At 41.7% G+C, this 72,089-nt stretch overlaps 3 protein-coding genes across 3 annotated transcripts; 2 read left to right on the plus strand and 1 right to left on the minus strand.

The window, feature by feature from the left end:
- Positions 1 to 8,025: 8,025 nt before the first annotated feature.
- LOC146557283 (beta-crystallin A2-like) lies at positions 8,026 to 11,054 on the plus strand. The gene is made up of 5 exons (XM_085249657.1): positions 8,026 to 8,141; positions 8,868 to 9,055; positions 9,673 to 9,814; positions 10,219 to 10,361; positions 10,677 to 11,054. The coding sequence occupies exons 2-5, from the start codon at positions 8,898 to 8,900 to the stop codon at positions 10,822 to 10,824; spliced, it is 591 nt and encodes a 196-aa protein (XP_085105783.1). The 5' UTR covers positions 8,026 to 8,141; positions 8,868 to 8,897; the 3' UTR covers positions 10,825 to 11,054.
- A 3,460-nt stretch (positions 11,055 to 14,514) lies between these two features.
- Positions 14,515 to 17,904, plus strand: fev (FEV transcription factor, ETS family member). Its single transcript, XM_085249300.1, has 3 exons — positions 14,515 to 14,604; positions 15,227 to 15,298; positions 16,372 to 17,904. Exons 1-3 carry the CDS (start codon positions 14,556 to 14,558, stop codon positions 16,911 to 16,913), a joined length of 663 nt encoding a protein of 220 aa, XP_085105426.1. The 5' UTR covers positions 14,515 to 14,555; the 3' UTR covers positions 16,914 to 17,904.
- An 8,947-nt stretch (positions 17,905 to 26,851) lies between these two features.
- LOC146557285 (cyclin-dependent kinase 5 activator 1-like) lies at positions 26,852 to 29,845 on the minus strand. The gene has a single exon (XM_085249812.1). It carries the CDS (start codon positions 29,549 to 29,551, stop codon positions 28,664 to 28,666), a length of 888 nt encoding a protein of 295 aa, XP_085105938.1. The 5' UTR covers positions 29,552 to 29,845; the 3' UTR covers positions 26,852 to 28,663.
- Positions 29,846 to 72,089: the final 42,244 nt, after the last annotated feature.

Raw genomic sequence — 72,089 nt, forward strand, 5'->3', positions numbered from 1 at the left:
TCTGATAGAAGCCATCTGTTATTTAGAAACTGTGATGCATTATTAAGCCACCCCAATCCTAATATTCATGTTTTCGTTATTTTGTCTTACACTGAACATTATTTACACCTTTGTAGCATAAAGTGCTGTTTTGATCCACTAGCCTGAAGGCAGAGCTATAAGCTGTGCCCTGGGTGACGAATAAAGAGCTAAAAACACAAATTTTTATTACATATTTTTAAAAAAAAGTTTACACATCTAGTTCAACTATAGTACCCCCCCCCCCCCCCCAAAAAAACCCCTAAATCTACCAAACACTTAATTAAAACATACAAACTTTGTTTAACATCAGAGAAAAATGCATTGAACCTTAATTATACAGATACAGTTGTATATTCTTTCTAGGATTTCTAGGACTTCCTTGTGGCTCAAATGTTAAAGACTGTATAATTTTGTAATTAAGCTCTTTTGTGCTCCTTTTGCTATATTGTCCCTGCTAAATAGCACACACTCCTAATAAACTCCAAAAATACCTCATTTTTGCAGGATGGCTTGTGAGCAACATCATGAGAAAGCCTGTCCTGCATGTCATTCTTTACCTGAGAGCCTATTTGCCTCAGCTCGAATCGCCAGTCAATATTTGTTTAAAACCAGAGGAAGGGTAAGCTCACACTCCTCAGTATCCTGGTTACCTTGTCCCGACTGGTCCTGCTGCTGCACCCTTCCAAGCAGCTCCAGCAGCTGCATTAGTTGCAGGTAATTTGTTTAGGAGTCACCGTGGAGGCCGGGCCACCTGGCTGGAACGAGTTGAAATAAACATAATGCCACAGTCATGAGTTTGGACCTGTTGGTTTTATCACCAGCGGCTCCCTCACTAACATATTTCCTCCACAGAAGATGAAGGAGAATTTTATTTGTATCACAAATGCATATTGTGTAAGACGACGTTACTCAGTAGCTCAGTCCTGTTATTGCTCCTCACGATGAATTTAGTTTTTTACTGAAGATTTAAAGCATGTTCGTATATCATGTAGCCCCTCACTCATGTTGCTAGCAGTTAGAAACAGTACTGTGAAAAAGTATTTGCTCTTTTCCCCACTGATAATTTAATTTTGCATATTTGTCACATTTACAAGTTTCAGATCAAATAATTTGTAATATAATTATTAGTTATTAGCTTAATGAGTCCCCATTAAATCAAGAAATCACTTAAACAGAAGCTGTCTAACAAAGTGAAGTAGGCCATAAGAACTCAAAGAGCAGCACATCATGCCACAATCTAAAGAAACAGCTGAGAAACAAAGTCACTGACACCTGTCGGTCTGGGAAGAGTCACAAAGCCAGTCTAATTCAATTCAGTTTTATTTATATAGCGCCAAATCACAATAAAAGTCGCCTCAAGGCGCTTCATAGATACAGAGAAAAACCCAACAATCATATGACCCCCTATGAGCAGCACTTTGGCGACAGTGGGAAGGAAAAACTCCCTTTTAACAGGAAGAAACCTCCAGCAGAACCAGGCTCAGGGAGGGGCGGGGCCATCTGCCGTGATTGGTTGGGGTGAGAGAAGGAAGACAGGATAAAGACATGCTGTGGAAGAGAGACAGAGGTTAATAACAGATATGATTCAGTGCAGAGGTCTGTTAATACATAGTGAGTGAGAAAGGTGACTGGAAAGGAAAAACTCAATGCATCATGGGAATCCCCAGCAGCCTACACCTATTGCAGCATAACTAAGGGAGGATTCAGGGTCACCTGGTCCAGCCCTAACTATATGCTTTAGCAAAAAGGAAAGTTTGAAGCCTAATCTTGAAAGTAGAGATAGTGTCTGTCTCCTGAATCCAAACTGGAAGCTGCTTCCACAGAAGAGGGGCCTGAAAACTGAAGGCTCTGCCTCCCATTCTACTTTAAATACTCTAGGAACAACAAGTAGGCCTGCAGAGCGAGAGCGAAGTGCTCTAATAGGGTGATATGGTACTACAAGGTCATTGAGATAAGATGGGGCCTGATTATTTAAGACCTTGTATGTGAGGAGCAGGATTTTGAATTCTGGATTTAGCAGGAAGCCAAAACAGGAGAAATCTGCTCTCTTTCTAGTCCCTGTCAGGACTCTTGCTGCAGCACTTTGGATTAGCTGAAGGCTTTTCAGTGAGTTTTTTGGACATCCTGATAATAATGAATTGCAGTCGTCCAGCCTGGAAGTAATAAGGCTTTGTGGCTCCAGTGAACAGTGCTGAAGCTTTCCAGGAGCTCAGAGAAGAGCCCAGAACAACATCTAAAGAACTTCAGGCCTCACTTGGCTCAGAAAGGGACCGGGAAAAAATATCCTCCGTGGGAGAGTCCAAGGAGAAAAGCACTGCTGATTTTTCTGCCAAAAAACATCTGGATAATCCCCGAGACTCCTGGGAAAATATTCTGTGGACTGACGAGAAAGGCTGAACTTTCTAGAAGGTTTGAGTTCCGTTACAACTGGATCAAATCAACAGAATTTCATAACAAGAACATCAGAGCAACAGTTGAACATGGTGGTGGTTGTGAGATGGTCTGTGGCTGCTTTGCTGCTTCAGGACCGGGACAACATGGATTCTGCTCTCTGCCAGAGGAGTGGGCCACCAGTTTGTGCCCTGAAGCTCAAGAGCACTTGGGTTATGCAGCAGGACAATGATCCAAAATTCAGCACCAGTCTCTTATGAAACATCTGGCTCAAACAGATACGTACTGACCACGCTGTCCTGCTGAACAGTGAGCAGTTACTGTAGGAGAGAAAGGGAATATGGTAGCAGTTCACTCAGTTTCAAACAGCGACTGTTGCAAATGGAGGCTTTCATTTGACTAAAAAACCTAAATAAATGAAAGATTCACTTGTACCAGAATAACTGGAAAAGGTTGGAGGAGGAGAGAAATACCTGCTGATAGGACAGCACTTCATAGTGCAGCTGGACAATGATCCAACCCAAGAGTTCATCAGTGCTTTACAGAAACTGAAGACAAATCTGAAGACATGGAGACACACGCAAATAAGCAGCAACTGAAGTAGGCATATAGTAACGTTCATGGGTTTAAGAATTCATGCATTCATGCAAAGGATGAAGTTTGTCCAATTACTCTTGAGCCTCTACACATAAACAGGCTTTATTTTGGAAGACTTGATGAAATGATTTTGGCTAAACCTGGAAGGCTGCACTTCAATCACAGCTTGATTATCTGATATAAAACGTGAGTGCTGTGCAGAAGCAAAGTTACAAGAACGATGTCATCGACTAAAACAGCTGTGGAGCTAGGCTACCTGTCAGCATTACTAACTGTGTCTCACATTTTTTCACCTCGAGCCCACTGTGGCATCTTTGTAAGTCCCTCCTTCTTTCATATCATCTTTTCAACGTACAGCTTGCTGGGTCTGAATGTCAGGGTGTCTTGGAGAGTTGGTGCATGTGCCAACCTGGCACACCTTACTACATTACTTCCTTGACTTACTCTGGGGCTCTGCTTGTACCTGCTTGCTGTATCATTGTTGGTTAAGCTGACTGGTTACCGTCCACCTGGGTAAGTTTGTCTGCCCAATCAGAGTAACACAGATAACATGCAAATATGCTAACATTAGTATCTACATTATGCCACTCTGTATCTCACTTAAACTGTTAGAAATAAATAAATGAAATGTATTTTACCTGCTGAGAAAGTTACCATGTTGGTAACGAGCTTACTTCTCAACCTGTAGATCTCTACACCTCACACCTCCACTGTATGACATTCCTATATTTCATACTTAATTCAAGTGGCTTACACTAATGCAAGCAAACAAAGGTCAAAGCAATCTGAAACTCTGACCAAGCTGCTTGTAATCGCAGCTTATGGTGGAAACTTTCAGGCCTTCTTGCTTGAAAAAGCCCTGCCTACCAGACATGGGTCATATTTTCTTATCTGAACATACAATTTCCTTTAAAATACACCGTTTTCAGGCCACCTCATCTGCAGAGTCTGTGTGAGAGGAAGCAAACATTAGCGCACAGCAAACATAGTATTTGAATGGTACTCAGCATGTCTGCTGGAGCTGCTGTTTATACCTTTGCAATTTACTTTGCAGTGTATTTAAACACGTGCGTGAGTTATTCTCTGTAAATGTTACTAACTCATTCACTGTTTTCCAGTATTGATCCGCTCATACAAATGCCCGAGTGAAATGCCCAAGCACATGTATCATTAGCATATTTTTAGGCTGTTCTGGAGTCATCCTGTTGTTACAGTTACATCCTGTTTTGCTCTTCCTCATGTTTTGTCCTGATCCACAGCGCAGTAAGTGCTGCATATAGAAAAAAAGGGGCAGCTACAACATTTTATATTGACTTTATGAATAAAACTTCACTGGGCTTGTCTGTTTCCTAGCTGCCTCTGCTGTGACCCTCTGCAGGGTTATACTGTATTAGTGCTATTAAGACAAGCGTTTGTGTCTGTTCAGCAGGAACATGATTACATTTGTGCCGTCTGCCAAACTGCTCAGTACTATCTGTAAATGGATGAGCGGAGTGAGGGGCTGCGTGTATGTGCTGCCTGTAGGCTATGTGCTGTTTCCTCTGACAGTTACTGATAATGAAAACTCATGCAAATGCCCAAGGCCTGTTCTCTCGCTCCCTCGGCTGGTCCTTGCCTCGGCTCTGTCGTGGCAGGGTGAGTGTTAATATTTTAAGTCCTCAGTCTCTGAAGAATTGGCTGAACAAGCTGCTGGGTTTCTATTTTGAACTCAAATAAAAGAAAATGAGTTTTATCTCGGCACTTTGTCTAACTCCCTCAGGCAAACTTGCTTCTTTTGTGTTTGATCTGTCTGCTCAGACACCTGAATGATAACAGCAGCGTGCGCGCGTGAGCCTGTCGTCACAATTTAATCGTAATTGTCTACAGAAAACAATTACTATATATATATGTATTTTTTTATTTTTTATTTTTTTATTTTACCGTGTAAATCAACTACTTGGATGTCCCTCCTGTCAGAGCAGCGGGGGCAAGAGGAGGCGTTACAGCAGATGTCCTGTTCACATCATCCTCACCTGGATTAGTCTCCAGGGTAACGTTCCACCTGAAGGAGGGCATTTATTCAGGGCAGTGTGTGTGTGTGTGTGTGCGCAGGTGCGTTCACTCACTATTCAAATAGTCCATACTCAAATTGACCCAGAAAACAAGCAGTGTTAATACACTCAGGGACAGACATCTGGAATATAACATTATACTCCAAAATATAGGTACTGATCTATTTAAATGTAGATATGTTTGAGAAGTTGTATTTAAATATTAAACTATGTGTTTAATATCTATTTTTGCCATTAGTTTCACAAACGTCACTTTTATCCCAATGCAGAATGCAGAATTGGAAGGACAGGGCTGGTAAACAACACTGAAACATTTATTTACACTTTCCCAGTAAATACTACTCCTCGCTCCATCACGCCCCTCGGTGCCTCTGTTTAATAGTAAGAAGGACCGTTATACCAAGCAGTTTGCTGGTGCATAAAAATTACCACCAGAATCTACTTCAATTATTTAAATAATTATTGTTATTATTTATTATTTATTATTATTTTGTTATTTATTTAATTATTGTTAAATAAAAAAAACACACGTGGATGTGTGTTAATATTGTGTAATACCAAATTTAAGCCTCAGGAAAGCGTACGTGGGGGTGGTAGCTGGCACAGAGTCCTGTGAAATAATCAAATGTTCCATGACCTTTAGCCAGCAATGCAGAGCGGTCATCAGATAATAGCTCTCAGTGTATTTGCCACCGATATTTTGCATTTGACTGGGTGAATGAATGAAGGGGTGAACTTGTGACCTCTGCCAATCACGGGTCATTGTGGGATCTGGAAGAAGCAAGCGTTTCCTTTGATAAAAGAGGAGGAGAAAATAAAATAAATATATCCTCTGTGTACTACAGTACTGTGCATATCGTGACTCATCGTCTTAACTAATTTCATGACGGTTATTTTATGATAATTGTGTTTGTCTTTCACTCTAAACTAAGCTTCATGTTAAACTTTCTTTCTGTGTTGCCAGTGTGAAAATATCATTTGAGCAAAGATGAGTTAAAGCGGTTAAACGACATCACTGTGTGCTGTGTAGCTGGTGCAGCTCGTAGCCGCTTAGACAAACCATTTATAAGTTAGCAGAGGCAGCGCTGAAGCTACAGAGGAGAGGGAATTTGCTTTTGCGCTACCACTTGATGAACTATTATTAAACTTGACCCACAGCCGGTCAGCAGAGCAGAGCTATCGTATGACCAGCAGGAAGAAATGAATGGATTTGTTATACAGACAGATAAGGATTCAAAGTAGAACTGTACTGTACTGGCTCTGAGCTGGACTACACTGCCCCTCATGTATGCAAATCCCCACCAGCTGCATTTAACAGGGAAATAAGGTGTGTGTCAGTGTCAGGTTTGTGTTCATAGGTAAGGATATATCATTTATTTTACCTCGGTTTTAGCGTGTTCGGGTACACCGGGTCATTATGCTTCAAAACTGAACAATTCATGTGGATTTTGTGCCCAAAAGGGAGGCAGGTCCCCACAACATGTCTGTGTAAACAGTTCATGATGTAGTATGTGCGCCTGCACACAGAGCATCTGTGCCTTTATAAGCCTTTCCTTTCACCTGCCATCACCTGCTCTGAAGGCAGGCTGGGTGACACAGGCTAATGCACACACACATGTGGAGTGAGGGGCAATGAATGGGCTATCAGCAGACAATGAGAGAGCTGTTTGTACAAGTAAGCAGCACAGACACACAGCGTGTACCCAGTCATAGCAAAATGAGCTCTTTACTGTATGTTTAGTGAGAAAAGAGGAATATTTACTCCTCCTCTTCCCACACAAACTGGAAAGTTTTCACTGAATTAACCGGAGAAACGGACTCAACTAACTGTCAACCTTAATTCATGATGTTCACTTTATTATGTTTGCCAGCTTCTGTGTAATAACCATTTTAGCCACTAGATGTCACCAATGATGAAGGAAAACTCAACCGCTTCTTTAATCATTGTTGTTATGATCAGGTGTTCAAACCTGCAAAAATGTAAATGTAAGAGATGCACATGGACAGGTGATGCCTGTAGGTTTAACGTGGTCCGCATGTGATGAACTGTTCAACAGTTTTCAGTCAGCAGTGGAGCTGTTAGACAAATAAAGACAGACAGACAATAAAGCCTGTTCTGTTAATAAGAGGTGAAAAAGGTATACAAAGTACGTTGAGCTTGTTTTATTTATAACATTAAATGTCAAAGGCCATTCATACACATTTTTGGAGCTTCAAAGAATAAAAATAAAAATAGGAAAAATGGGGCAAAACATGCAAATATAATTACTACATCTGTAATACAGCTTTGATCAGTATTGTTAAAAAGCCAGATGACATTTAAAAGTAGAATAAACCTGAATAAGCTTCTTTTTTCAACAAAACGTACAACATAACCATTTAGATCATGTTTGTTCTTCAGTGTACGTCAGAATGCTCATGTAGGTGGACTCATCAGCCTAAAGACAATTTCTTTATGTGTATGATGTGTATGATACACCTCTATGTGTGTTCTCATTTGTATAATTAAAACTGTGATTTGGTCTGATCCTAATCTGAAAAACAAAGCACTGCAGTTTTTACTACAGCACTTCACCCTCCAGTTCCTTCCAGAGCCGGAGGAAAAGAAAGAAAAACATGTCCTAGATGAAAGTGACACATGTCCTGGGCTCAGTGTGTGGCATTCCTTGGACCCTTTGCCACCTCGAGTTTAGGATCCAGTTTACCTACTGCAAAGAGTGAGGGGGAGGGGGAGGGGGAGGGGATCAGCTCCCAGAATGTGTCTATTGTCCCGCTACACCAATCAAACTGTTGTGTCAGTGCGTTGCCATTGTATAGTCCTGGGTCAGGTTGCCACTGACCGTGGCTGCCATATTGATGACTAAGTCAGTTTGGGGCTCTGAGGACAATGGTGCTCTGGAGCCTCCACAAAGCACGAGGCTAATGCTCCCCTTTCAGCCGGCCCGCTCAGCTGCTGAGTGTGCAAGGCTGCTGGGCAAATGGAGTGGCTCGGGTCCAGGGGGCCCAGCCCTATAAAAACACAGGCGAGGGTCTCTCCCCCGACATTGATTATACTGGATCTGTCCCACCTCAGTACCGTCTGTAAGTATCTCAGCACTGCCTCAGACTTAGCTGCAAGAAACAGTGACGGTGACAGCTTTGTGTACTAGGTGGAAGCGACAGGCAGCGAGACGCTCCTCACACTGTGGCTTTGGTAGTTAGTCTATTACAGACGCACTTTGTTAACATTAAAGAACTTTATCATGAGGACAGCTGTGTATTCCTATAATAAGCTGGCAAGATGATGCCTTTCGGGTGTGCTTGTGTGTGCCTTTTAAAGACAATGCAGGCGTTTATCTGAGTGCAGTGTTGTGTGCTTTTCCACCACAACAAAATCAAACGAGCCAGACTAGAAAGAGATGAAACTTCATAAGCTTTCACTCTGATTCTGGCTGGAAGTGGTTCTATCTGCCACGCTGGAGTCTCACGGTGCAGTTTATGAGCTGGAAACGTGGTTGCTGATTGAATCTCCATCTGATTGAATCTGTGCTTTAAGGAAATGGAAAAGCAAAGAATGAATGGAATTTTTCACTTGTGACACCTTTGGAGAGTGAGCTAAAAATAGATGCAACAAATGTTTTATTTTTCGCCAAGCTTCCAGATAAAGATTGCAGTTTTAGGATAATTTAGAGATGTGCCTGGCTCGCTGACGACCTCTACCCCACTGATTGCTCATGCTACCCGGGGCTTTAGTTGTGATTGTGTGATGGTGTTATTCCTAATCTGTTTTATGCTGAGGGTCTTTATTAAACTCTGTACGTTGTTCAGAGAGTAACCCCCGAGGGAGAAGCAGCAGCCATGAACACTCAACAGATGGAGCAGATGGGCCAGTTTAAGATCACAGTCTGGGAGGAAGAGAACTTCCAGGGAAAGCGCTGTGAGTTCATGCTGGAGTGCCAGAACATCATGGAGAGGGGCTTCAACAAGATCCGCTCCATCAAGGTGGAGAATGGACCGTAAGTGAAAGACACATTAAAGCTGTTTATACCTGTAAGCGCATTATGGATCAGCACTTTTTCTTTTTATATTTCAGTAGCAACATCTTGTACATTCATGTTTGTTCTCTTGAAATTTGAATCTCACTGACCTGAAAAGGTCGGACTAAAGCAGACAGGAGTCAAGAAGTGGAGCAGACAGAATAACAAAAACTCTAAATTATAACCTGCGCTGTTATTAGTTTGCTGCTTGGCATGTACTGCTTGCATGTGTGTGTGCGTGTGCATGCATCCAAGTGTGTCCCTGTTGTGATATGAGTTGGCTGCGTGCAGCTGCTGGCTGTGACTCGTGATCAGATAAAAAGGCCGGGGTGGGCACAGCCCGGCAGCGGCGGTGGAGGCAGGAGCAGTATCTAATGTTTGCTTTGTGCTCTGCAGTCACAAAAGGAGCTGCATGCTGCTTTTGTGAGCGCTGGACTCTATTGTTTAAGAAGGACGACAGTGTCAATATCATTGTGTTGTGTATTTAGTCGTCCATTAAAAGTTTTTATTGTTTAGTGTTCTTTTTTTTATTTATTTGGGGTTTATTCTGTCGTTTCCAGCACATTTAACCTCAGTGTTTCTGTCTCTTTTCTCAGCTGGGTGGGTTATGAGTACCCTGAGTTCCAGGGACAGCAGTTCATCCTGGAGAAGGGAGACTATCCTCGCTACGAGGCCTGGAGCGGAAATAGCAGCTACAGAACCGAGCACCTGCTTTCCTTCAGACCCATCAAGTGTGCTGTGAGTCCCTCCTCCTTTTCATTTATCTGTTTTCTCTTTTTATCAATCAGTCTTTGTAAGCGGTCTGTCTTCTCCACGCCTCCTGAGACATTAACCTCCCTCCTTCTTCTTGTGAATCCTGCAGATGTGTTTGCATATATTTATTTTAATGCATCACTTACAGGCTACTCGTCCTGTGACGCTTCCTATCCTGTTAGCTTTAGAAATGTATTTTTTAAAGGTCTCTTTCCTTGTCTGTTGTTCCTTTAAAATAAATATGGAGCCATAGGTTCTATATGTTTTCTAATCAACCCTGAATAAAACCCTCATAGTTCTTAGCATTAACGTCCTCTTTATTTCTCTAATTACGTACCAACTATAATGTAATAAAACAGCTTCTAAATGAGTTGTTTGCTTCTCTGCAGAACCACAGTGACAGCAAGGTGACCATGTACGAGTGTGAAGACTTCCAGGGCCGTAAGTTTGAGCTGTGCGATGACTACCCATCCCTACAGGCCATGGGCTGGTGCAGCAAGGAGGTGCCCTCTATCAAAGTCAACTCAGGAGCGTAAGTTACACGTTTTTCTCTGTGTTCAACGTCTTTCCTTAAAATAAACAACACGTGCACGTGCTTTTACTTACATATTGTGCTCTTATTTTACTCAAGTTAGTTTTTAATTTAACACGCTGCTGCAAAATATAGCTTGACGAGCTGCACAGTCTCCTGACTTTGTGCAGTGTTATAAAATATATGAAGGCTCAACCTTGTAATTGCACTGAATTTACCAAAGTGCATTAAACTTTAAAGACTAGCAGAACCCAAAGATGCTTTACTGAATCCTTTGATGTGACCTCGACTCTAACCCTCCCTCCTTCTTTACAGCTGGGTTGCCTACCAGTTCCCTGGTTACCGTGGCTACCAGTACATCCTGGAGAGAGATAGACACCAAGGCGAGTACAGAAACTACAATGAGTACAGCACCCAGGCTCACACCAACCAGGTGCAGTCCATTCGTAGGATCCAGCACTAAGCCTCCACACTGCCGGCCTGACCCCACCTGAAAAAGAAACCCCTCCCCATAATCGCTCTCTCAACTTGAACCCTGGACAGATCGCTGTCACAGAACAGTAGATGGACAAACTCTTTCTATCACTCTGTGGCTCTGCATGTATGGATATCTAAGTACCTACTTCTACTATCATGCTGAAGCATGTTCTTGAAATTCTTGAAATAGGAAATAAAGGCTTTTCTTCAAAACTAGACACTGTTTGTCGGTATTCTTTTTCTTTTTTCTTTTTCTTTACATGAAAGTTTATCAACCCAAATAGAATAAATGGAAATGAAGAGCTCAGAGAAAGTGGCTGTAATACTCGACTTCTACTAAGCTATTAATCTGTACCTGCAGTTAGACTGCAGGTGTCCAAGCATTGCAAAACCTTTGTAGCTCTATGAAGACGTTGTTCTCAGAGGCAGGTTTTGCTTTGTGTTTATTTGAAGTGCATATTTGGCCTTTCAGTGAACATCCCTGGAAAGATTTGATTCTGTTAGGCTTCAGGATGTATAATGTTGTTCTTGTCATACTGTATTCTTATTTCCAATAAACAAGAGCACAAGATCACTTTGGTTTCTATTATTTGTTTTTCAACTGTTTGAGGCACAGTTTGACCAATAAGGCAACGCTCCGTGAAAGCAACATGTGGCAGTTGGCCACTCAAAGCCGGCACCTTTAGACAGCTGACACTCCTTAACAGACATATGTAAATAAGAAAAAAACATGGGCATGAGTGGCTTTTTATTTCATTTCAACTGACTTCCTCTGCTATGATGGTGTTAAAGTGCTATTAAAGCTAACAAACTTAATAAAAAATCCAGCAGGAGTTCCCCGAGAGACAAAACATCATAAATGTTATGTTTTAGTTTCAGATAAAAGTTTAGATACATTTTAGGTTTCACAACTTAATCGATCAGTTTGATCCAAATGAAAACTGCAGCCTCTGCAGTATAAAATCAAGAGATATCCGAAAGCAGCCCTTAATAGTGTGAACAGCATACACAGCATTACACTCAACCTTGCATACCGTGAGTACTTCATTTGAAAGTCTAGTAGCTTAGCATTTGTTTGCTCACTCTGATGTGTCACTGTGATGTTGATCTTACAGTCGCACTCCGGGTTCCTGGAGTGTGTTTACCTCCACCTACACTCCTCCTGTTGGTCCAGGACATAGGATTCCGTGTTACACCCCCAAAAAAAGCTTTCACAGTCCCACACCCAAAAAACAGGATCTTTATATAAATGTGTAACCACGCGGCACACACCTTTCTCAAATATACATTCCTCTGCAGACTGATTAAAGCCGCTGCAGCGCTGATTACAGAGGAGTGACACTTGAGTAGACAAGAAAGTTACAGCTGCACAGCTCAGAGCACCAAGGTAAGCTCGAGACTTTACAGAGAAAACTTCATTGTTACAGCTTTTCGTAATGTTTGCAGGGTTGATTAGTCTGTGGTTTAGAATTACAGCTTAAAATATGAAGTTACTTCATTCGATTTGAATATTTAAAGTTGTCAAGTAACAAATTGAGTCCGGTGGTTATTGTGGGGTTTGCTAACAGTGACACTTTTGACTCTTTAGGTTTACAAGTGAGAAATGACACCACCTGGCTACCGGCTGATGCTAACTTTGCTTTTTATATTATAGATTATGTGCTCTAGCTCAGATAAATGACTTTTTTTTACTCTTTTTTATTTTTACTTTTAAGTTTGAATGTTCCTCCAGTGGATTTCTGTCCTCAGACTGAGCACAGGTGGACGTTTATGCATCCATTTCTCTTCCTTTCACTTCTCCAGTGGATTCAGTCTGGCTTTCGAGGCTTGTTTTAAGTTGCCTGTGAATTTTATCTGTTACACAGGCAGCTAAAGCAAGCCTTGAACACCAAAGACACACCTACCAGGACATCTCCAAACTGAAGGGGGACAAAATATGCTGTGAAATATATGATTATGAGCTCTGAACCAGCCAGTTACAAAGCTTTTCCTGTGTGTGTGTGTGTGTGTGTGTGTGTGTGTGTGTGTGTGTGTGTGTGTGTGTGTGTGTGTGTGTGTGTGTGTGTGTGTGTGGTGCTGATATTTTATTCCAAGCTGTCTGCTTTGACTGTGATAACTCACCATATAAAAATAAACAGCTGTACACTTGATGCTCTGGTGCTTTTTAAAAAATAAAAAATAAACACGTGTGCATTTGTGCGTGTCTGACCTCAGTCATGTGACTCATTATAAAGATGATTAATGATAAGCAGATATTCACTTTCAGTTCAGTCAGCACAGAGGACTGATTATATGTTATGAACTAAGATGTCAGCTTTACAAAGGCCAGATGTATTTTCAGCAAATTAAAGGAACTAGTTTATGCATCCATGTCCAGTTCAGGGTCATGGTGGGCGGGGCTTTGAACATATCGCAGGTTGCCAGTTTATGGGCGGTATGGCAAACTTAGAATCACCAGTTATTCTAACAGGCATGTGAGAGGAAGTCAAAGAGTGGATTTGTTGCTGTGAGGCAGCAGCGCGAAGCCTTTTTTAAAGCAATGTATCTGTTAAAATCTTTGTTCGAGGTGGCAAAGAGGATGGCTCAAATGTGCCAAGTGACAGAAGTGAAAGTGCTTTTGTGTTTATGACCATGTTATTAACAGACAGCAGGTATATGCTGCACTGTCAGGTTATGATGCATTGATGCTGTTGTTGCGGACGGAAAAAGACGAAGAAAACGTGTCAGAGTCTTTGCATTTGGTGTTTTTAATAAAATGGATTTTGTTGGATGATATAATGTACTGGAACCAAACCAGGGACACTGAACATTTCTAAAGACATTAAGTCACCAGAACCTAAATAAATATTAAAATATTAAATATTTTGGTACATTGTTACTGCGTCTTTGACACACTATTTAAAGAATGTTGAATTTTCAAACTATAAGCTCCCCAGCGGAGGATTTTCTTAATAAAGGTAATGTGTGTTATTAGTTGCATAAAGCTCTATCATCAGCCCGCGTTGCCCGTATGATGCCTTATTTACGCCTGAAGAAATGCGCAGACTCTAGCACATGGCCATAAAGCCCATGGGCTTTTCACTCCACTGCTTCTAAAAACACAGACGTATAAAATTATGAGTGGACACGATAACGTCAACGAGCATCACGAGGCATGGTTTTAAAGTTACGACCTCATTACCCCCAGATTGAGGCCATATAACCTTAAACCCACACAGAGCAGGTTAGGAGGGATGAAATGTTCTTGTTTTCTCGTGGCCACTGAAGCGTATTTTTTCAAGGTAAATATTCTTTTTCCAACATGAAATAGGTCTTTGTTGTTTGCCGAGAGGTAAAGAGGCGGAAAAGTGAGGAGGATCTGAACTGGTTTCCATGTCAAACACTTCAATTCACCATAGAAACTCAGATCTTAACGCGGAAACTTTATTAAACTGTGATGGTGGATTGATAAGGGCCGAATTTCTATTGGCCTCTTTTTATTGTGGGCGCCAGGCGGGCTGACAGAGGTAAATTGCTCTTTTAATTAAAGCAATGCACCAGGGGAAATTGCTGTCTGAATATTGTCTCAGAGATGGGGGCCAGTGACAGTTGCCTGGAAACTTCAATCTGTCTACCCGCATTTATTCCAGATCACAGTTATGAGATAAAGTTTAATAAAAATCTTTTCCTCCGCCACCAACGAAATGAAATCCAACCCTTTCTGAACAAGTGAACACAATGAGACAGGACTGCGGAGGAAACCTCATGTTCAACATGTATCTCTCAGGTTCGTCATTTGGTCCCATTAAGAATGAGAGAAACAGCCCGTTTTATATATCTATCGAGATTTTTTACATTTTTCTCCGGGTGTCGGTGTCCTGCCGGCGATGATGCTCCGTTTCCAGGCCAGAGCATTGTTCAGCCTTTTCAATCTAAAAGCCCGTCTGCTCTTTTGTCGGAAATCGGAAATCCTTTTTCCTGGACGCGTTTCCTGGCTTCTAGCAGAGACTGCAAAGGCGACATGCTCCAGGCATTAGACTGCAAATGGACCAGGATACAATTGGAATTTTGAAGCTCAATGTTTGAATTTTTAAACCTTATTTTGTTTTATTTGTATTTTTTTTTCCTTGCGCTCCAGTTTGCAACATTTTAGAAAAATCGGAGCATTTTTGAGCAGCTCTAATCTCAGTCCTCCGGTTCTTTCAATGCATTTTTCTACTTTCTTGAGATATTGCGCTTCTTGCTAGATTGTGCCTATAAAATCTGACCATGAAGAGATTTTTGTTCTTCTAAATAAATATTAAATCATAATATTTTGAAATACAAGTGATAAAAATCATCTGCATAAGAAATCCTCTTGTCGTAGTTTCTGGATGAAGATGCTGAAAATGTGTCTGTTTTCATTTCAGATCCAACAGAAAGTCTGTTGAAAGAAAGCAAAGGAACCTCCTGGGCTCCGATAAATACAGGAGTTCAAAAAGGTAAGAGGACAAACTCAGAGCCTCGTCCGCAGAGACGCTAAATACCGTCACTGCGGAGTGTCCAGCTCCTAATTAGCAGTTTACTTATTTTTAATGGAGAGCGTCTTCAAACGCAAAGATATATGAAAACATAAAAAATGATATCATAATAATAAAAATGATGTTAGAAAATAGTCCCACAGAAACCTCTCAAATTATATCGCAAACGGGTCGATACATAAAAATAGTTTCTGAAATAAAAAAATATTGATCACAATATCATAATAAATGTTAATAAAACAAAATATATGACAATAATAGCAGGATTTTAATGCGTTTACTCTGCGTTTCATGTATTTCCTATAGTCGCGTCTTTAGGTTTAATAGATCATTCAGCCGGTTCTGAAACGTATTCAGTTCTTTTTCTCATGTTTTTTTTTTTTTTGGCACCATCACATTATTTTTCTTTTCTCCTCTAAAACAGATAATTATCAAAGCATCTCCGGGATCATTTCGAAAGAAAATAAAAATCGTGTTTATTTTATGATTAAAAAAACACAACGGCCAAAATGAATTTGTCACATCTTGTGTTGGACGCTAATATTCACTCTTACTGCTCTCAGGACTTCCTGCAAAGATGTTTTAATTTATTTTAAATTTCTGATGATTATGAGCAGCGTGTTTTTTAAATATATGTTATAGAAAATATGGAGAAGCTAAATATAACCGGACCCATTTAAGCTGCTTTAGAGGAGTAAATAGAGATTTGTAAAATGATGTCATGATGGAGTTATTATCTTTAATTATATGTAATAAAATAACTGCGTATCTTTTGCGTGTCTTACATTATTTAATACCTGAATTTTCAAATATGATGAAATTCACAATATTATCTTTCATGAACTGATAATGCTGAATTATGTAAACCATTATTTTGAGACCAGTTATCTATCTATCTATCTATCTATCTATCTAGATATATCATTTTTTACTTTCTAGACAAAATTTTGTATTTTTTGGTTTGTTGTTGTTTTCGGGATTTATTTCAGATTATTTCCGGACCAGTTGTGATTTTCTTTTCTTCCTACACTCAGGGAGTGGGCAGATTCAGCTCTGGCAGTTCCTGCTGGAGCTCCTCTCTGACAGCACCAACATGTCATGCATCGCGTGGGAGGGCACCAACGGAGAGTTCAAGCTCATCGACCCTGATGAGGTGGCCCGGCGCTGGGGGGAGCGCAAAAGCAAACCCAACATGAACTACGACAAGCTGAGCCGGGCGCTGCGCTACTACTACGACAAAAACATCATGACCAAAGTCCACGGCAAAAGATACGCCTACAAGTTTGATTTCCACGGCTTGGCGCAGGTGTGCCAGCCGTCCACCACCGAGCAGGCCATCTACAAATTTCAGGGCAACTTCTCCCCGATCCCCTTCTCCGGGATTTCCAAACTGAACCTCGTGGCTCCTGGCGTGGGGCCTTCGGGGTTCTCCTACTGGGCTGGCTCCACACCAGCGGCTCTGTACCACAGCCACAACCTCCAGCCTCCGGGGCCGTTTGGCACCGTGTCCCCGTCCCACATCGGCTGCGTCAACAACATCAGCAGTCTGAGCACCATCAACAACCACTACAACTGACTCTCGATGCGTATTTTAGACACACCGGGAAACCGACACACTGCAGTGAGGGAGGACAGACAAACAGCACAAACACGCTGACTTTGGTGTTTGGCGGGGAAAATATGATTTAGGCTCAAAGTGGTTCAAAATTAGATGTTTTTAAAATGTCAAGTCAGGCTTTTTAAGCGGCGCAAAGTTGTGTTTAAACTCAAGATTATGACTAATGACACCGGACGTCTTCTTGCATGCAAGTAAGGCACGAAAACGTAGAAATTAAATATTTAATTTAATTTAATTTAATCCTTGTGGAGAAGCGATTACGATCAGATTACGCACAGTGCTTTGAACCTGAGCGCTTAATTTGATCCATAAATATTCCAAATATGAAATGTCCTTATTTAGGCCACTATCAGTGAGACGTAATCGGAAACCAAATAAAGGTTTACACGATGCTTGTTTTTGAAACAACAAACAAATAGTGTACATATATTTAAAAACGTTGAATAAATAATAAATTATCTTTCAGATCCATTTCCTATCAGACCTCGGCTCCCTCGCTCTCCCAGCCCTTTCCCTGAGTTCAGTGTTTGTTTTCACATCTTCAGGTGGATTTGCCCCGACGTGGGCGCGAGCTGCCAAACTACCATCGGACTAGTGGCGCCATCTTGTGGTTATGGATGAAAACAGGTTTGTTGGACTGGAATGAGACTCGCTTGAATCATGCTGTCACGTCGATCACCGTTTGGTTATAAATCAGATCAGACGTAATGAAACTCTTTGTAGGAAAAACAAACCTCACGCAATAAAAAATGAAAGCAGCGCACAGACACGGGGAACAGGAACTTTGTGTGAAATAGGCTGAGTAGAAACCGAAACTGTGAATTCCCAAACTGCTCTGTAAATACTGTAGAGTAGAGACCGGCTCAGACTATAGAAGCTCTTCAGTGATTTTAAAGTGAATTCATTCACACTGTGACTAAAACAACTGTACCAATAAAAATACATAAATAAACTCTTCTGAATAAAAATGTTGTCAGTATTGTGGGATTCATTTATTTGAAAGCGTGATCTTTATGTTGACCCAAACGTGGGTGAGCCTGTAAATGTCCTCCATGCGCCAAACCGTCAGCGCTGTTTCTCAAAATGCAAACTTTTATTTGGATTTGTGGACTGACCGGCTGCAGCAGTCTCGGTAATCAGAGAAAAGTTTGCAGTATTTGTCTTGATGCATGCTCAATCATCCAGCTAAATCCCAAAGGTTGATTCTGTTCACCTGGACGCAGCGTGACTTCCTCAGTCTCAGCTGACTGCAGGTTTCTTATAAACAGTACATTTGCACAATGACTGAAACCAGCACCACTGAATGAACAACGGGCTGTGAGGTCAGTTTCATGATCATTAATATGCAGATTGTCATGACCATTGATCATCAACCACTGGTCTAAGACCATTGATCAATGCCACTCTAGCACAACAAAGAGAGCTACCTCGTCAGCCAGGACTCTGCAGTCTATTTACACCAGGGGTAGGCACCTCCAGGCCTCGAGTGCCGGTGTCCTGCAGGTTTTAGATGTGTCCATGATCCATCACAGCTGATTTAAAGGGCTAAATGACTCCTCAGCATTTCTTGAAGTTCCCAGGGTGGGATCTAAAACCTGCAGGACACCGGCACTTGAGGCCTGGAGTTGCCTACCCCTGATTTACACCAACAGGCCAGTGGACACTCTTTCAATGATGAGGATGTACACATCGTGCGGAGCACCGAGTCAAAGAGGCCATTTACGTGAAAAGGGAACGACCATCTCTGAATCGAGGAGGGGGCCTAAGGGTCCATCTGTCACCATCTTACAATGCTGTGATTGCAGCCATTCCCCAACTCTCTGTGAATGGGACTCATGGCCATGGATCAGTGGGCTTTGATCAATGTGCATGTTAATGATCAAGGAACTGACCTCCCAGCTCATTGTTCATTCAGTGGTGCTGGTTTCAGTCATTGTGCAAATGTGCTGTTTATAAGGTTTGAAACCTGCAGTCAGCTGAGACTGAAGACGTCACCTGGATCAGTGACGAAACGTTTCTCTCACTGACAACGTCCAGATGAACAGAATCAACTTTTTGGGAGTCTCGCACATTACATCAGCATGAGCTCTGGCATCAGCCACACTTTATATTACTGGTTTGTCAGCATGATGGTGTCTATGATGCTGTAACTGACAAAAACAACATATTTCAGCTCATAATGTGCTCCTGGTCCTGCAGTGACTCATCCTGTTGGTCCAAACAGACCCACAAACAACCAGCCATCTTTATCACTGTGAATTACAAACAACAAACAGACAAGCTTTATTTGTCACATTTATTATTACAGGTGAAATGCATGTGTGGCTTCTTTAAAAAGAAGAAAATATTTATTGTTCTTTCAGCTGTGGAAGTATAAAAATATACAGTAATGTGAAATTGAAGCGTTCCTAAACATACGACTGAAAAGTCCATCAAATGTGCTTATGCTGTTTCAAGTGTCAGCTGCTGCTCATCGTGAAAGTGACTCCAAATAAGAGACGTAAAATAAGGGCAGTAAATCTTTTCATCCATGTGGGGGCAGCACAACTCTTCCAACGTCAGGATCCAGCTTATGTAACCAGGTGATAACAGAGCTGCTCTAATATAGAACATGGAGCATTTGCAAATAGCAGATTAACCCCAAACCTCATTTTATGAAAGTGCGAGACTGCAGAGGTTTGCCTGGGTGAGCACGACCAGTGGAACAATGGGACGTTCACACGTTTTACTGGTTATATATAAATAATTAAAACAACATTCTTAGCAGATAATGTCCTTTATCAGTCAGACTGATCAGTGATTCAGAAGGAAGGGATGTGTGTGTGTGTGTGAGGGAGGGAGAGGAAATAGAGAATGGTCCGCTCATTCACAGCACTGTTTGTGTGTGTGTGTGTCCTGCATATCAATTGGAAAGACATGGAGTCGCTATTGACAACTGAATTTCTCTCATGCCTTGGTCCCTTACCAACAAAAGAGTCATGACACACACACACACACACACACACACACACACACACACACACACACACACACACACACACACACACACACAAAGAGAAGAAGGGGGTGAAAAGGTATGGATGCCTCTTGTGTTGTTTACCCCAAACTGTGCTTCTTGTAATACCAACCATGGAAACTCCACGGGGATTGAGTCACTTCCACAGCACCGCGATCGTCACTGTCTTCTCCGCCAGCAGCTCTGCCACTAATCTGCTGTGCCTATTGTTGCTGATCCTCATCCTCGCGCTTCTTGCATAACAAACTAGGTGGGTGTTTTCCTGCAAGCCACAGGATTAACAGTGTGAATGCAGACGACCGAGGAGCGAAAAGAAAACACACGAAGGAGGAGGAAGAGGAGGAAGCGAGAGAAAGAAGAGCTAACTGTGTTACTTGGTGGCACCCAGGTCATTAGTGAAGCTTCCTTAAAGGTCTTGTTTGTCACTTGAATACTCGAATTCAACAATTAATCGCGTCATATCTGGATGTGCTGGCAGTCATTTAGAGAGGAGAGCTTATGCAAGCTGTCCACCTCAAACGCTCCATCGATTCTGGGCAATATTAGTAAAGGTTTCATTTACATGAACTTGAACATAGGCTTCAGCTTCTGCTTTGTGATAATGGATTTGTAGACGCTGAAAGCTCCAGAAATGATAACATGAGCTTATTTGAGCTGCAGACCAGCAGTTTAAGTGGTTGATGCATTCACTTGTCTTATCAGACCAACAGTAAACATGTAGTTTATCAAACTGCAGCAAAACAAAAAACTATTTCCTAAATATTTGCCTAAATCCGTCACATACTCAGTGAACAAAAGCAGGTCCCTCCATCACAGCTGTGCATTATTAGGACAGAGTAAGGCAGTCACTGGGACTGGGTTGCTGTGTGTGAAGTGTGAAGTGCAGTCAGTGAGTCATTCCTCCAGCAAGAGAAAGTGGTAAGAAGCCTCTTCTAATTTAGAACAGCACACCTACGTGGTGCTGAAATAGACTTGAGAATCACAGGGTGAGAGAAAGAGACTGGAGGATAGGAGAGGCTGAGAGAGGTGAGGGAAGGAGAAACAAGAGAGGTAAAAATCAGAAGGGAAGAACATTTAGACCAATGTGCTGCTGATTTATGTCCTTTTATCAGAGACACCTATATTTTTAGACGCTGACCTTGATTCTCCGAGTTAAAAAATAAAAACAAAAACACCCAGTACTTATTTGCCCCCATCTGGAGAAGAATGTCCAGAACACGAGTGCATGAACCCACTGAAGACACGTTTTTAGCTTTAACAGTGGACTAATTATTAGCTTTTATTTGAGGTTTGGTGTGTTGAATCCACCTGAAACCAGTGTAAACATGTAGTGGAAGGTGAGGCTCCCGTGCACTCTCTGCTCTCCCACACCTGTTCGATATCGGACTGCATTTCGAACAGTTTGATGTGGAAAATTAAATAAAACATATCAATGGTCAACGTTACACTGAATACAAAAGCTTCAGTATTTTGCTTGAAATGTTAATTTGTCAGTTTAGATAATGGTCTGGGATCAGAGCGACCTCTGCGCTTCAAAACCCTGTTTGGGATTTTGGCTGTTACATAAAACTAAATGGATGAATAATCATGCAAATTGATGCGGTGTGAAATGATTCACCGGCAGAGAAGACAAAATAACAATAAACCCTGTGTAGGTGTGTGATGAATGAAGGAATTAACATTACGTATTGTATAACTGGGTTAAATGTAAGAAAGCATCATGCAAATGCATCATGCAAATGCAACAGCATCGCCTTACGTAACGCGGGTGTAAGGTGAAGGAAATAAAGTAAAACGAGCTGATCAGTGAAGCGATTGAAGATTTCTGGGATCCTCACCTTGCTATTTAACAGTGGTGACACAGTACCTCTCGCAGCAGCCCGTCGCTGCAGTAATCTAGTTAAAGAGATTAGCAGAGTGGTTATGTAGCAAGTCGACAGCAAAATAGACATAATCCCTGTAAGGTGTTGTCCTGGCTGGTCCCAGTTTGGTCCTTTTTCCTCCCATACGAATGAAGATGGCAAATGTTAGGTCAGAGGGAATCCCATTACATGGGAGAAAGAAATAAAGTACTCAAAATAGGAACTAAGGTTAACTAAGCCGCCTTTCTACTGGAAACATCCAGACTGATAAAATGCCTCCAAGCATGCAAATAAAGCATCTTTAAAATCTTAGTCACATAAAATAAAAACTATTATAATCACAAAGGTTAGAGTAGTAAATAAAATGACATATTGTAACAGTATGAACTGTTTTACACAAGGCTAGCTACAGATGGGTGACAAATTAAAGGGTCTTTGCAAATCAATGCAAAAGTTGTTCCAAGTAAATCATCTGTATCCAGTAGTGTAAAATGTTTATCTTGACTTGTATTTATTTGATTAGATTGGTGCAGATAATCGCTCTGAACCCAGAATTTAGTAATTTTGACATTTCTCGAGTCTTGTCCATAGTTCAGCTTTCAGGACCATAGTGACATTCCACCCATGCATATGGCTCGTGGGGGTCCCTGATAGGTAAATATGAAATTAAAGTGAACGGTTTGTTAGGGCCTTCACAGTCTTCAGATCCTTAATTCCGTTAAACCAAAAAGCTAAATCAGAAAATACAAAGTCTGTTTATGTAAAACTGAACAGAGAACAAGGAAGCATACAGGGAACAGTAACAATTCATGCAAAACAACGGAAACCAAAATATACACAAGGCCAGAGAAACACAGTGGGCTAATTCCACAATACGACACAGGTGGGAACAAGAAACATGCAAAAGCAATCAAATAGGCTACAGCTGGACAGGTCGTCAGTCTCTCGCAGGGCCAAGAGAGACTGGCACATACAACACCGAAAGAAGGAAAAGATCAGCAAATATAACTCATACACACATGAAAAACTAACCTTCAATGTAAAGCAGGAAATGAATGAGAGACAAATAACTAACATGAAACAAGATAACGGAGAAAGACAGGAAGCAAGAAAAGCGGAAACACAACAAAACCGAACTAACAATTTCAATGTATTTATTTACACAGCACCAAATCACAGCAACAGTCACCTCTAACAAAGCCCCAACAATCACACGACCCCTTACGAACAAGGAATTGGTGAAAGTGGGAAAGAAAAACTCCCTTTTAACAGGACGAAAGAACCAGGCTCAGGGAGGGGCGGGGCCATCTGCTGCGACTGTTTGGGGTGAAAGGACCAAACACAAGAAAAACGATGACTCAAAACACTAAATGAGGGGGAAACGTTTGGAAGAGTTTCATCTGTCAAAGCTGCAGCTCTACAGACTGCACTCGAGTAACAGTTCCTTATTAATATACTTTCTGCTTTCCACTGTCTCAAGCACTGATTTACTCAATAATACGTCACGTGTCATAGTCGTAGATTTCTGGAAATGTTTTATAAAAAAGAAACATGAAAACTTTTAAATAAATGATGGAATAGGAAGTTTGAAATGTACCTTTGAAGTGTGGTAGACTATAAATCCACAGCAGCAGAAAATGAAAATTGTTCACTTGCAGTACTGAAATTACAACAAGAGATGCACAACTTCACAAACCCAGTGTAAAAACAACAACAACATGTAACTGCAAGTTTCTATAAGTTACAAACTCACAAACTCATGTTTCATATGCAATAAAACAGATAAAACACGTCAGTGTTTGAATTGGACAAATGTACAATTTAATGAAAAGTATGAGCTTATTTTGAATTTAGTGGAAACAACACGTCGTTGACTCCACGTTTCCCACTGTGGAGCGTCCCGTCTGCTTTCAGCAACAGTCTGTAAAGATCTGGGAACTGAGGAGAGCAGTTCTTGTTTCCTGTCCTGTCACGATGGGACAAATGTTTTCAGTCGGTGAAAGGTCTGGACAGCAGGCAGTTCTCAGCTGGACTTTTCTACTAGTGTACAGTAGATGAGTTGTGCTGTTGTAATCGCTGAACTCTGGAGTTTAACATCCTGAAATATGAAGGCCTTCCCTGAATGTCATCTGGATGAGAACACAAGTTGTTCTGAAACCTGTATGTTCCTTTTAACACAGATGGGGTCTTTCCAGTTGTGCAGACTAGACAGTTTCACGGGCACTAATGCACCACCATAGCATCAGACATGCAGGCTTTTTGTCGTGGTTGTGGGTTGTTCGACATGGTTTTTGTGGGGGTTCTGGTTTATTTATTTATTCATGTTTATTAATTCCTCCCTCTGTGTTCTGTCCTGTTGTGTCAGGTCTCCCATATTAAGTTCATTCATGTGTCTGCTTCCCCCGTTTAGTTATCACTGCTTGTGCTTTGCTTTTCACTTTGCTTCCCTGGTTGTTGTCGTCCTTGATTTGGTTCAGCTGTGTCTCATTGTGTTCAGGTGTTTGCACTTCCCTGATTGCCCTTCTGTGTGTATATATATATATATATAGCGCACTCTTCGCCTCATGCTTTGTCTGAGTGTCTGTTCACATTTGCTCAGTAGTTTAAAGGTTTCAGTTCCCATTTGGTCTTTGTGGTTTACCTGCCAACAGATTTAAGAAATGGCTCGTTTTTCATTAATTCCTGCCTGTGTTTGGGTCCAGATTCCAACTCATGACACTTTGAAATTGGGTGCTAATAACAGGCTGGATGGTCTCTCTCCTCTTCAGTCCAGAGAATGTTTGTTTTCTAAAAATAAGATTTTGATTTGTCTGATCGCAGAACAGTTTTCCACTTTGCTTCGGTCCATTTTAATTGCGCGTCGGCTCAGAACGTTGTTTTGGTCATGTTCACTTATGGCTTCCTCTTTGCATGAAAGAGCTTTTAACACGCATGTGTGGATAAGCTCCACTCAGTTCTTTCTGAGGTGTTAATGAGCCCATGCAGTGATTTCTATGACAGGGCCATACCTGTTTTAAATAGAGTTGAGGTTTGAAACTCTGAGATGCTCCTTCTCTTGTTTTGTTTCTTACTGATTACTGCTCCAGCCTTCTGTTGCCTCCATCCCAACTTTTTTGAACATGTTGCTGAATTAAATTCAGAATGAGCAAATGTTTTTCTTAAAATGTTACGAATAAAATATAGATTTGTGAGACTCGCAAACCACTGAATTCTGTTTTCGTTTACATTTCACAGCGTCGCAATTTTTTTTGGACAGGATCGGTGTGGAGGAGTTAGAGACGTGCCTGCACCGACAGACATGCACGAGCACCGTGTGCACGTCCTCTGCTGATCACTGCAGTGTGTATGTGTTGTGCAGTGGTTCAGCCCACGCTCAGCCCAACACAGCTCACTTTGCCCAGCTCTCATTCACTTACCTACCCGTTACTATAGAGACGCAGTGGAGAAGAATGCAGAAAGCGGGCTGGCAGACAGATATGCACGAGACCTGGTTTGAATCATAATAACAAAGAGAAGGCTCTGGCATAGCATTGTGAGACTGTTACATAACGACTGCAAGGATTCTGCAACCAAGTCAACCTGTCAAGAGTTAGGGAAAAAAAAAGAGTCTATAACCGGAAAGCTATTTCAACCACGATGACGTGCTGTTTTCCATTTTATTACTTTTTGACCTCATAGATCAGCTCACAGGATCAATACAAGAAATCATACAGCAGTGATGCTTCTGTGTTTTCCACTAGGGGAAAAGAATCAATCAACGAGCTGCATTAAACACAAACTTTCCTGGTATAGATGTTATTTAAACTCATGAGTCAAAACAGACTTTCATTAAGCAGAGCTAACTTAATACAGCTGAGGCTAAAATGCTTGCTTTAAATAGCTTGAATAGATAAAGATTAGATGTTATTCTTTATTGGAACAAACTGAAACCTTGTCTCTAATCTGTTTGTTTGGCCCCATTATGATTTCTTTTCTGCCTCTGCAAGCCATTTCCAGCTGCTTCTCTTTCTGCCATAATGTCTATTTTGTCCTGTTATCCTGCCTGCCGTTCTCATTTCTACTTCTGTGTGCAGACTGTATGTCCCAGTAAGACAACCGAGTGAGAGCGAGTCACAGACAGTTCTGAGACTGCAGCAGATTCTAACCAATCACATTAAGGAGCCCTCCAGCCCACGTGGCTTATTCATAAATCCAGGAGGAAATCCTTATCAATGCAGCTCCATTCCGTCATACAGTAAATCTTCAATGTACCTCTGATCTGAGCTGAAATAAGCTTCTGAAACTTAATCATCTCAAATCGCTTCATCAAATCAAGTGTGGCATGTCTGTTTGTAGACATGTTGCATTTATTTCTTTGCAGATTTTCAAAACTCATCAAATATACATTCATGCCAGAATCATTAAATATCTACTGCTAAAATGCCGCATTATAAATTTTGCTTTCTTACAGTTTAGTCGTCTCTGTTCTCATTTCGGCATCTGCCCCTGATTAGAGAACCCAGAAAACCCAGATACGAAGCCAAAAATATCCCTTATATGTGTCAGCATGCTTTGCAGTCCTCAGTGTATAGAGCAGCAGTTAACTACACCATATTGTGAGATGTACTGTTCCTACCGAGCTGCACCCACAGCCACATAAACCTGAATCATTATCTGTAACAACGATCCCAGCAAACCTTCCCATACACCTCTATCTGAATTCTAGTTTCATGGCAACCAATAAACTCTCATGAGTTTCAGTCTCATGGCAACCCATGATAACATCCCGACACATCCCAGTAAGCATATTCGTCATGGACTTTTTCCTATTGCATAACCATGTCTCAAGGGTTCCCTGCAAATCAAGGATTAGTGGGGGGTCTGCATGGATAAGAGGCTGCCCAATTACTCCTGCAAGAAACTGCAAGGTTTGTACAAACAGACTCAGCAAGCATGTGTGGATATATACTGGTATGCACATGCACACGCACACATCATTGAAAAATGATATAAATAAAAACACTGCAAGAAAGACGAGATCCCTAATAAGTCTGGATTTATTTCAACATGGTCACCATAAACAATTACTATACTGACCTTTTATTAACATGTAAGAGAGAGTGAATGCAGCTGTGGTACATCTCCACAGACAACACACACACACACACGTAAATAACACTTTCCTCGATGACATTTAGGAAAAATTAGCTGTACAAAAGATTTTTTTCCACAGAAGATCATCCTAGAGCAAGAGCTGGTCACAGTAACTGCAGACATAATGGCAAACACTCCAGCGCCTGAGAGGAAACACTGGTACATCACCATTATCATTAGCACTGTGCAAAAACATCAAAGGTTTGTTCACAGCTGTGCAAAATAGCAGCATTTTAATTCACTTTCCAAGCAATGGATTCACAACACCACATCACAATGATCACCCAGAAGGACCATGTCAGGACTGAGCTGTAGGTTTGGTTTCAGAGTCAGATCACGTTTAACTTATAGAAACTGCAATGACACGTGTGCAAAGTATACTCTCCTGTCACTCCGTAATGAGATCTTTACATTAAATATTTGTACTTTGAAGAATCCTGAATCGACTGCACTGAAAGTGAACTGAAGCCAGCAAATGGAGGCGAACAGCACAGTTACAGCACAGGACGAAATATCTTTTGATCATTAAGCTCTATTTGTTTTTGCTCAAACTACATTGTACATACCGACCTTCAAAACAGGTAGAGGGGGAAAAAAAGAGCAAAAACATGGGTTATGTACATGTAAACCACAGAGTTTCAGGCCATTCATTAGTTGGCACATATGAAATTCAACAAAAAAAATCTCCTGAAAAAACCAAAGAAAACCTGTACAATCGATTCAGTCTTCAGTTGACCTCTGCAATGTGTTGCAAAGCAGTTCATCGCAGTGGCCAACACAGTTTGGAAAGCAATGCACAAAAGAGGCCTTGCATGCCCACTCAGGGGCTCTTTTAGTGCAACATATCACATTCATGTGGGGCACCTCTGCCCCTTGTCCTCATGTTCCACTTGAAGCAAAAGCCTTTGTACAGTTACATTACTACAGAATCACACTGCTAATGCAAACTGAGACTGCTGTTCATTTCATGAGGAACTGAAAACGGCTGCATGCCAACCAGATGTTAAAAAGTCACACATGAAGTATGGTGGTGGTGTTTGTTTTCTGCAGGTGGACCTTTTGTGTACCTCGAGCCAGTGTGTACAGATTGAAACGATGTTCCCCACAGACTCGTATCTACAGTTATTCTAAGCAATGTGTTTTTAACCCACTGGTATGCATGTTCAGCAGCTTACTTATCAGCTGACTGAGATGTTTAAAAAGCACAGTATATACTGGCTGTGCTTACAAGGCTTAGGCTTATGTGCTGAAAGTGTACTGGGCTGATTTTGGTCCTCTAAGCCAAGCTTGGCTCTGTTGTGGAAAAGTGACTGAAGAGCAGGGATGGAAATGGCTGCACAGGTCAGCACCCCGGACAGCTCCACCTCTTAACTCGGCTCAGACATCTATTCCGGTCCTGCCTGGAACCACATCCATTCACTAACTCACAATATAGGCTAATCTTGAATGAAATGGAGATTCAAGTGCCAACCCCTGCGTCACCCAAGAGACAAGACAAAAGGGACAATATTACTACTGGCATGCATTTATGAGATTTCTTAAACTGTAGCCTAAACACCACACTGAAGTTGTGTAACATCATGAGAGACTATTTCAGCCCAGCCAGGAGAATCCTTCCAGGTTGGCCTTTCCGTCCAAAACCACAGCTGTGTGATTTCTTTACATTCATCTTAGACCAGTGTCTGTTCGCTTCCATGTCAGCGGTCCAGGTTCGACTCGCTGCTGTCGCGCTGGTTTTTGAGGTCCTGGAAAACCTCGGTGAAAAAGTGTGGGTCTGCATTCAGCTGAAGCATTTTGGCACTCATCCTGTTGATGATCCGGAGCGATGTCTCCCAGAAAACGTCCTTGTTCGTCTCGTTCATGAACGGCTTGAGCGGATAGGAGATCTCGTTGCCCATGTACGAGTAGGCGAGGTAGAGGCAAGTCTGAAAGGTGCCCTGCAGCTCGGCTGGGCTGTCGGCGCTGTCCGATATCGTGTCTTCGCACAGCAGGTACACGAACACCACGTTGGCCGGCGTGATGAAGCCTTGGTCCTGCCAGCCCTGGAGCAAAAGAGTCCGGTCAATGTTTCGGAACCAGAGGATCACCTCTCCGCTGCTTAACTGTTTCAGTTTGTAACACCTGCGGCACAAGAAGTCCCCCAAACAGCGAAGCAGCTCGCCGGTTGAAGCCTGGATGACTATCCGCCTGGGTGACACCAGAGACACGCTGCTGGGCTGCTTCTGGACCGAGGACAGCCTCCCGTTCTGCACGACAGACTCGCTGTTCTGCGTGGGGACCGTGGGCACCGGGACGGGGATGGGCGCTTTCGGTTTCTTCTCTTCGGTCTGGTGCGTTTTCCTCACGTTTTCGCTGTTGAGCTGAGCCACCTGGCTGGACGGCAGCTCTCGAGTGGGCAGCGGGTTCGGGGTCACTTTCTTTGCGCTCTTCTTGGCCGAACTAGCCACCAGCTTCTTCCAGGACAGAGACACGAACATTGAGTGGCGTTTGAGGCTCTTGTCGTTTTTCCCTCCGTCTCCTGCGACCTCGGCATCCATGATCGACGCCTTCTTGGTCGCGGGAGATATAGAGAGAACGGTTCCCATGTCTGCGCGGTGGAGAGATGCGGGGGTTTGGATGCTGCTGCGGCTTGAACGCAGAACGTCGAGCAGAGTGAGAGGCGGCGAACAGCAGTCACGACAGCGACTGAAACTCCATTTACACGCTTACGTGTAACGTCTGGTCGCTCCCCGGAGGAGATGAAGGAGGACTGCGCGTTTTTGTTCTTCTTCTGCTGTTGTGTGAAATTATGTCCCAGCAGATGCTCTCTCAGTGCCGCGCGCGGAGACGCTGCGGCACGATCCCGTCTGTGAGAGGAGCGAAGATTTGTGGCTATGCGTAAATCTCAGGCTTAAACGAACCAGCAGGTTCAGCCTCTGACTGACCGTCGGGACAGCCAATCAGAAAGTCAACCAATGGTCCAATCACCAGGGCTGTTGTTTTTAGGTCTCGGTTGCCATTGATAGCAGCGACACTGACTGATTTGGTTCGTGCTGTTCTCCACCAGTCTGGTTACTTTGGGAAAGCGAGGTTATTTATAAATCAGGTCGTCTGCATCTGACCTGAGCCTCCCCAAAACACAACACAATTTTACACTGACTACTAATGAGTCAGTGTAAATTACTAATGAGTAACCCCCCACACATCTGTGGGGGGTTACTCCCACTAGGTTTATATCTGGGACTCTCCACCATTTGACCTTAGAACTGAAGAAGCTTCTCGGATGAGAGGTGAAACGTCTTCAAGCAACTTAAAGAAGTCCAGACGCTTTTCTTTGCAAGCTCCTTTGATTCTGTACAAAAGTTTCTACCAGCTACAACCAGCCTAAACTTTTTTGTCTTTCCAGACACCTGGACAAAGTTTTCAGAACAAAACACCACCTGCATTTGTTTTACTTGGACAGGTAGGAAAAAAAAACTCCCACTAATCAAAGCAATAATGAGTTTTCAGCTGAGCTCCAAATATCTTCTGCCTTACAAAGCAGTTACAATTGTTGCTATTTTAATAAAGCAGGAATTGCTACTGACCTCATGTAGTAGCAATTCATGGGAAACACCCACTGTAGGTGTGTGTAACATGTCCCTGGATCCAAAGAGACTTATCCAATTACAGTCAGTAGAACTGGCCCAGCTTCACCAGGTTACATCACTACAGTCTGATATTTCCATTCATCTTAAACTGTAAACACACGTAAATAGAAGTGAATGTCCAATGTAGTGGAATATTCAAAGCCTTTGTCATACAGTTAAACTATGAAGAGCTAAACATAACATGTGACCTGTAACCTGATGTTCTGAGGTCATTCATCCTAAGTTTTTTTTTTTTATTTTTTTTTTTTATATCAACATTTCTTTTATTTTGAGAAGTTCGGTGATCTGCTGCTCTACTGTGCTTTCATGGCATATCAAACCTTTAAACAGATGGCCTGCAGCAGAAGGACACACTGGGTGTCATTCCTGTCAGCTAACAACAGGAAATAATTCACACAAGCTCACCAAAACTGGACAACAGAAGATTGGGAAACGTTGCCTGGTCCGAGTCTCAGTTTCTGCTGGGACATTCAGATGGTAGAGCCAGGGTTTGGTGTTAACAACATGAAAGCATGGATCCTTCTAGTATTGTATCAACACTTCAGGCTGCAGGTGGCGTAATAGTGTGAGGGCATGTTTTGGTTCCCTTTGTACCAACTGGATATAACACAAATGCCACAGCCTACATTGGTATTGTTGCTAACCACGTCCATCCCCTCATGACCACACTTCACCCGTCTTCTGTGTAAAGTTCAAAACTCAAACTGTCTCACACTGGCTCCTTAAACATAATGATGAAGATTTCAGTCCAGCACAGCACCTTTGAAATGCTGTGAAATGATTTGCATCATGGACGTGCAGCTGAGAAACCTGCAGAAACTCTGTGATGCTGTCATGTCAATGTGGACAAAAAAAGATGTACCTAATAAAGTGACCAATCTCTCTCTCCACAAATAAACTGACTCCAGATACACACAGGATTTGGAAAATGTGAAAGAAGATCTTGCACCAGTTACTCGACACTTCCAATGATTAAAATCAGTGAAATGATCTGGCCTGCATTCATGTCAGGGGGTGGCAGTGGCTCAGGAGGTAGCACAGCTCATCTACTTATTAGCGGGTCAGTGGTTCAATTCCCCTCCTACTCCAGTCTGCATGTTGATGTGATGAAGTAGTGGAGCCACAGTTTGTAATAAAAAGGAATTTGAGTGCTCAGAGCATAAATACCACTTACTATCATGGTATCAACATAAGTTTAAAGTATGCTACAGAGGTCTCCTTTGCAAAAAATATGAAATATGCTGTCTTTCACTTGTTTGTCAGTGTAGAATGCAGAAGTTGGAGGCGATGTTTATCCTTAATTTGAATGTACCAATTTCTCTGTACTTACTATGTCATCATCATAGTTAGAAAAACAGCAGCTTTAAGTATAATTGAATTAACATCACTGTTGTTACAAGTCCCCCCCCCCCACACAAACTTGTTGTTATTATGTGCTACATGTGACAAAGGCTAACGTACAACAATGTCCTGACCTAATTTCCCAGCATTAAGTGGAGTTCCAGTCTGTCAATGCAGCCGCTCTCCCAGCTTCAGAACACCAGATTTACTGTATCAGTATAACAACAATCAAACAATAAAGCTTTTCTGTTACACCGAAGCAGCAGTGACAAGAAAAGAGACTGAATTAGGAAAATAACCAAACCAAACTTAACAAATTAAGATCAAAGACAGTGACGTCCCAAAACTGCAGAGTGCAACCCGTCGTACCCGTCGCTTTTGATCATCCCAACGTTTGATCCAAAACATCATAAATCAGGTGGTGATCAAAAGAAACTCTTTCATCACAAATCAAACAAATTGAGACAGGATGTGCCAGAGGAATAATCTCAACATATTAGACATGAAGCAACAACTCACAAAGGTGGAAAAAAACATGAATCACAGGACTGGAGACGGAGCGCTGGGAGGAAACGGCTGGATGATGGGAGGGAAGTGTCTTTTAAAAGATTTATCAATATCTTTACCTGTATTCCCTGTGATATAATTTAGATTTGGAAATGAAGAAAATTTCATATGCGATATCTGTTTTTTATTCTACTGACCACTTTATTAGGTAGACCTCGCTGGTGCCAAGCTGTATCCCATTCTGCCTTCGTGGCACAGATTCAATAATGTGCCCGAAACATGCCTCAGAGATTTTCATCCAAATTAGCATGACATCATCACACAGTTGCTGCAGATTGATCAGCTCCATGTCTGTGACGTGAGTCTCCTTTGCCACCACATCCCAAACGTGCTTGACTGGATTGAGATCTGGTGACTGTGGACGCCATTTAAATACAGTGAACTCATTCTCATGTTAAAGACACTAGTTTGAGATGATTTGAGAGGAAAATATCCCAACACCATTAAACCACCGCCTGAAGCATTTATACAAGATTACCCCAAAATCTGACCCCATCTGAATGTCAGAAACGGGGAACCAGTCGGTGCTTTTTACTCAAAATATTTGAGTGTTTGTGGATACAGTTTATGAAAAAAGAAAAAAGAAGGGAAACAAAAACTGGTTACACTGAATAAAAAACAGAACTTCTCATGTTAGAACATGGGTAAAGAAAAAAACACAACCCAGGAGGGGCGAATAATACTAACAAACCCTTTCCTACAAACCCCACAGAAGTTAGCTGCAACGCCACTGAGCTTCACATTAACACAGACACACATCAGACATCTATGGAATAAGCAGATCAGTTAGTAAGCAGGAACATCCTTAAATTGAAGGTTAGAGAAGTTTGTCTTTAAAAGACCCCAGATCATCAAATGTGCCCGTTTGCTTCTGGATTGGGCAGTGGGACCAGCTAGTTCTTTTCCAGCCTTCTGTTATCCACTGAATGCAACATTTAGACATCATCACCTTACAAAATATGTACTCTGATCTTCTTAGCAAAAAGCTGTTTGTATATCCAGAGCAACATAAGCATTCACGTAGCTAATGGAGGCCTGTGGAGTCTGAGGTGGAGCTCATGGCCGTCTGACCTTGGGATGAATTCGCTGAGATGTCCACGTCTGGGAAGACTGCTGGTCTGGAACTTTTAGGTGTGTGTTAAGAAGATGCCACAAACTGCAAACATTTCTGCTTTTACAGAGGTGCTCACAGGGTTCTGTGAAAACATGACTGTGAGGCTAAAATATTGACTTTTTTTGGCTTAGTTTGGGTTCCACGGATACTTTATTTGTGTTCCTGATATTTTCTGCCTTTTGCAAAGAACAGATAACAGTGAATATAATGAGATGATTCAGAATGAATTAAAGCTAGAACATCAGGAGATGAGTCTGAAGTTTGTTGTGCATTTCAGTTGTTCGATAAACCACTCCACGAGTTCATGAAACAAAATATAAAATCAGGCATGTTCAAATACAAGTTTCCACTATTGCAGTATCCACCTCCTGCTTAACAATTATACTTTCTGTCATAATTTGGAATATGTATGTATGTATATATGTATGTATGTATATGTATGTGTGTGTTGTGTAAGGCACTAAATGTGCTTATGCTAAATACTAAAATCACTTTTAAAAAATCGCTCAGCTCTAAGTTACCAAGGAGGAGTGAGAATTGTAGGGGAGGACATGAAAAGAACAGGAATGGGAGGTGAGAGAAAGGTGAGTCATACATGGTGACAAAAAAGAGGAAGCTGTGGGTGGAAAAAAAAAATCACTGAATCCCAGTTAATTCATCCCAGTGGAGATTTGTGGTGCTTCCTCAGCAGTGTCACATAAAGTTTGCAGTTAATGACAAAAACCAAAAGAAAGAAATGGCAGTTTTATAACATTAATCAACAGCAATCATTCCCTGTACAACTGTTATCATAACAGCACAAAAACAAAATCACACATTAATGTGAAGTTGTTCTCTGTCCCTGCTGCTCTTGCAGATTTCTCATCTGATGGTGAATGCAACATTTAATTTAGCTGGACAGCATTCAGAGGTGAGAGAACTTCGTCCACCTGCTTTCAGCACAACGGTTCACTGTGTTTAGTATTTGATATTGGATATATATACAGCAAAAGTCTGGACAGCCAGTCAGAGGAAAAACGTGTGAGTCCAAAATACAATACTATCTTCCCTTATAGTGTCGTCTAATGCTTGTTTTTATCACATCTATAAATTCTTTTTCCAATTTAAGTTCATACTGTTTATGTAATTGTGAAATTTGTATGTGTGACAGCAGTGTCAAACTTTTCGTCCTTGGTATTATGTTGCTTTGCAAATCAAAGTCTACCACTGCCTGAGCTGAAAGGATAAAGAGTAAAACATCATCAAAGCTGCTGTGTGCATGTTTTAGGATTATGCAAGAAGATATTTTAAGTTTCTTTGCATTGTCTGTGGCAAGGCTGCCCCCTGGTGGTGGGTCGTTGCAACTGTAGGAGATATGTGTAGCGATCTCTTTCAGCCTGATTCCATTTTCTGTGTGTAACAAAATGCATATATTATGAGAGTCACTTTATCCAGAAATTGCAGAGAGAAAATTTTAATTTTAATTAAGGTTAGACATTATAAATTTGACTGGTTCTCAATTAGTATTTTCATGTTCAAATATTTCAGCTCTGGAAGCAGAGCAGTATATTTTTCATCAGCCAGCCATAAAAAAATAAAAACAAAAACATACAACTCTGTTTCTGTCAAGTTTTACATGGACAAGTGAAAGTTGACCGCTAGAGGGCAGTCACACCCAGCTGACTGCACATAGTCTGTGAGTGGAGATGTTTGTCATGAAGGGAGGGCTCAGCTGCTGATATTTCCTGTCAACAGGCATCTTCACCAACTCATCCTAACATTTAATTAGTTCTTGTGAAGCTGTGGAACGACAGATCAGGCAGAACAACTGAAGAGCGGAGGAGTGAAGGTTTCCCAGACCTCTGACTATCTGCTTCATTGACAGAATTCTCCCATCAGCGAACTGAGGGAGTGAACAGGGAGACGCAGGATGATGGAAAACACTCAGCAGTCACAGGAGGAAGATGCTGCGGTGCTTTAAGTCCTTCGAGTTTAGATGACGTTTGCATGGTATTTGTACATAAACGTAAAGCTTTAATGTAAAGGCTGTAGATAGAAATGTTGGGTCTGTGTTTCCACAAGCCCCGCTAGTTTAGAGATGAAGAAAACAAGACATAACAGAACATCTTCAACCCGCTAGCGAGGGAATATTTTGGTCAAGAACCAGCTCTTGGAGCTCCTAACCCGTCTCCAGCCCAAAATCCTTCCAAGAGCAGCTTCCCTCACAGCTATTTATTGACAAACTGTTACAATTCACACAATACACATCACAGCAAAGCAACGCCCACCATAAAACCCCCCAAAGGGTTCTAAGACAAGGCACTATGTGTGTGTATGTGTAAACATCTGTATGCATGTGAGAGTGTGTGTGTTTGAGAATGTGTGTGAGAATGTGTGTCTCTCTGTATGCATGACTTCCTGCTCACCAAAAGGATCATAAAAGCAGGAAGCAACATCACAAGAAACAGATCTTCCAGATAGGATGTATCTGCAATAAAAGCCTCTCCAGCCAGTGGTCAGAGACAAAGGAATGTGTTGATCCTTCAGATTGAACTCAGACCTTACAAATTTAAGAACATAATGACAACATTCAACAATTAGACTTAACAGTAATAGTAAATGTCTTTATGCTCAAAACTTGAAAAAAATAGTACTTTATTGACATTGACATATCTAACATGACTGATTCAAGAAATGTAGAGATCCTTATATAAACTTTCACTGGAAGAAAAAAAAAAAACTTTTCTACTTATAAAAGGATTTCTCCAGCACACATCAGCCCTCACCATGTTATAAAACATGTCTGTTTTAAATGTGATTTGGTTTTGAAAAGCTGCACAGAATAACTGCGGAAAGTCTGACACGAGGAAAAAGGGAAGAAATGATCAATGCAGTATTTGGCCTGCTTTTCAAGACACAGAGAGAAGGCTGTGTGTGCGTGTGCGTGCGTGTGTGTGTGTGTGTGTGTGTCAGATCAAACAGTAAAAGGATCATGTGTCGTCTCTTATCGAAGACGTGCCTGTCAGAGCTGGTGAGAGGGATTAGCACGGCTGACACTGACAGGTGGAGAATACAATCTGAAGAGAGCAGCGTGAGACAGGTGGGATCATTCAATACAAACAGAGTCAGACACACACACACACACACACACACACACACACACACACACACACAGACAGGTGGGTCACTGTGAATGCGGCAGACTTGTAAAAAGAGCCTGCTCTCATCCCTTTGTCTGCAGCTGCACGCTCGTGGAGCTGCTAACAAAACGACACACACACACACACACACACACACACACACACACACACACACACACACACACACACACACATTGTGTCTATCAATGTATCAATAGGTCTAAGACATATGAAACTAGCTTATAGCTTGGAGGTAAACGCTTGTCCAGTAACACACACTTAAAATAAACGTGACAGTTGCTACACGATTGTTTTTCTATTTGAGCATCTTGTTCCTAAATGTGTGTCTGTATCCAGCTAGGCCACCATGACAACCTCCAGTCACTAGGGAATTTTTCCCGACCTGTTGGTGCTGGAGGTCGCTGGTCACAAACAGGTATGTGGTGATTACTTTGTCCAGTAGCAGATCTCTGCCGTTGGCTGTAGTTTGCATAGAAGATGCTGGCTTGTCTGCGAACACTCACAGCTAATGACCCACTGTAGTGATCAGTGCAATCACATGGAAACCTTTGGTGCAGCACTGTAGATCTATAATGGTGTCTTCCCAAAAGTTTGGGATTGTATTGTTTTTTTTTTTGGTTCATTCCTTTTGATTAGGCATAGGGATCCTGTAACGGCTGCACTTGGAAAATCATCCACAATAAATCTCCTCTTTCATAAGTACATCACAAAGAATGGTGTCCCCACGTTCATCTTCATCACCAAAGTAAAACGAAGGCAGAAAATAGGGAACAATAAAAATGAAGCACAGCAAAAGAAGAGAGGACAAAAAGAAAGCAGACTTACAAATAAAGTATGAACGGGAGATTCACAGGCAATAAAAGCTGTTTGTTTGTAATTCTCTTTGACATTATTACAGGGATGCCTTACTTTATAATGTGTTACTGTAATCACAATGCTTTTTTTAGTAACAGTACATCACAATCATGTTGCCACTTTGGTTACAAACGTTCTCAGCTATCTGTGCACAGGACGGATAGAAACAACAAAACATCCATTTTCTTTTCTTGCACGTTTACTGCAGTCAGCTGATTTCAGTTCCTGTGTGGGAGGAGGGGACGGCAGAGTGGTGCCACGATACAGGGTTTGAGGAGAGGTGATATCAACATCATTTACATTTTTTTGCACAAAAAATGGAAACAGCATCCAGGACAGAAACGGCTGTATACTACATACTGCTAACAGAACCTCAGCATGCTAACACAAACCTGGCCAAGAACCCAGAGTGATGTTAAAGCTGAATGAATGCTGACCCCAGACCAGCAGCCAGAGCCTGAACTTCAACAGGTAACAGACTGGTGAGCAGTCAGGCTGTAGCGTCTGTTTCTACCTGTTCACGTGGCGACCAACTGTGCTGGTTTCCACCTTTGCTTTGTGTTCATGCTTAAATACAAAGAGAAAGATCACGTGTATCCTCATCAGGACTGTGTTTGTAGAGCTGTAACTGTGACTCGTGGCCCATCCATCACACACCAATAAAACAACATATAACCACTCATAATACGGCCTGTATTTGTAGGGAGCATTGCCCGCTTACTTACCCCGTTAACTTGCTCTCACAGTGGTCATGTGATCACCCGAACTTCACTGACACAAAAGCTGCTGACACAGTAAAATAAAGTTTTATAGATATGATTGAATCTGTGCAACCAAACAATAATTCCTGTAAGCTAGATCGCTCAGTGCTTCAAACTAATTTACTCTGACACAGAATTTTAAATGTCACCTGTAAACTTGGTGTAGGTCTATCCGTGCTACCACTGATTTCTGTGAGAACACAAAGCCGTGATTTGACTGGAAAGAGTTGATTTTGTGTCTCTAAAACTACAAATGCATACCAGCGAATCACATCAAGATGAGAAGCGCTCTCTAGTCATCTCCAGTGATGCTCTCGTGATGTGGCTACCTCCTTTGAAGCGGTAGCTGACAGAGCTTCTGCATCCGGCCATGCAGTACGTAACATGTAACAACACAAAAGCCACATCTGGTGATTAAGCAGCCCCACCTGCTGCTTCCTGTTGAACGATATCCAAACAAGGCTTTGGTGGTGTATCATTTCAATCAAACTTAGGCAGGTGATCAAAGGCTATGATCTCTTTCTCACATCCACACAGAGTTACGGGTGGATGCAGGGCTTTCCTCTCTCATAATACCAGCCGCCAGTTCTATCCTTTTACTGTTGTGGCTTACTGCTATAATTAGAACAAGGGATGATAAGAATACAAATGCTTTGATGTGCTTATCTGAAGCAGCCAAAAGGCAGATGAGGACATGCACACAGCCGAGGCTTAGCCTCTCACTCATGCAGACACTCAAAGATGGGTACATGCATACACGCTGGGTATCAGTACAACTCTCTCTTAACATGTTATTGCTGTATAAGGATAAGGAAGAAGTCTATTTACATGCACAACTTACAAAATAAAGCACTGGATTTACTGCATATGTTCAGCTATAAGAGTTAACTCAGTTCTCGCCCTTTTTTGGAGAAAATTAGTATCTATAATACAATAATGTCATAAACATCATGCATATTATTGTATTGATAATTTGACCGTTTTTATATATTTATAGCAAAACTGTCACACAGTCATGTAGTCATTAGGATGTATTACCTAAAGTCTTTCTTAGTGACCAAAAATCTTTCAAATATCCTAGAATGAGCACATTTACGTTGGCTGCGCGCATGCAGACGAGGAGACACTACCACTGACTCCCACCAGGCTGTGCCCTTGTCTGACTCTTATCCAAAGCCATGTTTTACTCTAAGGGTTTGTGAGCACTACAGTGATATGAACACCAGTAATTTAGGTGCTGATATGAAAAGATACACATTCAAAGAGTTTGTTAATCTTCAAGGCCCTGTCCTCCCCAGACAAAGCCCAGAGAATCCATGAAAGTGCTCATGTAGATAAAACCACTACAGGCAACAGCCACACTCCCTGACTTCAGCACACACACGCTCTCTGTGCTTGTCGTCAGCTCCTGACTTTGATGACATACTGTCTAGTCCTAATAAACTCCTCTTTGTTCCTCCAGAATAACCCTCTTCTCCTCCCGCTCTTTAATGGCTCACGCCTGGTCCTCTCCCTTCTGACACATTCATCTGAATAGTTTAGAGATTGAGCTCAACACCAACAGATGGAAATGAAGTTTATCTGCAGCGAAACACAAAAAATGCACAACAACAATCTTAGTCAGACATCGCTTTCCATTCGGGGTTTGTTTTTACTAATGAGGGTAAATCAGACGACAGACATCTTTCCATCCACGCCTCTATTTGACTTTTTTGATTCCGTATAGATGTTAAGGTTCACACGCAGGTTCAAATCCAATCTGTTTCTCAGTTGGAAAGGACTGCAGCGATGTTTACACAGTAGGGAGATTCCTGCTCCGTAGGAGCGCAGAGAGGAGGCTTTGATGCTCAATAGGAGCTACTGAAAGAGAGCAGGAGGAAGACAGAGAGAAACTGCAGTTGGACAGCGAGCAAAATGATGATGACCCTTCTACAGAAACCTTGGATTGCTCCTCTTGAAACAATCACAAAATATGGGTAACAGATGTTTTCTGTTTTTGTCTGTGGGCTTATCGTGCCCACAGGCCAGCAGCACTGTGATCTGGCCTCGTTTCTCGGATTCTTGGACATTTAAAATATAACACGGTGAAACTCTTGATTCAGAAACAGACTCCTTTAAGTAAAAGACGCTGACTTGAACGTCATTGTTCCACAGGGGGAAAAAAAGCTGCAGGTGCAAGTCCAACTCACACACCTGCCATAATCTTCTCCGCTGTGAGCCGCAGACAACGAAAATACCCTCGATATCCACGGTAACGGCAGAAACAGCAAGCCGAGCTTCGATGCAAATGGACCCTCTTCAGCCCCCTCTGCCCTCTGGCTGTTGTATTTTCACTGAGCCAGAGATCAGGGAGAGCTCTACAGTTCTGTGGATGCCGGCCAGCTGGCTGATACAACCAAGTGGTGGCTATCTAACTTCCCCTCTGTCCCACATCCTTATCTCCCTCCTCTCTATCATTCTCACATCATATTAGCTCAAAAAATGTGCGCTTCAGAGTTATTTACATTTGTTTAAATTTGAAAGTGTTTGGAGGAGAGATTACAAAAGTAAAATATGAGCTAGAAGCCAGAATTATCTGCAGATAATTGAGACAAACAAGGAAGAGAAAAGCTGTGGTTTCCATCTGATCCTGCAGCAAGAGTTCACACTTAAAGTGCTGAAAATTAACACTCTGTCCTCATGCCTGAGCAAAATAGGCACAATAACATACACCAGTATCTGTTTTAGTGAATGCTTTCAAAGCTGCAGTGCTCGTGCTTCAGGTCAGGGAATGCAAACCCTTTAAAAAATCCACAGTCTGAGGAGGAAGCTGACGTGATGGTGATCAAACACAAGGAGATTCTGGTTTGTGTGACCTGTGGGATTTAAGACAGTTTTCTGAATTGTTACTTTCATTTATGATCTTTATTTGGTAAATATTACACAACAACACTAGCTGGGATTAGAGAAACATAATGCTAATCTTTCTCATCTTCACGTGTAAATTCTTGGTTGACACTGAGATGAATCCCACTGCAGCCACACTGAAGACTTCCGGCTATGTGGCTGTGAGAGCTATAGACTGCATTCACAGGTGAAGTCGTGCAGCTGGCTTAAGGATGTATGAATGGTGCAATTTAGTGACTAATGAATAGATTAATGCAGGTTATTGATTACTGCTATATCGTGTGAAAATCCTTCATTTCCAGCAGCGAGACACAGATTTGTCCATTTTTTCACCCAACAAGAGAGGGCAGCATTGCATCCCAGATTTCTCCCGTTCTGCGTGTTTGTGTATTTCTCTTTTTCTCCCGCTCTTAAAGCTGGAACACATGACATCAACCCCTGCATTCTCCCATGTGAATTACCAGAGTCCTCACCCAGGGGTAAGGAGTCATCCAAGGAAAACAAACCAAAGCAACCAAAGGGCTCTATTACTGGAATGTGGGTTTGTTACACCCACAGTGGTCTGCCATCTCTTCAACAGGTGCTGAAAATATGTGCAGGGCAGTTTTCATTAGTTTGATTTCATATGTGTGTTTTATTTAAATATGGAAAAGTAATTTCAGTGTTTAATTTTACACCTTTTACATTTGGGTGACTGAACGTCTTTTTCCAAGCTGATAAATACTTCCACTTTTCACATACAGCTGAGCAGAGAGCCGTAACCTCTGACCTCTCCACTGCCAGAAGGCGAGGAGAGAAACGACAACACTGGCACCAGATTTAGGACAAAAGCTTAGTTACACGTCAGACAGCGAACGCAAATCTTCTGTTCCGCTCATGTTAGATTTCCTGTTGCAGAGCAGCGGCATCGCATATCACACTGCAGGCAGCAGCACAGCCTAACACGCCTAACAGATCACATGCCTGCTACTAGTGTGGATCTTGTTATTGCAAGGGCACTCTGAGGAGCATTTCAGCCCCACAGTGGGCCTCTCTTACTAGGCTGCTATCGTCCCACATCAGTCCTGGGCTTCTTGATGTGGTTTGGGAGGACGTGATGGGGCCGAGCGGGGCCCAAAGTGATCAGTCGTGCAGTAACATCTGAAACCCATTTCCCCACAATTAAAGAGAGAGAGAGAAACTATCAGGACCAAACATCGCCTGTTTCCACGGCATTGAGTCAAACATTTGCATGTGTGTGTCGATGTGTGTGTGTGTGCTTTACATCCCCGCCACAATCACTCCCAGACACGCGCGCATACGCACACTCCTTTCCCACCCTAAAACAGTGACGGAGCATTTCCAAATGTGTTTACTTACAACGAAAACCGCTCGACACCAGAATATGACACACATCCAGACAAAGAAGCCGAGCGACACAAAGAGCCGGGAGACAGGTGGACGAGTCGGGAAGAAAGGTACTACCTTTGCACACTTGTGCTACAGCCAGTGCAGAATATGCTTGCTAAACCGTGTTGAAACTCCTTTCCACCGTGTGTGTTTGTGTGTTTGTGTGTGCGTGTCTGTATCAGCGAGCTACGCCTGCTGAGCCGCTCCGTCTCGATGCTCGTCGGACATCAAACACAATAAAGCGGCGAGCGGAGCGGAGCTGATTGCTATCTCCAAACGTAATCAAACCAATTCAACCCACTAAAGCACACACACACACACACACACACACACACACACACACACACACAGATGCACACATGCTGTCCTTGTCCAAACCCAGAGTAAAGGCTGCACTCTTCCAGTCATTTCTCAGAGCCTCCCCCTCGGTTCAGATCATTGGTCACGATGTGCTCACCATGTCCTTGGCCTGTGATGTACAGCACAGTCACCCAGGGCTTCTCTTTACTGTGGGATCGGTGGTCGGCCGTTTTACAAACATCCTCCGAGAGAACCTGTCAACGAAGTTCCTATCCAGTCGAGCCAAGAACTGCAGCTTCCCATGACCCTCGGCTTTCACGGGTTAGGTTGAAACCCAAAGATGACCTGTAGGAAAAGCTCACGGTTTTTGATGGCTTTGTTATGAATGAGGCATGAACATGATAATATCAGACTGTGTAAGGGCTGCACTCTGCTCTGAGAGCTCAGCGGTTCTCCATAATGACCTCCGTGTGCACGTGTGGATAACAGATATACAGAGAGAGATGGAAGCAGAAAAATGCTGCATGTGTGAGACAGAGATAAGGTTCAGGATAACTTTAACTACACAGTGAAAAGTGGATGATATCTGACACCAAGCAGAACATACGTTTCATTTTGGGATGTGAGGAAAATCTTCTAAATATCGCTTCTGGATGGATTTGGCTGACAGGTTGTGTGAGAAGCTCAGAACTGGTCAAATCTCTTTTTAGCTCTATGATCATGTTTGAATTAGCAAGCTCTGTGTGCGGGTGTGCATATGTGTGTGTGTCAGGGCATGCTTCATCTGTGTTTGGACAGGTTTAACATGAAGAGGAGAAAGACTGACGAGAAAAGAAAGTGGAGACGGAGGAACACAGAAAAAGCCAGAGATGAACCAAAGGTACAGATGAAGAAGCGCAAGCGATGTACAGAGTGCTGAGATAAAAACCTTGAGAGAGGACGAGAAGGCACTGACTGAGACGAGAGCCAAGCGGACACGCAGCCAAATCACCAGTGTTTGGGTCCTCGCTAAGACAAGCATGATCCGAGTATCTAGGAGTGAGCAGTACTTTCATTGGCCTTCTCTGAAAACACCATCACAGGGAGAGGCATTCCTTAACCTTTCACCTTTTGTAACTTGGCAACAACCAGCTATCGTCTCCTACTGCCTTCCTCGGGAGACGGGAGGGGAGCCGACAAGCATGACATCAATTTGTGGCCGGGGAAAATCAAAGCTCTGAAAAGAGCCGAGCCAAACTAATCTGTTGTGCGTTTGGATTATAAGGCTTGCTTCAACTGCTCGATGTATACAGGCCAGACAGTTTGGGGATAATTAAGATATATTATAACCAAGAATAAGCTAACAGTGTGATGGAATCAGAGACTCAAACACACACAGTTGTATAAATTGTGCATAATCCAATCTCGTTTGTTTGGTTTCTGCATTTGCATTCTGTTTAATTTATTTATGTTATGCCTGTCATCAGAGAGGAGGTTATCCGTGCTAAGCTGACCCAGCTGAAAGGCTTTCCAGACAGGTTGCACTACTTTCTTCAGCACTAAGCGCACAATAAAGCCAAACTTTGGAGCAGTAAGTTCATATGGAAATGACTTTTTCCATCTTTACATTACAGTACGCTGGTATGGCTCAGATCATTCTGATTCATTTTCTCTGCAGCACAGTGTCGCACCTGTAGTGCTGACCTCTGCACGGGGCCCCTCTTGCACAGTCATATGAATCAGATTTACCTGCCCAGTGCATGAACAGGAGAACTGCAGCAGGAAGAAAGAGAAGACAAAGCAGTAAAGAACGTAAAAGGAGGGAGAGAGAGAGAGAGATGGGGTGAGGGAAGATCCTCTGAGGGCAGCAGCTCTGGTTTCATCCAGCCACTGATGATGACTGGCAGCCATGTCAAAAGCTAAGAAGTCAAATGATGCAGTCTCAAGTTCATCTTTAGGGCATGACAAACTAAAGCTTATAATGCATGGTTTTGCAGGAATGTGCCAATACACAAACTCTCACACACACAAATACCTACCTGACTGATTTGAGAAAAAGACACACACACACACACACACACACACACACACACACACACACACACACACAAACACACTGCTCTTTATCATAAGATCTTGACAGTCTGCATTTAATGAGCAGAAAAAACTTTCGGGGTTATTATCTTCACCTAGCGAGTGGATTAAACATCATTACTGCTCTGAGAGCTTCATCTGGAGATTATCTCTGTGATGTACAGTGAAAAACTCAGGCTTAAAGCTTTGTTAGGGCCCAGGGCTCACAGGTAGCAGTGGAAAGATAATTACGTGCACTCTTGCTTTTCTCTGCGCTTGAGGTCTTTTGTAACATTTACAGGTTATGATTTATGCCATGCTTGGATTTGTTCCACCTTTCTAGGTTGAAGGTTTCCAGCTAAAGGAAAACTGTGAACAAAGTCAAGCAAAGTTACAAAAGTGCGTTCATCTTTGCACTTTGTAAATATCTGCATTTCTACAGAAAAACAAGGGACTTTCTGTCTGGGGTGTCTTGACCAAAACCCACCAACACAACACAAACCACTTTTTAAATAGAAATTGGATGATTGGATTTAACTGTGGGGCAGACACATGCATACATAACCGCTGTGTGACAAAACAAAGAGTTATAATTCAAATAGTTTGTCAGTCCAATTAATGCTTTTTAATTCAGTTGTTATTTTTTATTTGCTGTGGTGATTTGATTGATTAAAGCAGCGTTATCTGGAAATGTGTTTTTTCAAACTCCAAAACATTTCACTTTTTTAATCTGCGTATACTTTCCAAGACTCAGATTCAAATTGCATCTTTTGCATACGAGGACACATCTGCCCGATGATTTACTGCAGCCATAAAAGTGCTGCGTTTGAAGCCCTCAACTACAGTTTGGCTCCAATAATTTTGTGCTGTAAAAATCTCTTAGCAACACATGACGGTGTAAACAGGTTTCCATTTTTGCAGTTTTTGCACACACACACACACACACACACACACACACACACACACACACACACACACACACACACACACAGGAAAGCTTTACAAGACAGAACAAATCACCGACCTATGGTATTTTTTAGCCTACTTAAGACATGCTGTGTCACGCTGAGATAGTTTTTCATCTCCTCTTTAATGAGAATTGCTAAGCATTGCTGCCAGGGCAACGAGACGTGTTACGCAGTGACGGTAAAGGATGCCGATTTGGCACAAAGCTTAGAGACTAAAAGAACATTATCTAACACCCAAAAGCCATTTCTCCTGTGAGACTCATCATTAACTACATTTTTGTTTCTGGCCTTTTTTTCATGATGCCATAAACATGCTTTATTGCTCTTTACAACATCACACTTTGTTAGTGTCTCTGGCATCCACTGCGTTGGAACATTTTCGAGCTGTCGCTGCCGTGTCATTGTTACACTTTCTTTACAGCACTGGGACCAGGCACAAATGTTTCAAACTGAAAATTCAAGTTGACACACTCCATTTTTATCTTTATTGCCCGTCTTGATTAAACGCAGTTTGACACCTGAGTCACCTTGCACAGCTGGAGGGCAATCTGTCCTCAGACTGCCTGGGCATGTCTCGGCCTATCCCTGTTCTGTAAGGCGGAGTGTAATGTTTCCCAGTGACCTGTAGAGGGCGCAGTTACCTATGCTCTTGCACCGTGTCTCTCTTACGACCACAGCTGGCTGCAACACCTGCTCTCCAGATGTCTTCTTCTGCAAGAGGAGAAAATGAGTTTGATTTCAAACTTTGTCTCTCTCCTCACATAATCCTAAAAAAGTGCCCTCACAAACGCTACCTTGTCCACGAGCTGTGGCTTTCTCTCTTTCTCTGACCTTCTTTTCCATTCTGACACTTCATTACACCCAAGGTGCTGCAAGCAAACTTCAAGTGAACGAGGTGAATCATTACCTTTTGAAAGAATGCAATGGATGACCCACAAGAGACCCTCTGCACATCACTTTCTCCCACATGCCTTCTTCGCTTTCAGTGTAGCCCCTCGGGCCCATGAGGTACGATGAGGTATTCATTTTATAATCCCTGTTTTATACAGGTCAACACCTAAGCGCACCAAGACTGAATTATGTGTTTGTTAATATATTTTTTACTTCAAGGATTGTGAGAAGTTGGGAGTTACCACACACAAATGTTTCATGAGTCACATAATGGTTCACAGAGAAAATTAGTCCTGACTTGACTAACGGATAAAGTGCTACATAAAGCTGGCTAAAGCTAACAATGAATCTAGCTGCAGCCAGTGTCTCATATGATTTTATGTTGTTGGGGAGTAAATCCTTTCGTCTTAGTGCAATTATCCTCTGTGTATCTGCTGCAGAGCTGCACGCATACTGCCCTGCTTTGAGGACGCAGCTACTTATCCCATAACCTCGTGCGAGAAAACCGGAGGAGGGAGCAAAAAGAAGGACAGCAAGAGAGAGACTGCAATGGTTTCTGTAATAGCATTTAAAAAAATGCATTCTCATGTTTTAACAGGAGCTACGATGGGAAAAATAAATGAAATTAAGCTTCCGAAAGCGCTTCAACAGATGTTGATGTTTTAATGTGCTTCTGTTTTCTTGTATTTTTGGATTTTGCAGTATTCTTATAGATATTAAACACACATAATGGGGTGTTCTATTACACTGACTTTTTTCTTTTATTTACACCACCACAAAATGGCACGCAAATAAAGGGAAGCAGAAATGGCCAAAGTGGAAGGCCAGGTCTTTAATATTTGTCATGAGAGGGAAGCCGCAGGGAGGGTGTTTCCCTCTGGCCCATGGGCCGGTGCTGTGGTGACCGCTGCCTGCCTGCCGGGGCCTCCTGTTAGCAACGATGTTTTATCCCGGGAGCCCGAGATCTCTGGAAAAGCAGAGCCCCATTTGCCTGGGTTGGTTGACTTCTGGAAGCAGAACAGTCAACTCAGCAGCGGATTGGCTCTGATTCTGTGCAGCTGCTCAGAGAGCAAACACCACGAGAACCGCTCAAGGAACCACTCGGGGAACCGCCACAGGACCTCGTGGAGAACCTCGACATGTGTCATAGCCACAATTTACAGAGCTGTGTGTTGTGAAACAGATATATGATACCACGACACTTAACAAAGTTATTTTGGAAATGGTATATAAGCCTGCCGACTACGAGCTCAGCTGCACTGATGTGAAGTTTCTCATTAAAGCCTTAAAGTTAAAGCTGGGAGCAAATGCCAATGCATGCACGTATGCTTTTAGCAAATATTGACATACTTTACATGTTTGTTGACATCCAAAAATTTCAGTGTATTTTTTGCACATCTAAATGTTAAAACTTTCTTTTCATACGGTGCACAAGTTGGCATTCTGACACATGCATGTACCTCCTCTGTGCAAGGCTATTGGTTGACATGTGCCCATTTTTTTCTTTTTAAATAAATGACACTGTTATTTTAGGGTGGATGACTAATATTGCACTATATCATTCAGGTGAAGTATTCTGTGGTCATTCGTAGCTCTTCTCTAGCTCTTTGTGTGATATTTCTGGTCATTCATTCATTCAACACATTTGTGTTACAAAAAACCCTTCAGAGCTGAATGTGTGTGTGTTTACATTTGAAAATAAAAATAAAAATAAACAATCCACCAAACCTTGAGAAAAAAAAGAGAGAAAAAGCACTCAGCCACTGGTTTTAGTAGAAGATTCCTTACTCTGCCACATCTCAGCTGCACTCGAGTCACACTGCCGCCACATGAAAAACACAAAAGGGAAAACACGGGCTTCCCTCTATAGCGAAAACACATCTGAAATGATATAAAGCATCATATATCAAACCCAATCAAACCACACAGGCAGTTAAATGTTAGCTGTCAGATTCGTAGTATGAATAACATCAGTGAAATGCACAAACAGAAGAGGAAAATGTCCATATTCATACAGTGGAAGAGAAAGATATTCATAGGAAGATTGATAGTGATAGTGGTGTACCATTGGGGGTTAGCAGGCCAGCTGTTCCTAGTGTATGGAGCAAATATTCCCAGGCCATCGTGCAGACATGCGCACCCATGCACTTACACCGACACAGGAGGTTCCCAGACACTCCTAATGAGCGTGTGCAGCTTCATGTCCCCCTCACCATGTGTTGAAGTAGCGCGTAGTTAACCACATCAGGGTCTTTTGCCCTACCCTGCTCACCCACAGCATCAACACATGCGCAAACACAGTCGCTCACGCACAAAGGCTCGCCTCGGTGTAATATAAATGAACACAAATATGCAAGAACAACATACGCTGACACCACTTTTATCTACGAGTTTCCTGTGTAAACGTGCGCAGACCACACACTCACGCACGCTCGACCTGACCAAAGACATATGGAACCATGCAGGGGTTCAAACCAGTAATGTGTTTTTTCCAACTAAGACATTTCGCTGGCTGAATCTGGTTGATATTACTGTGGTTTTGGTTGGTTTTGGAAATCTTTGGAAATCTAAAAAAAATATGCTGTGGGAAAGTAATGCAGCAAGAATTCTAACTATATCTGCCATTTTTTAAATGTTTAATGGATGTTTTGTGCTTTCTGCAGTGTTTGGCGCTACTTTCACTTCTAAGTTAATAATTCACTAAACAAAGCATTATGTTCCTGAATGTTTCAATTTAATCTTTTTATAATGTCACTGTTTATTGGGCCAGTGACTTAAAGAGTGAAAAGATGGGATTTTATTCTTAAGAGACTGGTCTTCAGTTACTAATATGTGCATATTACTCTCTTATTACAGTAAGATTTATGAAATCACAGCTGATTTTGTTTGTTGCATATAGCTGATCCTCCCTGAGCCTGATTCACCGGGAGGTTTCTTCCTGTTAAAAGGAAATTTTTTTATTCCCACTTTTGCCAAGTGCTTGCTCCTAGTGCGTCATCCGGCTGATGGACCAAGCAGAGCACAAGGAAGAGTATATTCGCATATTTTTGGCACTGCTCTCATCTAATAACAGTTGCTCTCTGCAGGTAGACGAGCAGTCCAAGGCTGCCCGCGGACTGTCTGCATGCTGCCACCACTCAACCATAATTTCCCCAAAAGGCAAGAAAGGAGGAAAAGGTCTGAGTGAAGAAACGGAACCATTGCGACCAAAGGGGAAGCCAGAAAAAGCACATCTTTCCAAAGTGTTTCCACTTGAGGGACGACAGTTAAAAAAAATAAAAAAGTGAGACTGTTGGTGAAATAACAGTTTCCCCTTTTCCACACTCACCGTGGCTCAAGTAAAACAAATGTTTGCAGTCAAAGTTGATATAAAAAGAAGAAGATGGTCGGTCTGCCCACGAGGAGAACCTCAGTGAACAATAATGAGAAGAAAACTCCGGATTGTCCTGCATCCGTGGGGTAGCACTAAGAATCAGAATGTAAGCGATGACAAGATACAAGCCATTTTTAATGAAGGTTAACAAAAGTATTTTCTTTACATGCAATTCATTTTGTATTTGTTTTTCAACATCTTCTGGCTTCTGGTCTTTTGGAAAGCTTTTATTTAACAGCATTGCAGAAATATGCTTCTTGTGTTAGTGTTACTGCTTCTGGCAATGATGTGTACTTGTATGCATTTGTTTAATGGGCTGCAGCTAATTTTTTGATTGCAAAACTATAATCCTGTGTATATTAGATCAGTTTCTTTTCCTAACACGTACAGCATTCTTGGAGGGAGTTCAAGTGATTTTTCTGTTGCTTTTCTCCGTGTAATTTTTCTAAATACGCTCACATAGAAAGGTACACTCCGACAGTCTCACATTCAGCTGGGGAACTTGTAAGTACCTCAAACTCAAAAGTCAAACCAGTGCAGATTCCCAGGTCTGAACCTCTTTGAGTGATGGTGATCCTCTTTGACCCTGCGGAGGACCTGCCGGGGTCATACCTATTGGAACGGTTTTGAGTGCTTTCAGTTATTCGCTCTGTCTGTAATTAAAGCTATAAATTACCTGGTAATGGTGGCAGGGTGTTAACAGTGGCTTTACAGGCTCTGTAACATGCAGGTGCTGCCTTTAGGCGCGCAATATCATCAGACATTTGTTTACAAAATCTCAAATAAATAAATATCAGGGTTTTTCCATTAAAATTGTAATGATAATTTTCATTGTGGGAGAAAATGTTAATTGTGGTCCTTCTGCAGTCAACACTAATGTAGAGTGGCATCGAAATTTATAAACTATAAAAAGTTTAAAAAAACGCAGATAAAGATGAATTTAAACTGTTACAGTTAAAGTGATAAAGATATTGACTAATGTTTGCAATACTTCTGCAGTGTGTAGCATGTTTGTGCTGCATGCAGTGTGGGCTCTTTAGAGCCTGATGTGAGGTGTTTCTGTCTGTTAGCTGGCAGCACACCAGGGACGAAGCCACGCTACACTGATGGCAGCAAAATGTAAGGCCGGTGTGAAGAGAAGGAACGGCTGACTTCATGGAAATATTGACCATGTTGTCAGCATCTCACCCCACAGTCTGGACTTGTAGTTCGCTCGATAAAAACCTTCCCATGATACCACGTGTGCACACATGCACACAAAACCATGATCGCATTTTCATCAGCGTCTGTGTCTTGCATGGTTACTATGGCTATGAATAGCCTCGATTTCAACCGTAACCAACCATACCAGAGATCCAAGATCCAAAAAACATCATGATAACCAGTGACTGTATATTTTAGAGACTCGGCTTTGTTCTTTCCTCCAGTTCTGTGATTTAAAGTTCAAAATAACACATGAAAATGAGAAAGGATGGAAATTACACTAGATGGTTGGCTCACGGCTGGTATGTTTTACTCCAAGTCAGCGCAAAATGTTTGTGAGAGAAGGCCTAACTGAGACGTATGGTTGTTTGAGTGTCGCTGATTGGAATTACGTTGAGGGAACTGGCTCCAAATCGGAAACAGAAACTGGTGGGTTTGTTCTTTATGCATGGGAGGATTAAAGGTCTACGTTATGGATTAGATGGGCCACACTCAGTTTTCTTTGTTGTGTTTAAAGATTGCATTTTGGACACCAGAACAGCTTTGGTTTAAACTGATATTACAAACAGACCATTTAGGGCTAGGTTCAGCTATTAGCTAAAAACCTTCATGTTATGAAACATATTGTAACTGAGTATAAATTAAGGTCTAAAACTGCAACGCTATTGTAATGGTCCCCGCTGGATACTCAGATGTAGTAGCACTAGTTTATTGTGTTTGGTCGGTGGATGATGAAAGCGCCACCTAATAATCACTGTTATCTCAATCAGAGGCTTTAACTCCATTTGTCAGGTCTGTGTGTGTGTTTGGGTCAGACAGAGCAAGTAAACATGTTCCTGTGAGAGAAGACTTTAAAGAGCTCCTCCCCTCCATCAGAATCATCTGGATACAATTGTGTCATTATAGCGAACTCCTGTGTGCGAATGAGAGGACGTTAAACACGATAAGGCTTCTGAATGAAGCCTTCGCTTTCAGTCACTGCCCTGCTTGGCTCTCGGGAGCCACACAAGAGACTGCAGGAAATAAGGCTGAGCCAAGCAGAACCTGATTTGACTTTTGACCCCACTTTGCGACTGGTTTCAGAACGATGACTCAACTCGCACACAAAAACACTTACTGTGACTCAAGACTAGTTCCCGTAAGATTTTACAGCACAGGAATGTTCAGAGACATTTCTTGAAACCATTCACCATTTTTCCCACAGCAGTGACCAGAAATCACAAATTTATCACAGGAGCTCCCACCGCGTACTGAAAACACTGTGAGAGTGCTGATCACACATACAGCCAATAAAAACAACACTACTGACCATTATTACACACTGCATCAACAAATGGAAAAACGCAGTGTTCAGCTGCTTGTAGGTCATATATTTCTATCCCCAAATATGTCACCCTACACTCCTCTCACAGTCTGATTAGTGGGATTAGCAATTTATCACCAAAAAAAGCTAAAATAGAAAGACTGAAAGAGTGGGAGAAGCAGAAAAAATGATCGGAGAATTTCCTTTACAGTTAATGCACTCATTTTTTTTTTTAAATCATGAAATTGTAGGACAATCTTTTTTCAAACAAAAAATTTCCCCAAATTTACAGATGAACACTTTTTGATCTGAAGCAATTTGAATGAGCGGAGTCTAACTGCTCAGTAAACATGCATAATAATTTGATCACAGTTTTCTGGAGAGAAGCCGAAACAACATCTTTTTCCCATTCGTGTGATCACATTTTTAACACAAAGAACACAAAATGGAAACATTTTGACCGTTAATCAGTCACACGGAATGCTATTACCATGGTAACTGTTCCTCAGCGGTCACAGGTGAAAGAAAATGAGTCTTTATCAGGAAGTCAGAGACCAAGTCCAGCCATAGCAACAATCCCACCTCAGACAGTATATAGTTAATATTACACGGTATTATTGACAGACTCATGTACTGCAACTATTTCAGATGCACAGATGTGACAAATAAACATGTCCAAAGCTTTGTGTGTATTATTTGTACCCTATTTGTCTGTATTTTTGTCATGTAACATGAAATAAGATTGGAAATGAGATTTTTAATCTCAATGAGATTTTTAACCTGGATAAATAAAGGACTAATAATAATAAGAAGAAGAATTAAGTATGAATTACCAGAAAACAAAATTGTACGATACAAATGTGAGAGGGGAAACTTTCTGGAGTACATCAGTGACAAATGTGAAAGTCTCTTATCTTATCTAATCCACAAACTGTGAATACGATAAACTTTGTGAACATTTCAGAAACTACAGTAGTCCTATAATACGTCGTGTATCTTAAAAGAGAAAAAACAGTTTACAGAAACCAGCCTCTATAAACGCCTGTAATTTTCTCCTTACTGAAAAGCGCGTGGGTGTTATCTATTCCTACCAAACTAGTAATCTCCACAGGAAAAATGACTCAGCTAACATAACTATAGAGATTTCTCTAGTTCAGCTTGCTATGACTGCGGATGTAATTGTGGATTTTATGTAAATGTATATGCCTGGGGCATGAATGTGACTGTAATATACCTTCATGTATGTGACCCACACTCGTGGGTCATTTAACAAATAAATTCCCCTGATCCTCAAAAGTGACAACCACTCATTCACCTGACCTGGGAGTTAACTTCACCCTTTAATTTAGGTACAGCAACAGGCTGGTCCCCTCATCACAGGCCAGTACCTCTTCATTTAATGGCTCTCTCATTTTTCAGGCTCGTCAATCTTTGTCCCATATGTAGAGCAATTTGTCACCGGAGATGTCTCCATCGCCAGATGCTGGATAAACGTGCAGTGGTTGATTTTACTCAGGAGAGCAGTAGTGATCAACAGGGTCAAGATTCGTTTGTTAAATCGTTGCTTAAAATCTTATTTATGTAAAGTGTATTGAACAAATTTTAGATACAATTACGAATTAAAATCTATTTGTTCTTTTTATTCAGCAAATTTTGGATTATGGATCAGTTACAGTTTAATTTGATCTTGTTAGAATTAGAGAATTTTTATATTCAAATCTGAATATTTGCTTACATTCTTACAGCTAATACAGGTAAAAGCAACTGAACAGCCTTGGTAACCAAAGCAAACACTGAACTTTGGACACACTTGATCTGTTCGAGCCAAGTTACAAAATATATCTGCTGAATAGTTTTGTAGCAAAGTTTCTCATCCTCTAATATTTATTCTACTCTACTATTTTATTTAACACTGCTCTTAAGTACCCAAGTAAAAGAGGATTGAATTAAGCAGCCACTTGAACATCCCATGAACGGAACATAGCTCCACTTTACCTCCACTTTACCCTCCCCTGCAGCTCTCTGCTGCTGATTAACAACATCCTGAATCCTGTGTGTGTGTGATCAGTTCTGGTGTGGGGTGACATGATGGCTGCTTTGATCTCACCATCACCTCCTATGAACAGACGCAGCTGGCTAGGTGTGGGTGTGTGCACGCTGCACGGGTGTTGTTTTTAAAGTATAATAGAAATGTGTGATTTTGAATTTAAATTATTTATACGAGGATGCAAACCTTCCGTTATTATGAGCAACTTTACTTTTCACCATGTCTGCTATAGTTGGTTCTTCAAGTAGAACCAGTCCACCACCAAAAGCACCTGCAGGGGGTATATGAGCACTGGGCCATCCAGCAATGGAAGAAGGTGGCCTAGTCTACTGGCATTTTTTTGCAAGCTGTGAAGGATGGTGTGTTGTACTAGACTTATTGAAGAATTATATCACAATCCTGACAAATAGTTAAAGTTAATGATTTAGCCTTCAAAATTCCCAAATCTGAATTTGATTGAGGATTTGTGGGATGTGCTAGAAAAAACAAGTCATGGAATTTCCGCCTTGCAAGTCACAAGACTTGAAAGGATCTGTCACTAACTGCCTCGGCGCTTAATACCACAAGACACATTCCTGTAACTAATACTTTATGTACTGTAAATAACCATCAGTTCTCCCACGTTGGTCATAATGAGAATTTATTCCTCTGTTATACAGATGTTGCTGATAGTTCTAGCCGATGGCAATATGAAACAATATTATCCTGCTCTCTTTATATAAACCTAAGCCTGACTATACTTGCTCAGAGCTTTCCTCATCACCCGGACAAGCAGGTGAAGGCAGAGAACTGCATAAGAAAAGAGCCAAGCAATTAAGAAACTGAAAACATGTCAAAGTTGTTGAAGCTGTTGTTGAAGACAGCAGCTGGGAAGATAACCGAAGGACAGATCAGAGAAGGGAAGAGAGGTAGATGTAGGGAGACTGGATCTAAGGTCTGGAGAGGAGGAAACCACAGAGAAAACCTCTGTGGTCAAAGCATCCATCATCCTCATATTACTGCGATGGGAAGAGATTGTTGACCTCACCAGCAGATGTGCAGTCTGCTGGGATGGGCTTGCCAGGGTTGGGCATGCAAGGAATAGTTATATTCTTGAGTTAATACGGATATTTCCATTTAAGTTCCCGAATAGCCGATTTGCTTGAAGGCTTATTGCACGTATGAATTAAAGATCATTTAGACATTTGCACTAATGCATGACTGAGTGCTAAATAGTTTCTTCATTAAGTTAGCAAAAGATCACTAATGTGGGGGACGAGGCAAAAGCAAAGTTAGCTGAAGCTAAGAAACTTTAGAAAAGACAGAAAAATCCAGAAGGTCTTGGTTTAGATCAGAGAAGGAAGGGGGAGACTAAAGAGGCACCGCCTTTTGAATTTGGGATGTGTAATCCAGGACGATCCTTTCATAGTAAGACCCACCTAAGAAAACTTTTACCTTTGACTATCATTCCTGGTACGTTCAGCCAGTTGATACATAGTTGAGTAATGCCACCATTCTTTCCTTCTCAGTGCTTCTGAATTTCCCCCCAACTTTTAATCTTTTTCTGTTTTTTCTTACACAAACATACCTTCTCATCTTCTACTCTTCCCACTCACCTCTCTTCTGGAAAGTCCCCTGAGTTTGGAAGTAGTACCAGGAGCTGCAGCAGCACTGTTTGCGTCTGGTGAGGGGAAGGCACGCCACTGGCAGCTGGCCTACCACATTAGAGGACTTTGGTGTATGTATGTGTGTATATGCATGTGTATGTGTTCTTGCATGTGTGTGAGTGCATGCATGTCTGTACAATAATAAGAGCCCTGCAGTCTGTCAGCCACAAGGCAGCAGCTGCTCAGGCCCACAGATTAGAGACTTGCACTGCACTGGATGCCCTTAGTGAGTGGTTAGATGGATGGATGAATGAACGGATAAATGGACGGATGGATGGTGGTGAGATGTTGGGAATTGAATCCCTTCCTCTCTTAGAAACAATCTCTACACCTGCCAAGCTACACAGCAAAAAAATACACTCATTTATTTTTTCAATTAAGTGCCTTTGTCTCCGTTTCTCCTCAAACCATTTATCCTGCCACTGGTGTCAGAACAGCAGAGGTTTCTACCTAGAGTGGTGTTCATTCAAAAGCTATTGTTACATGTAACTTATTCTTAATGAAGTACAAAAAAATGATACAGACGTGATGCTGTAATTCTTTGTTTTATCTCATGGTGCCAGTATTGTCTCATTTTCACGTTACTTAAAACCAGACACAGATAAAGAAGTGTTTCTTCCAGGTGTGCAGTGTGACATGATGGCTCTGAGGTTTGGCACAGAGTAGCACTTTATTAATGTTATTTATATTTTATCAAAAATCTCAACCAAAGAAGTCTTTTGCTTGTTTTAATTGTTCAGCTTTTCTCAAGTAAAGTCAGTTAAACTATAAATATAGTTTTTATTGTTTTGTTTACTTGCACTTATATGGTTTCCCCTAGTTTCACTTTTGGGCTAGCTGATGACAAAAGTTATGTCTCTGAGACCCGAAGAGCACCGAGCAGACTCGTGAACAAGGGAGGTATAAACAGGAAACGCGTCCATGGATGATGAATCTGGAGCTTTGGCAAGTATAGAGACTCTGATATGTTTCCAAACACATCTATAAATCAACTCTTCAAAATAAATTAAGAAATTGAAATTGAAATGTACATCAAGATACATTATAAGGAAGGGAAAAGAGGAAAAAAACAAGCAAACCATACAAAACATGTGAGATTGACCACATGAACTTTTTTCTTTTAAATTTGTGCTACAATTTACTACACATTCATCTCACAGTGTGACACAACTGAAAATGATTTTTCCAAGAAAAATACACATTTTTCTTTTAAACCATAATGACAGAACAAAGAAAAAGCTAGAAGAAAACTACCATCACAAAAAGAAAGCAAACAACAATTGTCTCCTTGTATTTAACAGAGGTGAAAGTGCAAACACAACATCTGGAGAAAGAAAATATGCATAATAAGAAAGGGCTAAAAAAAATGATATTTTTTGGACTTTTGGAAAAAAATTAATAGAATTTAAAAAATCAGTATTTCCCATATTAGGGTACATGAGATGAAGTGAACTCAGAAGTGGTCATCACACACAAACTGCTTCACTATAGTATCTTTGTCATGCATTCAAAGTGAATTCACTGCTATAAAAGATTAGATGTTTGCTATATTACCCACCTGTGCATAAAATCTGTTTTACGGTGGAATTCCCCTTTAGGCGGGAGTGATCATTCATATACCAATGAGGCATCCCGCTGCCCCCCATATGCCTTGTTGTGGTTTGTCTAGGTGAGATGAAGGCTATTGCTGTGACACTGGGAGGTAGGCACACTCTTAAATACTCCCTCTTTGTGTCTGATCCATCTCTGATCTCTTTGTTCCCTTCACTCTGGAACGCGCGTGTACACGATCGCAAAGTACATTAACACTAGTGAGTGAATGCAAGTGTCTGCAAGCACGCACAGACCCACAAACATACGCACACTCCTGCTGTTTGTCGATCCCTGTAACAGTATACTCCTAATGTCATAACCCCAGCAAAAGCACAGCCCTCCAGATGTCTGGTGCGTGTGGGTATCAAGTATTCGACTGATCACATAAAGTGACTGCTCCCTCACTCACTACATCAGACATAATGTTCAGTTACCTCACGCACACGTCATCCAGCCAAAAGGTGTGATTGTGTCAGTGGTACAGAGGTGGTTACTCACAGCAGCGGCTGCCTCATACAAAGAGGAATGCTGTTCGCAAGACATTTGGCGCAGGTGAGGATGGGCCAAATATGGTGTCATCATGTTCAGGTGCTGGAGATGACACGAATGAAATAAACATGTCGAACAATGACATACTGTGCTAGTGTACTGCAGCCAGTCAGGTATTTAGGGTCATTTTCTTTCATGGCAGGAAATCAGCTTCAGAATTACAAAATTACATTGCAAACATTATTCTGCGCATTTTTGGAAAAACAGTCAGGACCAGAACTAAACAGTTGAAGAACATTTTTAATGTAGTCAACCTTACCTTTCTGAGTATGTGAACACAAACGCACTGGAATTTGATTGAAAACCATTAACCCTTCTGAGCCTGTGATCTCCTGGTACAACTGCAACCAAATAAGGTTGAGCAATTAACATGTCCCAGGTCGCAGTTTTCTTCCACTAATGGCTTTGCCAAAATCAGGTCAAAACCGCACGCAACAACAAAAACATATAGTCCAGGAACAGGCTTTGTTGATCTCATCAGCTGTTCATAGCACTTCCTATGTTGGAATAAACGTAATCCAGCAGGAACTATTGCTTCCGCCTATCCTTTTTCAGGGTCGCAGGAGCCTATCCTAGCTGTCTTAGGGCAGGGTATACCCTGGACAGGTCACCAGTCTGTCACAGGGTTAACACATAGACAACCATTCGCACACACATTCACACCTATGGGCAATTTAGTGTTTCCAATTAACCTATCCCCACTAACTGCATGTCTTTGGACTGTGGGAGGAAGCCGGAGTACCCAGAGAGATCATGCAAACTCCACACAGAAAGACCCCGGCCTGACGGTGGAACTGAATTGCTGTGAGGTACTACAGTGCTAAACGCTGTGCGGCCCCTATTGCTATTGAAAGTTTGACTTTGTACCTTCTGTATAGTTCCTAGAACAAGTTGGAAATAGTTTATTTTGACGTTGTTTTCTTTTCTTTCTTTTTTTTTCCCGCAAAACATGCGGTGGTTTACGACACCAACTCTCTGCCATCTATAATCCAGTTTTGAGATCCCTTCCCAGACGCCTTAACGCCCACTCACATCCTGGGCCATCCGATCTCAGGAATTCGCATGATAAGGTGGGGCCAGGTTTCACAATGAACTCACCCGAAACTCTGGCTGATTGGGACCCACACCCAGTTTCACACCTTGGGTCAGGCGATTAGAGGATCATCAGGGGGTCCTTTTGTCCCTCGGTGGGGGGAAACTCCCACTAGGTTTATATCTGGGACTCTCCACCATTTGACCTTAGAACTGAAGAAGCTTCTCGGATGAGAGGTGAAACGTCTTCAAGCAACTTAAAGAAGTCCAGACGCTTTTCTTTGCAAGCTCCTTTGACTACGATGACCTGGATGACTGAGAACCTTCACAGACAAAACATGCGAACATTTTGAAGACATTCAAAAACATTTCCTGTAGTTGGAAACTATTTCAGGCAATTTTATTTTCATTTACACATTTTAGGAATATACCTGTTTTTCAATTTCTTTGTAGTTTATTGCACCTTTTAGCTTAATTACACTAGGTAACAGGTGTTTTATTGAATAAGATACTTGTATCGCCTAACTCATACAAAAACAGTTTTTGTAGCTTTATTTTAATATTATTGTAGCCACAGTGGAGTTACTATCATACTGATCTTCTTCAATGTTGTCACGGATCTTCATTATGTTACTGACATGTGCACATTACCACCATATTGTATTTCCCGGCTGGTTGTCAGAGGCTCCTGGAGGTTGCTGAGTGAAACTGGTTGTAAAAAAGGTGCTACAACAAAACCCGGTAGCGAATGTTTTGGTTGCTAGCAGATTGCCATGGCTACCTGTAGTTTTTCATGTCGGTCTGTAAACACTCGCTAACTGCTAGCCGAGCTGCAGTAAAACTTTACTTCAAAGTAAAATTTGCAGCTCAGTGTCACAGTCAACTTGTTTCAAAAGGTGCAACTTTTACTTTGAAGGCAAATGTGTGACTGGGGCTGTAGCAATCATTTTCCCAGTGACTTCCATCAACCTCCAGAAATTTCGCACATCCAGTCAGAGAATGCTGGTGGTAGCCAGATGGTCATTGGCTGGGCTGTTTCACTTGATCCTACATTGTTACCATGATTGTCACACATCCACGGTGGTAGGCAAGCTAACGTCATGGTAAGATTAGTGATCATGAAATACGTGAGGTAGCAATCGACTGACCTTGAGATGATAAATTAAGTCTCAAGTGGGTAATTAAAACTATAATCTTACCTGCGGACATTAGTCATCATCATCATCATGCCTGTAGGTCTGTGAGGTCTCTGGACTGTAGAGGTACATGCTGTATGTGTGCGTACATATGCAATCACACACACATAGCATGGAGCAGGTTTCAACACTGTGGTAGCAACGCAGCCTTGGCACTCCCCTCCTGACATGTTCAAATCTGTCCTCATCACTGATTCTCCTCTTAATCTGTACCTGATCACCTCACTCTGTCACACTTGAAAGGGAAGGGAGGAGCAGAATAGAGAAATTATACTTTATCTGTGTTCCTTCATACAGTGGCTTGCAAAAGTATTTGGCCCCCCTGAACTTTTCCACATTTTGTCACATTACAGCCACAAACATGAATCGATTTTATTGGAATTCCACGGGAAAGTCCAACACAAAGTGGTGAATACGTGAGAAGTGGAACGAAAATCATACATGATTCCAAACATTTTTTACAAATAAATAACTGAACAGTTGGGTGTGTGTAATTATTCAGCCCCCTTTGGTCTGAGTGCAGTCAGTTGCCCATAGACAACTGACTGCATTGTCATTGCATTAACGCCATAACGCGGCAAACCTCCGTTAACGAGTTACCGCGGATCGCCCCGTGCGTCAACACGTTAACAAGCTAACTGCGCTAACGCACTAGTTCCCACCAATTGAGTGTCACATCCGACATACTGTTTTACTTTTGTCCATGGCATGCTCACCATCAGGGTCATGCTTCACAGGAAAACCAAAATAGGTCCAAACACCAGATCTGAATGAGGGTGGGGGAGGTTCAATTTCAGGTAGCGTCCACATTATTTCCTTAGGGATTAAAGTATTCTGACTCTGTTTCAGGATGACCTGCCATTATCCAATCACACATCTGCTTACCTGCATCTTTTGCTCGTTTCTCCTCCTCTTCTTTTCTCTTTTTCTAAACTGAGCACCAGATGACTTTGAACTTTTCTTGTCCATCTTCCACTGGTTTTAATTTTGCACTCCAGTATGAACACCCATCCCCCAACCCGAGGATCGCCACAACATAACCTAACAGACCTACACCTTAGTTCACAGATTCACTTTGTCTAAGGTTTATTTCTGGGAATTCGCACAACCCAGGATTCAAATCATGAATACATGATGGGCTTGGATTTACAACATTATGAATGAAATGTGCTCTATTTGGAAGCAGCCCGCCCCCTTTCGACAGGTTGTGTGTGAGACTTTAAATCATCAAACTGTAAATTTTAAATTGTTATTGATCCTTTACCCCGAGTCCTAAAGTGTATATTTGTTTTCTTACTCTTCTTATATTTATTGTTTGTTTACTGCTGTAACTGGAGCCTCGTCGTCTCGTCTCTCTATATACTGGACTGTATGTAGCGGAGATGACAATAAAGTTTACTTTGACTTCAGCAGCGAGCAGGCGCACCGAGGGCTCTCGCGCTCACTTTTCGCGTACAGAATTTCGAAAAAAACAACAACAACAAAAAAAAAAAACATTGGTGCAAATTATAAGTCTGTATCATGATGTCTGGTGTTTTCGTGTTTGTTGGGTTGTTTTTATTTTGTTTTATTTTGCGAGTTGGTTATTAGATGCTGCTCCAGCCGGTCAGAGAATCCCCCGCCCTCTCCTCCCTTTTTTTTTGTCAACCCCCAGAGCATGATGCTGCCACCACCATATCTGACAGTGGGGATGGTGTGTTCAGGGTGATGTGCAGTGTTAGTTTTCCACCACACATAGTGTTTTGCATTTTGGTCTCATCTGACCAGAGCAGCTTCTTCCACATGTTTGCTGTGTCCCCCACATGGCTTGTGGCAAACTGCAAACGGGACTTCTTCTGGTTTTCTGTTAACAATGGCTTTCTTCTTGCCACTCTTCCATAAAGGCCAACTTTGTGCAGTGCACGACTAATAGTTGTCCTATGGACAGATTCCCCCACCTGAGCTGTAGATCTCTGCAGCTCGTCCAGAGTCACCATGGGCCTCTTGCTGCATTTCTGATCAGCGCTCTCCTTGTTCGGCCTGTGAGTTTAGGTGGACGGCCTTGTCTTGGTAGGTTTACAGTTGTGCCATACTCCTTCCATTTCTGAATGATGGCTTGAACAGTGCTCCGTGGGATGTTTAAGGCTTGGGAAATCTTTTTGTAGCCTAAGCCTGCTTTAAATTTCTCAATAACTTCATCCCTGACCTGTCTGGTGTGTTCTTTGGACTTCATGGTGTTGTTACTCCCAATATTCTCTTAGACAACCTCTGAGGCCGTCACAGAGCAGCTGTATTTGTACTGACATTAGATTACACACAGGTGCACTCTGTTTAGTCATTAGCACTCATCAGGCAACGTCTATGTGCAACTGACTGCACTCAGACCAAAGGGGGCTGAGTAATTACGCACACCCCACTTTGCAGTTATTTATTTGTTTGTTAATCATGTATGATTTTCGTTCCATTTCTCACCTGTACACCACTTTGTGTTGGTCTTTCACGTAGAATTTCAATAAAATTGATTCATGTTTGTGGCTGTAATGTGACAAAATGTGGAAAAGTTCAAGGGGTCGAATACTTTTGCAAGCCACTGTAAATACTGACATGATTTTAATGATGCTGCAAAACCAGAGAAATGACAGATCAGTTATTCACTCCAGTCACCTGCATGAAACTGAAGGTGAAAGTTTTAGACACTCTTTCCTTTACTTTAACAATAGACTTCATGCTGCATATGTATGAGTAAAAAAGCAATGTGAGTGTGTGCGTGCTAGACTCAAAAGGCTTGGACACATAATCAAAAATAATATCGGTTTCTGTTGCCAAAAAGTTTATTTGACTTTGAAAAGTTGTAGAAGCATGTACTTAAGTGGGCGATAGTTAGTTTCATAGTCACGTACGGAAAGTAAAAAAGTGGATGGTACAATAGGATAAATATAGTTTAGGTAGTATAAGTAAAGCCAGAGTGTAAAGTATGTGTGAGCAGACAACTAAAGAGTATAAACCCACAATAAGTGGAAAAAAAGGCCAAGTGTTCCAGTCATGTTGTACCACAGTCTGCAGGCAGGGTTGCCCTGCGGGATCATAGGAGAGAGAAATGAGGGATGGACAGGAGGGAACGGAGGACGGAAGAATGTGAGGAATGAAGGCTGAGCTCAGCCTGGCAGGTCTGTGCAGAAACAGCATGCACAGTGAACTTTAGGTAAGGTAGTAGAAATGGCCTAGGGACATGTCTTTGTCTCGGCTTTTTTACCAATAGATTGCTACTGATTATCCTACATCTAATCAACTCTTTCACCCGTTTTAGACCACGCCTCTGTTTGCAGCTCACTGAAAAGGAGTGAAGGGTACAGAGAAAAACTGGGCAAGCGTGACATCTGTCTGACTCAATAGCACTTAATTAATGAAATGAAAGTGCTGAATAGGAGAACATGTCGGAGAAATGTATGGTGTGGTTCTCACAGTAGCTTACAGAAACTTTTAACATCAGCATGCGGCAGCAGCAGCACCTTCAGCGCTCACACACAGTGCAGGATAGCTTCAGGAAGGCTTAAGAGTGTGTCACTCTCATTTTGGCAGCTGTACAAGTCAAACACACACTTGATGTATTTATGCATGTAAAATGGACTATGTGGTAAATCATCATGCACACCAAAGTCTTTCATTGTTCCAATCACACTGTAATTTACAGCCTGTCCATAACCACGTATTCTTGTATTAGTCACTGTAATGATTATCTTATGGACCGACAAAGAATGAAAAAAATCTTAGAAATGAATTTATGATATGTGACAAGTAAAAGACATCACTTTTCATGTAAGCGTGTAAGAACTGCAGCTGTTCTGTCGTGTATAGTGTATTATGTATGAGTATTGGATAGTGAAGTCCCATCTTGGAGCCTTGAGCAGACCCTTTTGGTCTTCGCTGTTTTAGTAATTTGACACCAGACAAGACACTCATATGCTTATTGTTCCTTCTGACTGTGAATTATGGGGATTATAATAAAAAAATGAAAATAAAAACTCATCAGTAAAGGTGTTGAGGCCACAGATTAAGGGAGCAGGGTTGTAGTTTTCCCATAAACTTCTAAAAAACAAACTGCAGTCCCACATGCAGCCACTTGAAGCCAAAGAGAGTCAATCCAGAGACCCGTCTGTTAAAACGGGTCCCCGTCTGTTTTTAGTCTTGTACTAAAAGTGGTTTGGATTTCTGTACCGTATCTCTTTCTTTATAGTAACTGTACAGGAGCTGTGCTTCTTTTATAAACTTTATTAAAGCTCAAAGTTAGGGTGTGGCTGCTATGACTGTCAGGTGGATGCCAAAATAAAATGATGCCAACACTAATTATCTGTGTCTGTGATACACCCAGTCCTTTCTTATCAACATTTCTAGCCTTACTTGATCAGCAATGCAGGGGTGTACAAACGTGGTGAGGCATCCTCCAAAACCTCCGACGTGGCAGAAATACAAAAGCAGAGCTTCACAAACCACTGTGGTGGCTGCGTTTATCTTTTTCTTGCAATCCATGCTTGCAACCACAAGAGTCTGCCCCTGCTGGCCATTAGAAAGAATGCAGAATTAAGGCAGGTTTGCACTAGCTTCTCTTTTTACACCTTAAATTTATTTATTCCCTAGTCTATGATACATGATAGGGTGGCTATCAATCATAAACAGCCAGAGAAACTAGAGCTTTTTATCACAAACGCACTGATGCATTACTGACAGCAGCCACTAGTTTACCTCTTGCCTCTCACTGATGTGCATCAGCCAGTTTTAGTGCTTTAAATGGTGACCATTTGGAGGGGATCCAAACGGTGACCGTTTTTCTGACATGCCGATTAATTAGAAGTGTTTTTGATGAGTGGAGCTCAATATTTAGATTATAAGAAGAAGAAAGGTTTCTCTCAGATTCCCATCAAAGCTATGTGCTCACTACAGCTGAGAACAGTTTTCTTAATGACCATGACTGAGATCAGTGCCATGAAGTTGATGATAAGGATTTTGAACTTCCCAGCAAAAGATAAGTGGAATTCCTCCACTGCATTGAATCTCCATTAAAACCAGAATAATAATTATATGACATTGTTCTGCGAATGCGCAGGTTTTATTACAGTGCCTTTTTTAAAAACTATAGATGTATCCTGAAGCATAATGCAAGTCACGCACGAGTACAAGCAGCTTGAGCTGAAAAGTACATGACAAGTCCATAACAAAGCATGCAATTTTGTTAGACTGGGCAGACAATCCGAGCGGACCACCAGCTCTGCAGACACAGTGCCGCTCAGTTACTTGAACTCCTCTACTGATCCTCAGTGTCCATTATAATGTTTTGATGCACTGCAGGTTGCAGTAGAATTTAACAAGGAATTACAGAGCTACAAATGAGAAATTACTGACAAAGTTGTTTGGCTCACCACTTGTGTTCTGATCTGTCTGCAGGGCCATACACACCCTTTCTTTGAGGTTAAGCGTCTGGTCTGGTTAAAAGCTGTGGGCTGCAGTCTATCATGGGTCAGTAGAAAGAAGAAGGTAGGAAGCGGAAAGGAGAAAGGACATAAAACAGCCCTCTGAACAGTTTAAGATTAAAGGGTAGCACTGCTTGTTCCTCACAGTGTTACTAATGCTCAAATTACTAATTATAATGTCTCAGATGTTTGAAGGTTTAGTTGATGATGCAGCAGTTTGACTGGTTTGAGGAAGACAACTCATCCCCGCCTGGAAGCAGAGAAAAGAAATCAAATTTCACCTTGGAAAATTTGTCTGATTTACATTAAATGTTGTTTCCTTGTCAACTTTGTAGGACTGTTGAAGGTGCTTTTCCAGTCACGCATGCTTGATGATGGTCAATCCATTAATATTTCTTATTACAGCTTTGTTGTAGAGTCATGAAATACGGTAGATAGAAAAATGTCCGTGTTACTTTCACCTCATGTGGTGACAGGCATGGCGGGTAGCACAAGGTTTTCCAGCAACTCGGGAGAATGTGTGACAGATGAGGAAGGAATGCAGAGATAAAAGAACAAATAATGGCACATTAAAGTCATTCCTTTGTTTGGGGGAAACAATCAAGATATCAGCCATCTGAGATGAGACTAGACCGCCGAAGGTAAAGCCACAGTTTTAAGGAACAAGAGGTCATTTGATGCCTTGCTGGGAAAATTGATCCCATTCTTGTCTTTATCCAAAACAAGAAAATCTGCCAACTGGTACATTCAAAGTTTATTTCTATAGTCTACGGGAAAAGCAAAACTGCCAAATGTAGAGCTTTGGTGCTATTTCTTTTCTTTGGGAGCCGTGACAACAGTGCATTAAGGCACTTTTTAATACCTCAAGCATTCATGTTTGTTTGCTATTGCTCAAACGAATAGGCAGTGGCTTGACAGGCGTTTCTCAATCTTTTGTTTGTACTTTTGTTCTTACAGACTTGTGAAATAATCATGAGTCATTTCCCAACCACTGTCCTGATTTGAAGTCAGCATTTTAGCCTAGCCCGACCCAAATTTTGCTGTCTTATACTTTGTCGAGCTCTAAGTGCAATATTTCAGCTGGATCACGATGCGTCACTGAAGCTAAAGGATCTTCCTCGGGAATACCAGTGGACCAGAGGGGCTAGCCCTTTTCCATAAATAGCCCCTCTTGTGAGGCGATGCTTGACCCTCGCTGATCAATATTTTAGAAAATTGCTCCTTGTGTCACTCCCCATCTCCCAAGCTGACAAGGATGAGATTGTACTATGTGTATTTGTGTGTAAGTGTGTGCCTGTGAGGCTGAGCGAAAGTGATTTCGTCAGCAGGCCCATAATGTTTCTCTACACCATCTCATTCCCTCTCAGGCTTCAAGAAAGTGGAACTCGGATCCAGCAAGTGTCAGCTTAGGTCGAGCGGAACATGTTCCAAATGGTGTTAAAAGCATGTACTTGTTGGCCTCTGTTTTCAATTATTGATGAGAAAAGGCACGCTAAAAATGATCCCTGTTTCCTTTTCGATCCTTCCCTGGTGGAAGAGCGCATGAATTAATAACACAGATCAAACTGCAGCGTTAGCGCAGATCAAGCATTTGTAAAGAAGCTGAAAGGACTGTATACAGGAGAGGCCTATGATATAATGTGGCTTTACCTTGAATGTTCTCTGTTCCTGTCACATCCCATTTAATTTTGGAACGCAATTCCTCGAGGTGTAGGAATGATGAATTAGTAATCGCAACATGAGGCTTGGGAAGAAATGTCCTGCAAAAAGTTTGAACCGAAATCTTTGCTGCAAGAATTGGCAAAGAAAGTGTTGCGATCTATCATGTGGAGAATAGATTTTAGCACAGTACTTTCCATGTTACCATATCAGTGTATACCAGCCGGTATCGAGCAAATCATCAAGTAAAGATACAAGCTGACAGACAAGATACATTTATTTATAAGGACAACTATTTCAGCTGGAGAAAAAGTAAAAGTACATATGAGCTTTGGCTGATGTTTCAGCAGAGTAATCGGGTGGGTATGTTCTCCGTTATACTTGCATTTCTCTTTATTTGAAGGTATCGCATGACTGATACATCTCTGTGTTACAGTTCTCCCTACGGCAGTCTACATTTGCTTTGGTGAGTGGTGCAATGGAGAACTCCACTGGGTAGTGAGGAAAACAAGATCTCTCTACTTCCATCAGAGGACGCATGTAGTAGTCTCTTACTATCAAACATGGCACTCCATGTTCCCGCTGGACACAGAGACTCAACAGAGACAGAAAAGGACCGAAAAGGAACTCAAACAGAAAGAAAATTGGCAATAAATTCAGTCGGGAGAATGCTAGATTAAAGTAGTTGAATCTGAGAGCTCATGTTTCCATCCTAACTAGCCTCCAAACACGTTTTCAGCCACCCTTGCTTGTGCCAGACAGTTCACAGCGACTAATGCAGTGTGGGGGAGGTTTGATATAATGGCTGACATCTTTACTGTATCAACTTTTCAATTAGTTATTTCCAGAGATGGAATCCGATTACTTTTTTCAACTAACGAGTAAAGTAAGGGATTACTATTGCAAAAATGGTAATTATATTACTGTTACTTTCCCGTAGGAACGCTGCGTTACTGCGTTACTAAAACCGTGATTTTTTTTGCGAGAATGTCTCATGACAGTGACGTAAGCGAGTGCGACGTTCGTGACAACAGCTGTGTGCAGATCAACAGTGGATCATATATCGAGTGCAGAGAGAGTATGAGCGTGCAGCGTTTAAAGCGTGGAAGTACTGACCTTACTTTGAGTTTGATTCCATAAAAAGTGACAAAAACATTAGTGTCCGCTGTGCGTGGGAAGAAAACTTCTTTTTACAGCGAAAAAACCCCTAAACTTCCAAACAAGCACCGAGTAGCTACGACGTAATGGGAAACTCACAGAGAAACTCGCGGATTCTTCCACTGACCGCGGCACACCTGCACCAGGGTAACCCTCCGCCTGCCCCACTCCTGCTTTACAGGTGAAAATAGAGCAACAGGACCGCTGAGTCTTTGACTTTATTTATTTTCTGCTGTGTTTTACTTGCATCTATTTCAAAGACTGAGTGTAAACACAAAAAATATTTTATTTTATGTGCTGGAATGTGCAGAAAATAGGTTTAAATGTTAAACTAATTTCTTCCAGTCAGAGAATGGTGCATATAATTAAATTTTTGCTTGATGCATAAAGTTAAAAGATTAAAACTAATAAAACAAGTTTTAAAAAGAGACTTTTCCATTTGATTACATTTTGTATGATGGATTATGCAGAAAAAGTAGAATTGGGCTGAAAGATCTATCACTTTATCACCTATTCAGGTTGTAAATCATGTTTTTAAAAAGTAACTAAGTAACTAAGTAATTAATTACTTTTGAAAATAAGTAAACAGTAAAGTAACGGGATTACTTTTTGGGGGAAGTAATCAGTAATTAGTTACTGATTACTTTTTTCAAGTAACTTGACCAACACTGGTTATTTCACTGCTTTTATTGTGGCTAAAGATGAATCCAATCATCTGACATGGTGTCAGTTGGATTACCTCCATTTTCCTGGCTGTCACATTACTAACCGCTGAAGAGGTGGAGATACAGAATCATCCCTTCCATTAAAACACAGAAATCTGAGTTTTTTCATCATCTGTCTGTTGTTTCAGAGAAATCAGCATTTGTGGGGGAGCTTGTGATGATTATAGTTGACTAATAAGTTGTCATCAGCTCTGGTCATTATCTTCTCCTCACCCATAGACAAGGGTAGGATAGAATAAACTAGAGCAGGGTTGGGGGAACTCCAGGCCTCGGGGGCCGGTGTCCTGCAGGTTGTAGATGTGTCCTTGATCCAACGCAGCTGATTTAAATGGCTAAATTACCTACTCAACATGTCTTGAAGTTCCCCAGAGGCCTGGTAATGAACTAATCATTTGATTCAGGTGTGCTGACTCAGGGTGAGATCTAAAACCTGCAGGACCTGGTGATTCGCAGCACACTTTGATCAACGCTGTGATATCACTTTAAGTCAGTGAACTCTTTTCATAGCACATAACTTAGAAATAATTTAACCCTGAAGGGCTGGTCTGCTTCAGTTGATGTGATTAAATTTGCCACTTGTGTGGCCTTCTCTGATCTGCAGAGTATCTATGATGTTGTTCTTCTAAAATGACATTCAAGAACTTCCAAACTTTATTGAAACATGCATTTTATGTAGTCCCTTCAGAGTTTGGTCTGGTTACTCATAGCAAATTATTAGGAGTAAGCCATGAAAAGAAGACATACTGGCTAAATGACTACAAACTTGTTCTTGACTAAATGGTACTGTGGGCAGCACAGCATGAGGGCTGGAAGCCTTAATTGCATGGAACTTTGCATATGTGTGGTAGAAGTGTAATCAGTGAGGGAAAACAAACTTTTGAAATCTTATTTTTAAGGGAAGAAAAAACTTTTCAAGTAGTTTTTATCCCATTGAGATTATGACTGTAAATCATGCATTGACTCCCATGCAGTTGTCTGCCTGCTCTGAGAACATTCTGAATTTCCACATACTTGGTAGGATGCTAATGTTGCCCGAAGGTCTTTTTATTCCCAGGTCACACTGGAAACACTGCTTTTTTCCAGCTTTATAATGTGAAATAAAATCACAAACACTGGCGTTAGCAACGTAAGAATTCATATTAGGAGTATCTTCATGGTTAAATTTTTAGCTCTGTATTTTTTTCCTCGTTTTGGCACGATGCATTTGGTTATGTAACCTTGATGTAGTGACTTAATGTGGAAATAAATGCACAGAAGTTCTTGAGTTATTTATCTTTATATATTACTGATCGTTGGCTGAATAAATCACCATCTGCCAGCACTGAACTACAGACAACCAAACTGCACTTTTATGTCTCTAATTCTATTTGATTGAAATAGAATTACCATCATACCACTGTGCAGAAAAGTGGTGTGATGGTAAGCACTGCAGCCTCACAGCAATGACATCCAGGATTTGAGTCCACCAGCTGGCTGGGGCCTCAGTCTCCATGTTTTCCCACACGGGTCAAAAGACATTCCCGTTGCTCATGGGTGTGAAAGGTTGTCTCTCTCTCTGTGCACTAGCTTTGCTAAACTGGCAACATGTTCAGGTTGTACCTGCCTCTCACTCCATGATAGCTGGGACCGGCTCCAGCAACCATCAAAGTGGAAGAAAATGAATGGATAAAAATCCTGTTGCAACTATGATAGTACAGAGCTTCAATGATCACTGTTGTAGTGTATCACTTGTGCTAATATATGATACTTTTGGCCACACTACTGATCCATTTTACTCAACTTGCTGTTTTGGCATGCGTTACTGTTATAATGTTCAGTGAGTTTTCTTGTAGAGACTGGTCCCTCACATTTGTTCTTTTCCTGCAACCCTTGAGGGAAAAAGCAAAAAAAAAAAGGAAAAGAAACATTTATTCCTTATCCAGCAATGAGCTGTCTGTCTCCTTGTGTCTGACCTCCTCTTTAACGACTTTCTTTTACTATTGTTTCTTGATCCATCTCTATGTCTTTATTTGAAGTGATTATTTTTACTAGGAAGACCCGTGGCTCGATTCATGGTAATGCATCTACTTTCGGTTGCCTACTCAAAACAACCCAGCATGACAGTGGCTGAGGATACAGCTATGGGTGGGAACAGGAACAGACAATAGAGACTAGATTTGTTGTGGATTGCAAAACTTTGCTACAAAAAGGCCCGCACACTGACATGAATACAAGCATGCCCTAAAATGAAGAGAAAGAGAAACACTAGAAACACTTACATGCGTAAATGCTCATGCACAAAAATATAAGGTGTTAGAAAGGC

This window comes from Mchenga conophoros, linkage group LG16 (genome assembly GCF_057382185.1).
Source record: "Mchenga conophoros isolate Kocher_MC1m ecotype Shallow Benthic linkage group LG16, M_conophoros_male_GT1.1, whole genome shotgun sequence".
Classification (NCBI taxonomy): Eukaryota; Metazoa; Chordata; class Actinopteri; order Cichliformes; family Cichlidae; genus Mchenga; species Mchenga conophoros.

Bases quoted from the DNA above. Each gene is read 5' to 3' on its own strand.
- LOC146557283 (XM_085249657.1), top strand. From the start codon at position 8,898: ATGAACACTCAACAGATGGAGCAGATGGGCCAGTTTAAGATCACAGTC. The intron at 9,056-9,672 runs GTAAGTGAAAGA...CTCTTTTCTCAG, and splicing joins ATCAAGGTGGAGAATGGACC to CTGGGTGGGTTATGAGTACC. The intron at 9,815-10,218 runs GTGAGTCCCTCC...GCTTCTCTGCAG, and splicing joins TCAGACCCATCAAGTGTGCT to AACCACAGTGACAGCAAGGT.
- fev (XM_085249300.1), top strand. From the start codon at position 14,556: ATGAGACAGGACTGCGGAGGAAACCTCATGTTCAACATGTATCTCTCA. The intron at 14,605-15,226 runs GTTCGTCATTTG...TTTTCATTTCAG, and splicing joins GTTCAACATGTATCTCTCAG to ATCCAACAGAAAGTCTGTTG. The intron at 15,299-16,371 runs GTAAGAGGACAA...TCCTACACTCAG, and splicing joins AAATACAGGAGTTCAAAAAG to GGAGTGGGCAGATTCAGCTC.
- LOC146557285 (XM_085249812.1), bottom strand. From the start codon at position 29,551: ATGGGAACCGTTCTCTCTATATCTCCCGCGACCAAGAAGGCGTCGATC.